Source organism: Meriones unguiculatus, chromosome 4, assembly GCF_030254825.1.
Source record: "Meriones unguiculatus strain TT.TT164.6M chromosome 4, Bangor_MerUng_6.1, whole genome shotgun sequence".
Taxonomy (NCBI): Eukaryota; Metazoa; Chordata; class Mammalia; order Rodentia; family Muridae; genus Meriones; species Meriones unguiculatus.
In genome coordinates, this window is record NC_083352.1 from 33,120,959 (window position 1) to 33,193,047 (window position 72,089).

Here is a 72,089-nt window from a genome sequence, read left to right on the forward strand (position 1 = left end):
GGGATGAGGGAGGGAGCTACAGCTCGGAAACAAAGTGAATAAATTGTAATAAATAAAAAATAAATTTAAATGTATCACAATTTCTGTATCCATTCCTCAACTGAGGAAAATCTGGGTTGTTTCCAGCTTCTGGCTATTACAAATATACTAGTCAGCAATTAAAAACAAGGAAATAATGAAATTTTCAGGCAAATGGTGGGATCTAGAAAAGATCATCCTGAATGAGGTATCCCAGAAGCAGAAAGACACACATGGTATATAATCACTTATAAGTGGATACTAGACATATAATATAGGGTTACCATACTAAAATCTGTACACCTAAGGAGGCTAATCAAGAAGGAGGACCCTGGGTAAGATGCTCAATGTTCATTCAGAAAGGCAAATGTGATAGGACAGGAGCCTATCACAGAGGGCCTCTGAAAGACTCTACCCAGCAGGGTATCAAAACATATGCTCAGACTCATAGCTAAACTTTGGGCAGAGTGCAGGAAATCTGATGAAAGAAGGGAGAGATAGAAAGACCTGGAGGGGACAGGAGTGCCACAAGGAGAGCAACAGCACCAAAAAATTGGGCATAGGGGTCTTTTGTGAAACTGATACTCCAACTAAGGACCATCCATGGAGATAACCTAGAACCCCTGTACAGATGTAGCCCATGGCAGCTCAGTGTCCAAGAAGGTTTCCCAGCAATACAAACAGGGACTGTCTCTGACATGAACTCAGTGGTGGGCTCTCTGATCACCTCCACCTGATGGGGGAGCAGCCTTACCAGTCCACAGAGGAAGACAATGAAGCCAGTCCTGTTGAGAGCTAACAGACTAGGGTCAGATGGAAGGGGAGGAGGACCACCCCTATCATTGGACTGGGGGAGGGGCATAGGAGAAGAAGAGGGAGGGAAGTGGGATTGGGAGGGGATGGGGAGGGATACAAAGTGAATAAACTGTAATTAATAAAAATGAAATAAAAATTAAAAAAATTAAAAGCACAGTAAAAAAAAAGAGAACAGAGGATGTAGCATTATATCATGAGCTCAGAAACATTCATATAAAATGTTCCCTTTCACAAGTGAATCCTAACTTTAAATACTCAGATATGTGTGCTCAATTTGGAGCACCTGAAGCAGGAAAAACTAATTTTTAATATAAGCATTTCTTTCAAAATGCAATCAGAACAGTCTATACTTTGTTTACCCACAATGACTTCTTATTTTGCTGAGTATATATTGATGAGAAGTCATCAGTTCCTTTGACAATATTATCCTTATTGTAGATGCATACTAAGCCCTTCCTGTCCTGAACTTTTATACAAAGGAAAATCACGTAGTTGCGGTCTGTTTGACTGGCCTCTTTCACTTAGCACAATGTTGTTGAGCTCTAACCTGGTTGTGGCACACATTACTCACTCGTAGAATTTTATTCTTTTAATGGTGGAATGAGACTCTATATTACACTAATATTTCATTTTGTTTATCCATCAGTGAGTGAACACTTGGATAATTCTTCACTCTTCAAACTTTTCTTTTTAGCTATGTGTCCATGTGTGGTTTTTGTGCATGTTCAAACAGATACCCATGGAGGTTGGAAGAGGGCATTGGGTGCTATAGAGATGCAGTTACAGGCAGTTGTGAGACACTTGATGTGGGTGCTGGGAACTGAACTCAGGTCCTCTGGAAGACCATCCATGCTCTTAACCTCTAAGCTATCTCTCCAGTTCTTAATTTTCTCTTTTGAGTAAGATCCTACCATAAGTATGAATGCATACATACCTCTTCTAGATTCTGCATTCTATTCTTGGGATACATATATATATATATATATATATATATATATATATATGGAAAGGAAATTCTTTAATATTTAATTTCTAAGTAGCTATATTATAAAAAAACAAGGAATAGCAAAAAGTGATATTAATAATGTTTTGTTTAGCTAAGTCTAACCAAAATATCATAAATACACACACACACTCACTATAGCCTTTGTACTGTCTTGGACATGTGGAAATGCATGATGTATTTTACACTTACAGCTTCTTTTTGTTTGGCGTAGCCACTTCAGCTGGCCAACATGCACACGTGACAGGTAGCTGTAGGCATAAGGTTATTGTGTAATTCAAATGATGATTTCTGTACATCCCATATCTGGTTGCAATCCTTGTTTAGAGAATTTCCTGTCACAGTATTCTATAAATACTGCTCCCCAATTGTCCCCTAATATGCCAATAAACCAGCTTACAGCCAGTCGCTGAGTAGGGGAGGGAATGGGGCTGGATGTCTTGCCACCCAGGGGAGGAGGAGTTAGAAGAGGAAGTAGGGGATTCAGCCACAGGCAGGTGTCTGGGAGGAACCAGGAGAGAGGAGCTGGAACAAACAAAGTTCAAGTTATCCCTGGAATGTACTCTGGGAGGAAGGTGAAATAGCCTAGCAGGTGAAGAACAGATTAATAACTGCTCGGTTCTTGTGCTATGAAGCTTGTTAAAATAATATAATCGAGTCTCAGTTATTTATATGATGGTCAGGTTAAGAGAGAAACAGAAAGAAAACACAGCTTTGTAAAAAAGTAACTGTAACAGAGTTACACCTCTTTGGTCACTGACATGTTTGAGAGCCAGGCAGCTCTGAATGTGTGGTGAGAGCTGCTGAACTTCAGATCACTTCTTTCTTCCACATTTCTTGAGAAACACTTCCACATTAGAGGCCCCGGCATTACAGCCAGGCCCATCCCACTCCATTCAGGGAGGCTTCCGTGAGACAGGCTTTGTGATCTTGCTTGGTATTAGGATTAAGTAAAGCCTGGATTTCATTCTAGAGGCTTTCGAATCTGAAGGAAGAAAAGAGACCCAGTGGAGAACCTTTTACTCACTTCAAAAAAATTAAACTTCAGATCATGATAGGGAATGATTGACACTTGGCTGCTACAATTTCCTGTCAGATCTAATGACGGCTTTATTTATAGCTGGTGAAAATGCCCTTTGCATGCTGGGCCAGCCCTTCTGTATGGGATTGCTCTGAGAGTTATCATTGTGATTTCAGCCTTGCTCTTAAGGGCAGCATGTTGTGCACTTGAAATAAGTGCCTGAAACCAAATGACAGGAGGAATCTCTGAGGGTGAAAAGCTCTTTCTAAGACAACTGCAGAAATGCAATAGCTGCTAACATATTGACCTGAGCCGGTTCTAAATCTCTTTCTTTCTTTCTTTCTTTCTTTCTTTCTTTCTTTCTTTCTTTCTTTCTTTCTTTCTTTCTTTCTCTCTCTCTTTCTTTCTCTCTCTCTCTCCTTCCTTCCTTTCCTTCCTTCCTTCCTTCCTTCCTTCCTTCCTTCCTTCCTTCCTTCCTTCCTTCCTTCTTTCTTTCTTTCTTTCTTTCTTTCTTTCTTTCTTTCTTTCTTTCTTTCTTTCTTTCTTTCTTTCTTTCTTTCCTTCTTTCAAGACGAGGTTTCTCTGTGAAGCCTTTTGGTTGTCCTGGACTGGCTTTGTAGACCAGGCTGGCCTTGAACTCGCAGCATCCAGATCCGCCCACCTAGCTGAATGCTGGGATTTTACAGGTGTGGGCTACCTCGCCTGGTCATACTTCTACAAATCTTGTCTAATGCCAGTGAAGTTTTCAGACACAGTTTTCTAGATTAATGGATGATGGTCCAGATCTCCCGTTTGCTTTTGGATTGGGAACATTTGATTGAGCCTGTGAGGGTCTCTACATTCTCATTTGCAATTTCGAAAGGGAATAAAGTGAGGTTTGCTAAGGAAAACCCTACCATGTGATACGCAGAGCAGGGCCTCACAGTTTGCTTTCCCAGAAGCCTACATGTGTGTGTACAGGATTGTTCGTCTCTGCATAGGTGGGAGCATGGCGTCTATGATGGTTAGTTTTCATTGTCACGTGACACAACTAGACTCACCCGGGAAGGGGTTCTCCATAAGGGATTATCAAGATCAGGTTGGCCCATAGGCATGCCAGCCAGAGACTTTTCTTGATCGGGTTAATTGAAGTAAGAAGACCTACCCTGAATATGAGCAGCATCATTTGTTTCATGGGCCGGTCCCTGGACTGAATCTGAATGAGTAGCCGTATTTGGAGAGAGCAAGCTGAGCATTGGCGTGCTGACATTCGTTGGTCTCTGTTTCTGATGGTGGATGTGATACGACCAGGTCCTCCAAACTTAGGCCACAGTGACTTCGCTGATGTGATGGATGTAACCTTCCCGTTAGCCTCCCTGTTAGCCGATATAAGCCGTCACTCCGTTAAGTCGCCACTGTCAGGGCGTTTGTCACAACAGGAGTCAGGATTCCAGGGTGCATCATTAGGGGCAGCAAGGGAAAAGTTAAGGCGATGAGGGCAAGGAAGCCAGTGAGGGCTTCTAGCTTTTTATGTATTTACGAACATGTCAACCAGATTTAAAACTCTCTGGGTCTGCCCAGCCCTGCGTTGCGTGCTTGTAATCCCAGCACTCTGGGAGGCAGAGGCAGGTAGATCTCTGTGAGTTCAAGGCCAGCCTGGTCTATAAAGTGAGTCCAGGACAGGGAAGACTACACAGAGAACCCTGTCTCAAAAAAAAACTTTATAAAAAACAAAAACAAACAAACAAACAAAAAAACAAAAAAACAAAAGCATCCCCCCCAAAAAAAAAAGAAAGAAAGAAAGAAAGAAAACCTCACTGGGCAAAATTTTGTGAGCTATCTTATACTTTGACAAAGTAAAGTATGCAATCATGTATGCTGGACATCTGAATAATTAGACCCTCAGATGTGGGTGCCTTCTCGCTCATAGTCTTGTGGGTGTTTCATTGCAGAAGGCCCATGACCCATTTCCACTCTTCTGCTTCAACTAAAACTATTCTAAAGAGAGCAGGATGAGACAGGGCGGCTTCAATTTTTGAACTCCTGTGAAAGCAACTTTCATATGTTTAGCTGTGTTGAATTTTTATTTGTGCGCCGAACTTTATTCTGTGGCTTACCAAGGGCAAATAACAAGGCAATTATATGTGGCAGATGAAAAGAGACATATGAAAACGATAAATTTAGCTGTGGATCTCTGACCTAATGGAATAATCATCTTGCTTTTGAAATACTAATTATTTTGCAGAGAAACTTTTTCCTTTACCCTCACAACTCATTTAAGGAGAATTTAAATAGTCCCCTGGCCACACAAGATACAATCAACATATTTAACCACTGTACAGTCATTGAGTTTTAGGTTAAAAAGTACACTTAGGAGCTGAGGGTAGTGGAGCACACCTGTAATCTTAGCATGTGGGAGGCAGGAGGATTGTTGTGAATTTGAGGCCAGCCTGGGCTACTACCTAGTGAGTTCTAGGCTTGCCGGTACTGTGGAGTGAGTCTGTCTCAGAAGACTGTGGGGGCCGGAGAGACAGCTCAGTCAATAAAGTGCTCAGAGGACCTGCGCTCAATCCCAGACCCCACGAAAATGCCTGGCACTGTGGTAGACATTTGTAATACCTGTTCTGGGCAAATGGAGACAGAAGGGCTAATGAGCCAGCCAGTCCAGCTTCATTGGTGAACTCCAGGCCAGCAAGAGACTTTGTCTCAAAGGGAGCGAATGGCATTTCTGAGCGTAATGCTTTCGGTTGTCCTCTGGAACACACATGCACAGGTACACACAAGCATGTATACACACACACACAGACACACATGCACAGACACACAGACAGACACACACACATACACATACACACACAGATGAACACTAACATACATGCGTGCATATTCACACATGGACACTCACACATATAGATGTACTCTCATACACACTCACACATGTACATACACATGTGGTTATGACATGGTTGTGAGCATTTTTAACAGAAAATGAAGCATAACTTTCATGACAGGTCAACATTTTTCATATGAATTTTGAGACTTGTGATGCATCAGGTAAGTTTCCTGGAGCTTATGAAATGTCCTTGAACATAACTTGTTTCTTTTGAGTTTATTTTTTTCCAACAAATACTGCTGGAAAATGAGAAAACTCTATATATCATCAGGGGATACATAGAAATAGTAACTGTTAAGTGTTTGGTTTGGAAATATAAAACTGGTACAATGCAAGGGTGTTCTTTAGTTAAGCATTTAAATATGTCATTACTTATAATTTTCAAAATTATAAAAATTACGCTAATCAACAATTTCCTTTAAAAAACATCTGCATAAGGATAATGTATATCACAAATTGGGATACATATGGCATATATTCCATAGTATTTTGTAATTAAACCCACAAACTATTTTACAGGACATAATTTTCAAAATTACCATTTTAAAATGATATTTCATATAAAAGCTTCTTTTTAACTTTTAAGAACTGACAAATGCCTTAGGTAAATGTATCAGAAGAAACATAATTTTCCCTTTTGTTTCCCACTGGGCTGACCTAGTTAGGAACAGTTTATTTTTCACACCAACCACATAGTTGCTTTAGAAGGAGTTTTGATTCCAATGAATCCAAGTTTAATTATTTTTGATAGAGGTCTGTTCTTTGTGGCTTAAGCCCAACAATAACCTTATGTAGTTGCAGGAGCAAATGTGTCATCAAGAATAGGAAACAGGGATCACACTTGGGAGGATACTCTAAACATCATTCTCCAGGGAACACTGCAATAGGTCAGAGCAGCTGCAATAGATCAGAGCCAGGGCCGCATCCAGCAAGACTGACGTTGAGTCCCAGTGTCAGCTGAATAATAGAGGCAGCACCAGGGCCATGCAAAACATCCCCCGCACCTCCCTGACAGGTCCCTGCATCCTGACTTGTTACCCAGGCTTGATTCTTCCATGCTTACTTTCCTGGACAACCCCCCCCCCCCCCCATCTTACAGGGCTTGTCTAAGAGGCGGCTCTGACCACGAAGCTGTCTCTGGTGTCATCCTCAGGCTGTTCTCCCCTCCCCTCCATGGCCTAGTATTTCTAGTTCTTGTTCCCTGGACCTTGCTGTGTCTCAGTTAGTACTGGAGCATGTGAAAATACAGACATTAGCAAACAGAATCTTTGAGTGAGTTACTTAGCTTCTCTCTGTTTCCATTCTTTCACTTCTGAAACAGATTAATTTATCATATTCTTACTAAGACTGGGATTCTTGATTGGAAGGTTTAAAGGATATATGTCCTTCTATTTTGCAACGGATGGTGAAAAGATTATAGAGGAGAGAGAATTTAGAGGTGATTAAATGAGCTAACAGGACTTGTTTAGATGATAATCGTGTTGTTGGCTTAGAAGTAGCAAATTTTCTTCCCTCACTCATTAAAAAATTTTAGTTCCAGCTATTTTCCAGTCACTGTGTTTGACTTTTCATGGGCCTTTTGCCATTTATAAGTCTTCTTTTGAGAAATGTATGTTCAGTTCCTTGGCCCATGGTTAAACTCAGTTGATTTTCCTACATATTCAAGACATAAACACATTATCAGACCTACAGTTTGCAAATACTTCCTCTGTGGGGTTGTGTGTTCAATTTAATCATTTATTTTGCTTTGAAGAACATTTGGGTTTGGTGTGACCCTTTCGTTTGCTTTTAGCTTTTGTTTCTCATGCTTTCAGGGTCATATCTAAAAAGTATTGCCTAATCCAATGCTGTGAGCATGCTGTGGTAGCACACACCTTTGGTCACAGTAGTTGAGAAGAAGAGGCAGATGGGCTCTCTGTGAGTTCAAGGCTAGCCTGGTGTACATATTGTACAGGGTTGTATATTGAGACTCTGTCTCAAAAACAAACAAAGAAAGAAACAAACAACCAACCATCCAATGCTGCAGAGATACTTTCTTTTTCATTTAGTAATTTACAGTTTGAGGTCTCATATGGAAGTAGGTCTTTATTCCAGTTTTGGTTGATTTTTGTGTATAATATTAGATTAGCGTTTAGTTCTGCTCTCTCTATGCACACAGCCAGTTTCACAGCTTTGTGTAGTGATAACATCATCATCTTGCCTGTGTTTGTTCTTAGTTTGTTGTCAATTAACTAAGGCAACTGCTAGTAACGTCTGTATTTATTTTCTAGTTTTCTCTTTTGTTCAATTGATTGTGTGTCTATTTTTATGTTGGTATTGTGCCATTTTAATTATATTCATGGTATTAAATATCATGACATCAGTTAGCACTTTGTATTTTGTTCAAGATTGTTTCGGCTGTTTGTGTTTTGATTTTGTTTTTTTTTTTTTAAACAAATGTAAAGGACAGTTTTCTTATATTTAGAGAAAATAATATTGGAATTTCTATGCAGTCTGAGATATTCTGTAGGTTTCTTTGGCTAGCATTTTCACATTATTGTTTCAATCTATGAATATGAGAAATATATTCATTTATGTTTCCTTAAATTTCTTCATCAGTCATCAGTGTTTTGTCGTTTCCACAGGTCTAAATTTATGTCTAAGTATTTAATTTCTTTGGTTCTATGATAAAATAGGATTATTTTTCTAATTTCCTTTTGGGATAGTTCATTATTATTACATAGAATATGATTTTGACATACCGATTTTGTGTTTTTACTGAATTTATTTGCCTGTTCTGAGAATTTTTTTGTGTCATTAGACTATTCTCTATATTAGACCACATCGGTCATACTTGGTAACAATTTTACTTCTTTCCTATTTAAAGGCCTTTTACATGGATTTGCCTCCCTGCCCTAGTGAAGACATCAAGAACTGTTGGAGACAGGTAGTGAAATGAGCCTTGTCCTGTTTCTGGTCTTAGAGAAGTTAGTAAATGTTTGCCGTCAAGAACCATGTTGCAATGGGTTCATCACAGGTGCCTTTTATTACACTGAGGTAATTATCTCCATATTTAATCCACCGAGAATTTGTCCTGAAAGGCTGTTAAATTTTATGAAATCTTTTTTTTTAAATCAATTATCCATCATGTTAGCACAACATGTCATATGTGCTGCTTTTGCATATTTTTTTTCCATCTTTGCAAACCAGTCCTACTCGGTTATGGAGAACGTTTCTTTTACTGTGCCCTTAATTCTATTATTTGGTTGAGTTTTTAAAAATATTTGTTCATCAAGGGTGTCAGATTCTACTCTCCTTGTACTGCCCTACATGGGTTTGGTATCAGGATTGGTGAAATATTAGCTTTGTAAAATGACTTTGTTTGTTTGGTTTTTGAGACAATGTTCTCTGTGTAGTAGCTGTCCTGGAACTCTTGCTGTACACCAAGCTGGCCTCAAACTCAGAGATCTGCCTGCCTGTGCTTCCCTACTGCTGGAATGAAAGGCATGAACCATAAAATGACTTTGTAAAAGTCACCCCATCTCAACTTTTTTAGAAGAGTCAAGATGGATTGGTTGGTTTATTTACTTATTTATTTGTTGTTTGTGAGAGTGTGCTAAAGTATTTGTGGAGGTCAGAACACAACTCAAAGGAGTTGGTTCTCTCCTTCCACCGTGTGAACTCACTAGGCTTAGAGGCAACATAGTCATCAACCCCAGTTCTTTAGTATTTTGTAGTGAAGTCATCCACTTGGTAGGCTTTTCATTATTGATTCAAACTCTTTACCTGTCGATTAAAAACTTCCATTTCTTTGTAAGGCAGCCTGGATGGGTTGTATATAGCTAGAGTTCATTATTTTATTTCAAATTATGTGTTTGGGCATATTGTTTATAATCTTGGGGTCTTCCATATTCTGATACTTCAGTTATAATGTCTCAGTTTTTATTTCTAATTTTTTTCTAAGTAGTCTAAGAGCTTATTTCGAATAAGCTCTTAGTTTCAATTATTTCTCCCTCTTACTTTAAAAGATCTATTTGACATTAAGCATTTATCACAATAAATTTCTTTCTTAGGACTCTTTTTTGCCACATCACAAAAAATGTAGGAGTACTATGTCATGATTTTTATTTGTATCAGTTATTTTTGGACCATTATTTTGATTTCTTTGGTGACTCATTGGTTTTCTAGAGTATATGGTTAATTTTCACATAGGTGGGTTTCCTCAATATTTCCTTAATTATTGATTTCTAGTTTTAAGTCACTGTGGTCTTGTGTACAATGCCACTGTTGGCCCGAATGCTCTGTTTGTGTTTGTTTGGTGAATTTGCTTGTTTAAGGTATAATTTAAGTCCATTGTTTCCTTATAGATTTTCTGCCCATTGTTGAAGGTACCATTGAGGTCTCCTGCTGTTATAATGGTGTTGCAGTCTCATTCCTTGGGTCACTTTTATAATGATATTATATATATAGATACTTCAATGTGGAAAGCATACATTTATAATTGTTATGCCTTCTTGAGGAAATTGCCTATGTATTATTATGTATTGATCTTTTTTTTGTCACTTTTTATAGCTTTTCACAGTCTTTTTTTCTGATATAGGTAGATGTCCTTCTGTTTTCTTTCATTTTTCCATATGAGTGAAATGCCATTTTCTGTCCATTCACTTTCAATCTGTATGTGCCCTTTCTGGAAAAGTATCTTGGGATTGTATGATTGGCCTTTAGATAGTTCATCCATGCTGTGACCTTTTATGAGATAATTTGGGCCATTTATATTTATGACAATTACAGCTAGATAAGGATTTGCCATGGCCATTTTATACTTTGTATTATAGTTGTTTTGTAAGTCTTTTATTCCTCTTTGTCTTTCTTTATTGTTTGATAGTTACCATGGTGATCAGCTTTGATTTATTTTTATATGTTTTGCACTTCTGATACATGTTTCTCTTTCCTTTTTTCACAAGGTTTATATGAAATACATTATCATTATGAATGGCTACTTTAAATTGACAGCCACTTCTCTTTAGCACAGCAACTACAATTCCATTTCCCCTCTCCTCTACTTTCTATGATTTTGTTTTCAAAATCTGTATTTGCTTTTGTAATTTCGTATTTGCTTTTGTAATTTGTATCCTTTACCAATGTGTCGCAGCTACACTTATTTTAAAACAGCTTTTAAAAACTGGATTTATTTGAATATAGTTATATGTTTGTGGGCCTCTAAATGCAACATTGGTAAGATGACAACTTGTGGCAATCAGTCTTTTCTTTACCATGTGTGTCCTGTGTATCCGATTCAGGCTGTCAGTCTTGGAGACAAGAGCCTTTTCTTGCTGAGCCATCTCGCCAGTCTCAACAGCTCCATTTTCAAAATTCTTTTCGTAAGAATAAGATTGCTTTATATAATGCCAAATGTGATTTTTTTTTCTCTTCCCATTTCCTTTAAGAAGAGCATTCTTAAGCCTTTTTTAAGTCATTTTGTAGACCTTCATTTATTTTGACCTATTATTCAGAATCATTAATACTTCCGATAATATCATATCTACTTAAGCTTTCATAGCCCTGTCTTTGTATTGGTGGGGATTCACTTGAGTAAGTGGATGCCTTTTCTCACTTTGCAGATATTCTTCACTATGTTTACCATTTAGTGTAATGGGGGACTTTGGGTAGTTTGGCAATCTCAGATTGGCAGAGGACTAAATGTTGGGTTGTCTAGTTGGACTGCATTACTTTCTGTGCTCCGAGGTTAAATAGTACTTTTCATTGTCTTTGTGGTCTGGCAAAACCACTAACTGGACTCTGCCTCTATGACATTGGGCAGTTGTCTTTGATTAGGTAGAAACACACATCATGTCTTCTCATTGGGTAGTCTTTTTGTGTGGAATCTGTAGTCGACTAGGTCTGCTAGGCCCTAATGCTGTATGAGATCTCTCATGTTGCCACCAGGCCACCCGGGGAAGGCAGAGATAGAGGAGATGCTTTACAGATACATGTGAGCTCGTTTTACTTTTGAGGTAGAATAGGTTTCAGTGGAACTCTGAAGTTTGATGGAGTCACTGCTTTGCATTAGGGCATGGCCTTTTCTGTGAAGAATCTGTAACTTGTTGCCTCTTAGCCTGAAGAAGATACAAGAAGACCTCGTTCTGTATCAGAAGCTGAATGGGGATCTGTTTTACTTTGCTGTTCTGTTGCCACAATAAACACCATGACCAAAGCAACCCCGGAAGAAAAGGGTTTATTTCCTGTTACAGGTTGCAATCCGTCATTGAGGGCAGCTAAGGAAGGCACTCAAGGCAGGAGCTTGAAGCAGAAGGCATGGAGGAATGATTGCTGGCTTGCTGGCTTGCTGGCTTACTCTCTGGCTTATATTCAGTTGCCTCTCTTATATAGCACAGACCCAGCTACGTAGGTGGTCATAATCCTCCAAGTGGAGTAGGCCCTTTTACATTAATTAGCAATCAAGAAAATGCCCACAGGCTAATTTGACAGAGGTAATTCCTTGACTGAGGTTTCTTTTCTCACAGGTATAGCAAATCTACATCCAAGGTTAGCCATTGCAGGAGCGACCCCGGAAGAGCAAATGACCACATGGACGTAAGTGTGGCACTGTGGACTAGCTTTTCTTGCGTGGCACCTCCAGTTACCAGAAAGTAGAGCAATCTCCAAGATCCAAAACAAATTAAACAGTTTAATGCGTACAGTGTAAATTGCAATGGGAAAAGGGAGGAATTATATTTCCCATCAACTAGAAGAAGTGAATGGCTATTAGAAAGAATCAAGGTTTAAAATTCACTCGTTTTTGTGATTCGCAAGTGGTTTTGGGTTTTTCTTTTTTTTTGCATTTGCTTTGGTTTATGCATGGAATGATAAATAAAAAGGGTTTAAGTGTGTTTTTGAGAAAGAAAAGATTGATTTTTTCTCCACAATATTTATATTCTCTTGTGTAGAATAAAGGGAAGGCTTGATTACATTTAGAGACTGATCAGATATAATTCTCATAGTACTTCATATTGGTTAAGTTAACTAGGTTGACTTCAATAATTCCTTTTAAGTCCCTGGTTTTAGAATATTTTTTTTCTATAAATGACCCAAATTTCTTTTATATTTTATAATATGTAGAACTTTTAAAGGAAGATTTTTTTTTTTCCGAAAGAAAAAGCTTTCCATTTTCCCCTTTAGTTTTCAATGGTGCTTGTATATAAGTAGTAGCTGCCATTTCCTATTGAATGGTTACTTCATGTGGAGGCTGAGGAAGGGTGCCTTTCTAAGGGTTAATAAGAACATTAACTAACTTGCATCTGGGAAATATTGATTTAACAGATAATTGCTTATCCATGTTCCTGCTTGGCAGTGGCTGAACATGTAAAGCTGCTGTGCCACAAAATGAAAACAGATGAGCAAACCTGAGGCCTGCGTTATATAGCTGATGCGTGCTAAAAGCAGCATCATTAAAACCCAGAGGTCACAATGTCAAGAGCTGGAATCCTTCTATTAATGGGGAATTGCTAATGAAAGCATGTGGCATGCCTATAATAGAGATTTCGGTTTGCAAATAGCAAAACAGAGGAAAACTCATTTAAAGTAATGGAAATCTAACTAGGCAAATAATCAAAGGACACACAGAATAGTTATAGAGAAATATTTCCATAGTAGGAGATACATACAGAAAGTTTTGTTTTGCTCTGGATAAAATTTCTCTTAAACAGGAAGGTCATCCCTGGTGTTCCCAACCCTTTTCTCTTTTATGCACTTTACTAGCAATCAGTGTTTAAATAGAAATGCAAGCATTCTGTAGGTTCCACCCCACATATGCTATTAAATTAAATACCAAATATTATTTTATTCATGTCTGCCTTTGAAGTCACACTCCCCTCCCTGATTTAATTTCATTGCCTAATTTTTCACTTCATTAAGATCAGCTTTTCTGAATTTATATGTCTAATTTTATATTCCTGTGTTTCCCTCAATTTCATTCAGATAGTAATATTCCTCAATTCTCCCATAAAATAGCTATACTATAATTTGTTCTTTCAGAGCTAGCAGTACCTAACAAGAGCAAGATGGTTCTGATGGTTATCTATAACTCATTTTTAACTAGAGATGCCCACATGGGATTATTTTCCAAGCCTTTTTGCCATTTTCTTCTTTTATTTTTATTTATTTTATTTTTGAGATTATAATTACATATCTGTCTTTCCTTTCCTCTCTTCATATCCTTACATCTACCCCTTCTCTCACTAATTGTTATTGCATGCATATATGTATAAACATATATTTCTAAATATAACCTGTTCAGTCTATATATGTTACTTGTATGATTTCAGGGTTGACATTTTGGACCTGGACAACCAATCAGTTTGCTGTTCCCTAGGGAAAACAACCTTTCCCATTCCCAGCTTTCCTCTGTCCTTAGTTGCCTATATTTTTTTGTGTAGGATTAAGGCAGCTTCCTTTTAATTCATCCATCTTGCACTTCCTCTCCTTTCTTCTCTTCCCTCCCTCCCTTTGCCCCCTTTTTCCTCACATCCTCCTTCCCACCCTTTTTATCCTTTCAAAAACACTTACTGAACAATCATTAAAAATGAGATTCTGAAAATCTTATCTCACATGCATAGATAAGTGTAGTGCTCATCAAAGAAACTTCTCTTTACAGTAAATGGAGGCCATCACAGAAAACCCGTAACCAATACAGTGCAGAGATAGAGAAGAAGTACAGCTCCAATGGCTCCATCTACCTGATATCTCCCTGCATCTATGGCTCATTAAGGATGAGGGGGCAGATTGTAAAAACCAGAATACCAGGACCTAGAACTGGCTGCATAAACAATACCAGAGCAATGGTAATCTCAGATGGTATGCAAAAACAAAGAGCGTTTATTCTGTAGAGAAATTCCAGCATGCTGGAGTCACCACCTTCACAAAATGGTGGCAACCCTGAGGGGAGCTAGCAGGCCCCTTTTAAAGCCAGAAAGGTGAATTCCTTCTGTGGCTCTTTGTTTTTGCATACCATCTGAGTCTGGGGTCTTTCTTTGGTGATTCATGGGTCCTAAGAGTAGAAGTCAAAGCTTTCCTTCAAGTGAAGAAAGTGAGTGAACACAGGGATCAGTTAAGTTTTCCTAGTGACTGCCTTAGTATTCTTTGGTTGGAATAATTTGAAGACAGCCTGAAAGAAGAGAGCTTATTTTCAGAAAGATTGGTAGTAGTGGAGCCTGCAAGGCTCAGAGAATCAACTGGAAGCAGCAGAAGCCGCATCCTAAGGGCACAGTAAAGAAAAGACTAAAATGGCTGCCCTATGGCTGTTTTTGGTAGGTGGGGATGGGGAAAGAAAATGTCTAGAGACATCTGTAAGAGTCCAGAGTAGAGAGATAAAGAAGCAGACTGGTCATGGCCTTGGGCTATCTTAAGAAGAAGGGAGACTAATGGGGGGGAAATCCTTGTTGTTGTAAAGACAGTGGGGTTCTGGAACAGTCTGGTAATGTGAAGGAGTGGGGGAGGTAACAAGGGCATTGGGGTATTGAGATGTATAGTAAGTACTGGTGACTAGAGACTTGAGGAAGACTAGAGGTTAGTATGGGGTTTGATAGTCAATCCTAGGTATGTTTCAGTGGGGAGCCAGGTGTCCCAAGGAGTACTGGCTTTTATCTAACCATCAGACATCCTTCTGTAGTCCAGTTTAAGCCAAGCCAAGACTGTCATTTCTGGACATATGCAGTTCCTGAGACCTAAGAGAAATGAGCTTGGAGACAGAGATGAAGAGCAGCCATGGGGCAAGGACTCCCATTCTGAAAAGGAAGTCAGCTTGGGACCAGCAGCGAGCACAGATTGGCAGTCTCTTTGTTTACTTACTTCGGGATCGAGAGTCTGAGCCTGAGGAAGGGCCCCTGAATGTGACTGGTCACACTTCTCTCTGAGGGATCATTGAAACCAGACAGAAAATACTGGTGTTTTATTTGTTTGCTTTGATTTTAGAGACAAGGTGGCCACAAATACATGCTCCTACTACCTGCCTCCCAATTGCCAGAATTATGGGCATGTTCTATCAAGTCCAGCTTCATGATCCAGTTATAATTCTAGTGTAAAGCAGTTTTCTAGGTTGATCTTTCAAGGATCCAACATCATGAATGAGGGTATGTAAATCAGGGCATTAATTAAGAAAAATAGCAAAATCCCAAATTTCCCCTGACTTGGAACATTAACCAAAACCAAATATGTGACAATATTCACCATAATTAGTATGAATTTACAAGAGAATTAAGTCAATGTGCGATCCTGATTTCAATTTGAGCTTTTATTTCAACTGTATGTACTTCAGAAAGGATTTGAGGTGTTTACTATAGAAGACAGAAATAAACTCTATCCATTTTAGAGAATTAAGGGTCAGATATTGGTCTGGCAGGGTTAGGAGGGTCTTGTTGGTTTTGGTGATTGGTGTATCAGCAGCACCTAGGAATGAGCTGAATGTAGATGATCAATAAATTTCTCCTGAGTGTATGTGAGCCGGAAATTGGGGAATGGTGGCAACTTCTGTGTAATTAGCTTCTATGTTGTTTGGTGCTCTGAGATGAGAATTGGATAAAAGGGCTGAAAAGCAAAATCCATGGTTGGAAATGGATATGGGGAATAACATTGGTGGCACTGAGTCCTTGGATTCCAGAGTTTCAGACCGAAGCTCCAAACCAGAATGACTCACTTGATCATCCTTAACTTCCAAGTTGAGCAAAATTCAGTATGTTATTGACTTCTTGATGTATCAGCTTCTGCATCAATAAGCTTAGGATACCAATTTTTCATTCAGAACATGATCATGAAAGTCAGACAAGATAGAAAATTTCAGAGCACTTTCAAGATTTCAAGATAAAATATTGATAACAAAAATCACATGAAGTTGATGGCTCTGGTGCCTAATTTTGCTCTCTAAAAATATTGTAATAGCAAAGATGAACCTATTACAAAACTGAAGTTCTCTCTTTTTTTTATAAAAGAAAGCTGTGTATTTTTGGTTTAAACTAGATCTGCTAAAGGTAACTTTAGTGATAGGTAGGTCTGTTGGAATAAGTTTTTACAAAAAGTTTCTTAAGTGAAAAAACTGCTAAGTTAATTAGCACAAAGTAAGTTTGTTTACAGAATGAGTCACAAGGAACCTGACAAATTGATTTACAGCTTAAGTGAGAAAATTCAATTACTTATTAAACACATATTCTATGGCCCAGTGAACAAATACGATTTCTTTTGACAAGCATCTGTTCCAAAGTTTATGATCACCACAGAGCCATGTTACAGGGTCCCCATACTCAGCTTTTACGGGCCTTGCTTTCTAGCCTAGGAGATTAAAACACAAACAAAAACATGAAAAGAAAAAAGGTAAAGACATAAAGCAACAATAGCCGCAACAAAGAAACAAGCATTTCTCCTGAAATGTAAGTAAACAAAGATTACTGTAATTATGTTTAAAAATAGAGCATGTACAGGTTTTACTGAGTCTTCCACATTGCTGATCTTTAGTAGTTGGTTGTCTGAGACCACCAGAATATAAATAGGCTCAGCCTTTTCTCTTTTTATCTTACTGAGAACCATGATCCTCATAACACTTGAAATGAAGTAATTATGGACAATATAATTATTTCGTTTTAAGTGTTCTCATCACACATCATGACATCACATAGTTTGTTTTTCATTTAAGTCAAAGAATATTCAAAATGTGGTAAATGATAATTTTAATGACACATTTGTTATGTCTCTTTCTCAACTTTTTCAAAGAAAAGTCTGCCTCCATAGTAAGTGTCCTTTTGATGCCTAGTAGCTAACATTGTTTAGTAGTTAAGCTGAATGGAATGTGGAAATGAACAAATGATGAAAGAGGAAAACTCAATAAGAAAACACAATATGTTGCGTTTTTAGGGCTGGGCACATGCCAGGCAAACATTCTACCACTGAGCTATATCCCCAGGTTGAACTTAAACTCACTCTGTAACCAAGGCAGGCTTTGAACTTGTGATCTTCCTTCCTTGGCCTAGGAAGTAGCTGTGGATACAATTGTGTATCACCAGGCCCAGCTTACTGTTTGTCATCCCTATTTGCTGTCTGTTTTAGGAAAGTACTTGCATCAATAGGGAGTTGAATGTAACAGGGAGTGTCTCTGCGTTACAGAGGGCAGGAAGTTGTTCAAGGCTCAGCTCTGCACTCAGGTGGCTTCAGATTCTTGGAAGACCTTGATAATAAGGTCACAGTCCACCATGTCTGGATAGTCTGAGCTCGGTGCAAAATGGAGGACTCCCCTTTTCATAGGGTTCTTCTTCTATGCCTGACATTGTCTTGTAAGCACCCCTAGGCACAGATGCCTGACTTTGCTTAGAGGATGACCCTGCCCAGAGCCACCTGCAAACTCTGTGACTCAGCACATGAGTCCAGCTCCTTCCCCTGCCGCTAGGATAATGAGGTATTATGTAAGATCAATCAGTCCTTCCTGCCCATAACACTAAGAACCTTCATATACCTTACCACTAAAACAATAAAATGAGCTGCCTCCCAGAAATCTCCATCATACTCATGGCTGTCTGAATTCAATTAGTCAGTTCTGCTCCCTTTGTGCTTGTGGCCTGTGGCCAGCAACCTTGGTGGGAGGGAAGACCACATCAGACTAATTTGTGAAAAAAAAAAAAAATTGAAATGTGAAATTTGGAACAGACTACAAAGTCACTTGAAACTTAGTTGGAAAAAAATTTAACATCTATGACAGCGATATGCACATATTTTGCTAAATTCTTTGATAGCCTGCCAGAATTTTGAAAGGACCTCATTAATTGAGGTGATAATTAAGGGTAACGATAGATTTTCCTCAATAGATACACTGAAATTTAAAGAAACCTTAGATACATTTTTTTTCAAAGATTATTCAGCAATATCTACATGAGTCCCAGGATCATCAGGAACAAGCAAGAACAGGTGAAAGTTCTAGGTTGCTCATCCCTCCCTTAGTAGTAACGTTTCTCAAATGGGAATGGAGTGGGGCATACAAACCCAGGGTACACAGAGTGTTAAACTTCCCTCATGCTCCCCCTCTACACACATTTAGAGGATACTCTAGCTGTGTACAGATACTCTCTTCCACTTCTCCCAGGGCTTCTTGATGCTCTAGGATGTAAACCTTGGCGGGCACTTCCTGGTACTCTTACATTCTTGTGTCCTCATGTGCCCAAACTTTTTCCTTTCAGCCAGCTTCTCAAGAATGATGAAACATTGAAATCCCCGAGGTATGATTAAACTATACAGCACCCTGGATCCCGCCTGCAGATATTCTGACTGAATTGGTTTGCTTTGCAGCCTGAATTAGAGCTTTAAAAGCTTCCCAGATGACTCTAATGAGCAGCCAAGGTTGAGCATTGCCACACAGCTGGGTCTTTTGCCAGGAGTGGCTAGAGCTGGAGGATAGATGAATCTCCAAGTTGGAAAATGATCAAGTCCGTTTTACACAACTCTTCAGAGTATTCCAGTGTGACTAACTTGTTTTTTGTTTGCAAAGGAAAAAAAAAAGAAAAACAAACAAACAAAACACAAGACACAATACTACCTACCTTTATCCAGTTGTGTACCTAAAGTTCCTCTTGAGAACACACACAGGCTAAATCAGGCAGAAAAGCATAAAGCTAATAACTGTAGGATAATTTGCTCTCTGACCCTCTTGGGAATGCATACAGGGAACTGTGTGTGTGTTGCCCTATTAACAATATGCAACAGTCGTTGCTTGCCTCAGCTCATGGTGTGTTTTCCAGCTTACATTGTGTCTTAGTTGTTTTTCTATTGCCGTGACAAAATACCATGGCCAAGAGAGCACAGCCCCAGAGAGTTAGATCCATGACCATCATGGTGGAGAGCATGGGAACAGACAGGCATGGCCCTGGGGCAGTAGCTGAGGACTTAAAGCTAATCCACCAGCATGAAGTAGACAGAGAGGCGGAGACATTGACTTTGAGAGGTTTGGGATTTTGAAACCTCAATATCCCTCTCCCTGGTCACACATGTCCTCCAACAAGGCCTCATCTCCTGATCCTTCCCAAACAGTTCCATGATGGGTCAGGAGGAACCAGATATATGAGCCTGTGGTAGCCCATCCCCTTTCAAATCCTCACACCTTAGGGTAGAGACAGGAACTCTGAGACAATAATATTATTACCTCTACTGTGTTTTGAGTTTCTTTTTTTTCTCCAGAATACTCATCATATGTAACCCGTAGTGCTCTCTAAAGTATTTCCTCCACAGCTGGAGACTTCAATGGGCTAGTACTTTGAAATGCATATCAAAGAATGAATTGATGCCAATTTTGACTCATGTAATTAGACTGTATGGTGTTTGCCTTCTTGTGTTCTGTCTTTTTCAGGCTAAGGGCCACTAGAGCACGATGTCATAAACTAGCTGGCTTGTAAACAATAGAAATTTAATTTCTCACAGTTATAGACTCTAGAGTTTCAAAATCAAGGCACTGACAGGTTCAATGAGTGCTAAGGGCCCTCCACCTAGCTTCATCAATTTAGCCAAGAGATCCAGAAATTTATTTCAACTTTTGAAAACTGATCTTAGATGATCTCTTGACAAACTATTTCTGGAACAACTAAAGAGCATGCAATTTCTTAAACTATACTTTGAGAACTATTACTTTAAAATGCAACTGAAGCCAGACATGGTGGTACACACCTATAGTGTCAGTGCTCAGGGATCTGACACAGGCAGGTTACAGCTTTGAGGCCAGCCTGGGATATATACCTTATCTCAATCCCTTTTCTCTGAAAGAGAGAGAGAGAGAGAGAGAGAGAGAGGCAGAGAGACACAGAGAGAGGAGATTGAGATACACAGACAAAGAATACCTAAAATAATATCTGCAAAAATATTTACAGTAAAGCACATCTTAGGGGTGGTTACAACAATGGAATCACAGAAGTCTGGTTGGAAGATGGTGGAGACTTGCATATGACAGAGTTTGACATACCTCCATTGCTTCACACTGGCATTCACCTGGAGTAGAACATGGAGAGCTCCGCATTGTTCTCCGACATTCCTACTGTTAAAACTTACAGGGTGCTGAATGAATAGTAGTTGTGTCTTTCATCTTCCTACTCATTCATTGTAACAGTAAGACTTGATCATTTACAGTTTGACAACAACAACAACACTTTTGGAGATCACAGAACGGTTATGATTGTTCTCATGGATTAGAAAGATCACCTCAAGCATGTGTGTAACTGTGCAAAGCAGGTTTTTCATGCTCTTCCAGCTCTTGGCCTTTGTGTCTGATACTGTATATCTATGTTTATTTCAATATGACACTGTTACAATAATTACCTTTTTTTTTTTTTTGTAACTTAAACTGTGAGAAAGAGGCTTGGGTTGTGCTCAGTGGTAGAAAGCTTGCCTAGCATGCAAAAAGCCCTAGGTTTGATACCTTGCAACACACACATATGCACACACAAATATATATATATATTAGAAACTGTGTCATAGTTATTTAATTTTTGCCATTTCCATGGTTGCTTATGTTCTAGCAAAATTCCAAGTTTCTGCTTTTAAAATTGGCTTTCCTCTAGATGTTTAATGTTTCCTATTGTAGGTCTGCCTATTTGTCAGCATTTTGTTGTTTGAAAAGTGACCATTTTATTTTTGAATGTCACTTTCACTACAAGATTTTCCCGACCCTGATAGATACTGTTTGGGAGAGTGCAGTATAAAGAATTTATAACCCTGAGCTTGCCAATTAAACATATTATGTCTTTGACCTAAGCTGTAAGTTGTATTCACTGCATCCCTGAATTTTTTGTTTAGTCACCAGACTGGGTGTAAGACAGCAGTTATACTTATTTCCTTGTCTTAACTGTGGTTCACTTGTGCTCAGTAGCCTCCCTCTATCTGATATTGTTGCTTTAACTGTCGAATGCCTTCTTTCTATACACTTGTAATTAAATGCCTAAGGAAGAGCATTCCACGGGTTCATTTTCTTCATGTTTGTGCAGAACCTTTCCCATTAGGCTGTCTCATGGGCTGCTAGAGACTCTGTGGAATCTCTTTTGCTGTGCCTAGAGTCATGTGGGAATAGAGCCCACAAAAAAGTCAGGAGAATCAAGGATAGGCTTTTGATGTCCAGAGTCATGATATGGTTCTCATAGCCACAGGTAGCGTGTGTCCTTGGTGTGGTATTCACAGTTTTGGAAATGGTTTCACATTGCTTTGTGCATCTTATAGCTAATGGCTTGAGAATGTGAACTCCTGGGGCGAGCAGTGTAGTCTGCAGTAGTGTGATTTGGGGTGTCTCTGTGTGAAACTAAGAAAAATACACCCAAGGAAACTCTTTGTTATTACTTTCATTTTGCTTTGCAATAGGTCTATTTGGATGATCAAAATTGATGGGTGAGAGCCATGGTGGAGCAGTAATTGTGCTCCCTTGCCTCCTAAAGAGCCAAATATCTTACGGAGAGCGCCATCATCTTGACACCACCCCTCCTTTCTCTTCTCTTTCACGGTAAGGTCAGAGAGCGCTTAGCAGAGATGTTCATGTGACTATTGTTTCTGTTCGTGAATGGGCTTACATCTTGGTTGCAAACAACATAACTTCAAAGTTTAGCAGCTGATTAAGAACTATTATTTTTTATTAATGCGATGATGCTAAACTTAATGTCTTTTAATAGCAGTATCAAAATTTACTAGATTGCCCTTTTGAGTTTTTGATTAGTTACGGACATCCTATATGTTAATGCTATGTTATGTGTTTCTTAAATACTTTTTGTTCAATGCATTGAAGCCAACATGATCAAAAGGCAAATGTGTTGCAACAGAGTTGCAATGGATTGTAAGGCTGCTATTACTCACAGTGCTTAGTGAAATGAAGACTGTAATATAACTGCAATATATTTTGTTTATATCTGAAACATGTCACCCTAAAAGCTTTCACGTTTGAAAGTAGAGAATTTCCATAGGTGGAGTCGTTAACTATTTTAGTACAGCTTGGAAGGAAAAGCAGGGCAGTTTTAGACAATCCAGTTCTCAGTGTGCTCTGCACAGTCTTCTGAGGTAACAGAGCACTGATAGTTGCTAATAGGATTTATACCTGTTAAGTCATTAGCATTTTTCTCGATCCACTGGTAGAATAAGCTTCAGAAATATTTAACAGAGTTTCATAGCCTCCAGCTGCCAATGCTTGATTTAATTATTGATTAAGGCCAATATGATGAGTGTGTGAATAGACTGCTTGCAATGCAGCACACAAAAACTAATGCTGAGATTAGTTCCAATAGATTTATTATTATTATTATTATTATTATTATTATTATTATTATTATTATTATTTTACTGTGAAAACCTAGAGGTCCAGGTCTGAAGCTGTTGGCTACGGTCTGATAGTATGACCCATAAACACTTGGGGCAGAGCCATCTACTACATTAAGGGCAACCTAACAGGGGCCATGCCTCCAAAGAAAGCCCATTCTCCCGCTCTTAGCTGCCATCAATTGTCAATCACTCCTCATCTAGAGGGTGAGCTCACATGTCTCTCCCTTATCTGTGCTAGAATGATGATAACTTGATCTTGTGCAGTCTCATGCAGGTTGACTACAGTTGTTCCATGTTCATGAATTCAGTTAGTGTCCTGCCCCAGTTCTCCTCAAACTTTGGCTCTTGTACGATTTCCACCCTCTCTTCCACAAAGATCCCTGAGACAATGTGAGAAGAAGGTGGTACAGACACCCCATTTGTAGCTGAGTACTCCAAAGACACTTATTCTCTGTACTCTGACTAGTGTGAATGTCTGTACTAACCACTGTCCACTGCACAAAAAAAACCCTGATATGATAAGAACTGAGAGTTGCACTAAACTAGGATTGCAGACACATTCACTTCTATTTGACACTATATTCACTTAGCAAAACAATAGCAATATGTGCTCCCTTAGTGCCTGTGAGTTCCCTAGTCATGGGTTCTGGGCCATATTTGCAGTACCAGGCATGGATTTCCTCCTATGTAGCATGCCTTTAATTCAATCAGAATTATGTAGCAGGCTACTCCCATAATATTCGTCTCCTATTATACTTATGGTGGTGTATTTTGCTACTCTGGTCATTATTATAACTTCCAGCATTCATATCTGGGTGAGACTTACTGAGGGCTTTTCTCTCCCAATAGTCTGAATAGAGCTATGTTGTACAATGTAAGTTAGCCAGCAGGAGACATTTTACAGGTTAGAATGTGCTGTATTTCTTCATGCCCTTTGACCAACATGTACGATAGCTTTGGCAATGGGATCTTACCACCATCACGTTTGGTTAGGCAATCAAGACTAATGACTTTAGACTATATATATGTTTGGCAGGTGGGTCTCTGCAACTCTCACTGCCAACAACTCAAGAGGAGTTTATTATACCTGGAAGTGGGCTTGTTATTTGGCAATTTGTGACTCCTTGGACAGTTGTCCTATGTGTAATCCCAAAAGCAGTAGACAGAGATAAGTAATAAAGATCAGTGCAGAAATTAATGAAATTAATTTTTTACCACAGATACCAAGGAAATTCAGAAATTCACCAAAGCAAACTCTAACCTAAAAATAATGGATGAACATTTAAATATTTATTTCCATTAAAAAGCTGTATAAATGCTTAGACTAACAAGAATTACCTACGTTCTCAAGAAAAGTTACATTTACAGTTTAATAATATTTAAAATGATCTAAAACAAGCAGCAAAGTAGAGGCAGAAATTTAAAATGTCTCAACTAAAAAAAAAAAGTTCAGAGTCAGATAGATTCAGCACAGAATTCCACCAGACCTTTAAAGAAGAACTAACACTAATAGTTTTAAAATTATTCCATTAAACAGAGGAGGAAAGAACACTTCCAAACTTTGTATAAGCCAGCATTACTCTGATCCCTAAACTAGATAAAAACCTACAACAAGAAAATTATAGGGCAAACTGCCCGATAAACACAAAGGTAAAGCTTTTCAATAAATACTTGAAAGGACACATCTAAAAGATCATTTTGCATGATCAAGTTGGCTTCATTCTGCGGATATAAGGATGGTTCACCATATGCAAATCAATAAATGCAATTCCTCACATAAATGGACTTAGATTGGACTTTTTATGAGCATCTTAGTTCATCTGGAAAAGGCCTTTTACAAAATCCAGTGTCCCTTCTAGATGAAATCCTTGGAGAGATTAGGGTTATAGGGAACTTATCTCTATATAATAAAGATTATATGATGAACTGATAGCCATCATCATGTTAAGTGGAAAAAAAACCTCAAAGCATTTTTATTGAGTTCAGGAACAAGACAAGGGTGTTTACTTTCATCACTACCCTTTTCTTATTTATTTTCATAGTCACTATATTAGAATCCTATTTGTCTTAGAAAATATGCTTTGTTTTTTTCATAGTTCCTCATATCAGGATAGGAAATCAGTACAGATCCAGAAGATGATTCATCAGCTCCCTCCTCTGATGATTTGTTTTCAACAGATATTTCCAAATGTTTATTGTTCCTTGTGTTTCAGGAAGTAAATAACTCAGAAGTCTCAGGAAGCTCCTCCAACTTACCTAATTTATAAACTTCCTTCCTCTCAAGTTATATAAAAGCAATAAGGACTACCAAGTAAGAGAGACTCAGACTTGTAGAACTTTCTGCAAGTCATATGGTGAGCCCCAGGATCCCAGCTTTTGTGAGTTGTCATTCATGCTAAAGTGGGCTCTTGGTAATACAGCCTTTGAGTTATCGTTGCTCCTAAACATAAACCCAATAAATTCACGGATTTGTTAAATTGGACTTCAGGAGTCTTGTTACTCTGGACTGTCACTCTTTCCAAATCTGGGATGAATAGCCACTTGCTTAAATTTCCTTAGGAATAGTGTCACATGATAATCCCAGGCTTTCTTCTCTCCTCTCCCTATCTCTCTCCCACTCATCTCCCGTACCCCATCCCATATTAAATATGTGACTATGGTTGCTAAAGTGGATAAATATTATCCACTTGATAGTACCTGAACCTTTACAATGATTTATCAAAATGGAAATGTCTAAACACACACACACACAAATGTGAATTTGCTCCAGAAAAGCAGTTGTGAGCTGCCTGACAAAGATGAGAGGAACTGCACTGGGGTCTCCTAGAAGAGCACTAGGTTGAGTCATTTCTCCTCCCGGAGACCACCATTTTCTAGAAAATATCACTTTCTCTAAATGCTGCTATGAACATTACTCATTATTATCCCATTTTTCAAACTGTGTTTATGTTTCCATATCTAGGGTAATATTGCCACTAAGTGATTGTCTACCAATCACAATTGATATTAATGATGGGAAGCTACCCACACAGATACTGAACTGTAACCAGGGTCTTGCTTACTTTGCTGTTACATGGAACTGTCTTAATTTTAAATCCAAACTTATTGATGCATGTAAGAAACCATTTGTACTAATATAATTAAGAGACCCCACCTAACCCAGATGAAAAATTGCTTGAAGGAAACAGAGGACAGGGTTCTTATTTTAAAATAAATGAACTATTGGGAGTAATTACGATTAGTCCAACTGTAATTGGATTTAATGAGATTGAATAGAAACAAATTAGACCTAATTGGAAGTTAAGCAAAAGTCAATTAAATCTTTATAATTATACCTTTATAAAAGTTATTGAATTAAATGACCAGGATCAATTAGCAAAAGAAATAAATCCAGGAAGTACATTTCCAGGAAAGGGATATTTCTGCAAGAAGAAAGATTTTGTTTCACATAATGGTTAGAGTTCAATGAAAATCAGTTTAATGATTTTTGCAGCCTTGGCAGTTCAACTTCACAGAAATAATTATGCAAATGTATAATCTCACCTACAAAGTATTGCAGAAGTTTTAAGGAATCAAAGAGTAGGATTTATTGGATAAAATAGCATATTTATTAAAACATAAGTGAATTTGCCTGGTTTTGAATAAAGATATGGTTGCAATAACCCAATATTCACTTTATGGCTAGGTTGGCTGTATAAACATTTCATTTGACCTGTAGAATTTGTGATTGAAATGTTTTTAGCACATTGCAATATATTGACTTATTCTGTTGCAGTGTGTGTTCCCACAGTGCTGTTATCAGCCCTAAGGACCATCACAGGGAAGGTCCTACAGTCAGATTTTAATGCAAGTGGTGTTCTATGGAGTTAGTCCCCTGGAAGCTCACTACCCATAACTTCCTCCAAATGGAGATATCACTCAGTGTGGCTTATACTTCCTGGGTGTTAAAAAATGTGTATTCTGACTCATTTGATAATATTTAATGACTTTCAAGAGAGGGTACAAAAATTTACAGACTTCAAAATGTACTGGAGTAGAATTATAGTTTTGATTTGGGCTGGATTTTTAATTCTCTGGATATGACAAATTTATTGATATTAACATTTTAAAAAGATATCCCTGATTGGCCTGCTCTTTGATCACCTTCCCCTGAGAGGGGAGCAGCCTTACCAGGCCACAGAGGAAGACAATACAGCCACTCCTGATGAGATCTGCTAGACTAGGATCAGAAGGAAGGAGAGGAAGACCTCCCCTATCAGTGGACTTGGGGAGGGGCATTTGTGGAGAAGGGGGAGGGAAGGTGGGATTGGGAGGGGAGGAGGGAGGGGTTTGTGGGGGGATACAAAGTGAATAAAGTATAATTAATAAAAATTAAAAAAAAGATTTGAATGAAAAAAGATATCCCAATTTTAAAATGGAAGAAAGAGGAGTTTGAAAAATTTACTATGCATTTTCATCCCCCTCAGTACAAAAATATTAACATGTCAATGACATCTACACAAGTCAAAGCAGTGGCAAACTGATCTCATGAAAAAGTTTAATGAGATGGACAATGTTGGTAGCTTGACATTTAAGTCTGAAACAAATCTAGCTCCTTATACACTTTTGCTATGGCAAACCCTTTGCTTTTTTCTGGAAAAAATGCACATTCATGCTTAACCATGTTAGAGCTGATTGAATCATGATAGCCAATGTAGGCAGAAACCCTGATGTTGCAGTGATATTTGGTCCAAAAATGGGAATTAGAGGAATGAACTAGATTTTGAAATAACAAACTTTTATACTACAACCCAATCCTAGTCAGCTTTGCTTCTTAATATATCACTCCAGATAATTCAGATCTGGTATTCTTCTGGAGTCCATGATGAAGGGAGGATCCTCAGAATTCTGGCAAGGGCCACTGGGTGGATGAATTTCTCCAGTACATACAGGTGACATATTTACAGGTATGCATTTTTTTTTCAATATTTCATGAAGGTCAAATGTTTAAATGTCTATTACTGACCTCCGCATCTGCAAAGGATTCAGTTATTTGTGTGTGTGTGTGTGTGTTAAGAGAATTTATGTTTAAAAGTCAGGAAACATGATGCTTATAGAAACCAATGTGAATTAGGAGGAAGTAAGAAAAAGTTGTTTAGGAGAGGAAGTGAAGGAGGAAGGGAAGGAGTGAGAAAGAGGGGAAGAGGGAGAAGGAGAAAGTAGGGAGGAGAGAGAGGGAGGAAGGAGGAGAGGGAGGGAGGGAAAGGGAAAAGGAGAGGAGAGAGAACAAAGTGAGGAGAGCTCTCAGAAAAATTGGTGGATGAGATTTCTGGTGCCCTACTGTTCAGATTTTAGCAGTCTTCTCTGATTCCTGTTGTTTCTTGTCTTATCACTTAAGCTGAAGAAAGAAAAATAGTAATATTAGAGAAATAAAAGGGAACAAGGAGCAGAAAAGTCAATATTGTGGTGGAAAAAACAGGGAAGTATGATATCAAACATTTTGTTCCATAATATCATTTACTAAAAACAATATTAAAAAAATTAACAATGTACATCAAACACTTCAAGTGTCTATTATGTCATGCTGATGGATGACAAATTTTGAAAATGAGAGATGTGTGAAGGAAGGATTAAAGGACTGGTTATTTTAATGCTGTGCATCCTTTGCCAGCAATATGGTGAAGTACTTGTGGCTCAGGCTAAGTCTGAGAAGCATCTGCATTGTAAATCATTTCAACAGGGACTTTAAGCCAAAGGTAAAGTCCAGGACCAAGTTTCAGTTTTATTGTGTGATATTTTGCAAATAGTTTAACATCTCATAAACTGAGATTTTTCTTTCATTAAAAGATACCGTATCAGCCCATGGCAGCTCAGTATCCAAGTAGGTTCCCTAGTAAGGGGAACAGGGACTGTCTCTGACCTGAACTCGGTGGCTAGCTCTTTGACTGACTACCCTGAATGGCCTTGCCAAGCCATAGAGGAGGACAATGCAGTCAGTTTGGATGAGATGGGATAAGCTAGGGTCAGATGGAAAGGGAGGAGGATCTCCACTATCTGTGGACTTGGAGAGGGGCATAGGAGGAGATGAGCGAGGGCTAGTAGGATTGGGTAGAAATGAGGGAGGGAGCTACAGCTGGGTTACAAAGTGAATAGACTGTAATTAATATAAAAAATAAAAATTTAATTAAAAAGATACAGTATCTTGCAGATTCATTGAAATATTACAAATTATATTTACTCTTCTAAATAGTAACACAAGTTGAGTAGAAGTCTTTGCAAAGGCTGAACTTCCAGTAATTGATAGTTACTTTAGTAACAATACTTGATTCTTTGTCGTCTTAAATTTATTTTAATTTGGAGGGCTTTTCAGAAAGATGAAATAAGTGATATGTCATAACTTTTTGCATGTTTGAGAATTCTTTTTTTTGACCTCACATACATGATTTGACCTCATACACATGATTTGTCTAGGTATAAAATGCTTGGTTTTCATGTTTGAGACTTCAAAGGTCTTATATTCATGGACTTGTCTTCATTATTTTTAACCTTTAGACTAGCTCTATAGAATAGGAGTTGAATTTGAATTTTTTCTATAAGAATTTTGGTGTATATTTTATTGATAGAAATTTGGGTCACTGGAAGGTGATGGTTAAAAACTATACTTTAAATAAATAGTTAAGATCAGGAAAGTATGAAAATGATTCATAATTTATCTTATTCTTTAGGATTGTATTTTGTTGAAAATTACCACTTTATACTTTCTTGCTTTATGGCAATTAATTGTGTTATGATTGCTTACACCTTTGTTTACAAGTGCACATACTATTTTATTTCTACTATTGTAATTTTATCTTCTCGTTTCTCTTTTGATTTATATTACAGGATATTATTTGTGAATCTTTTCAAATATTTGGACATTGAGTTTTGTTGGTCTTCTCCATTGAATCCCTCTCTCCTTTTGCTTTTAGCTGAATAAAAATTTCTTACAATTTCTTCAGGTTTACTTTGTCACTTTTTTCTTCCTACAATATGTTGTTTAATAAATTAACATATTTACACATCTATATGTGTATATAACTATACATACCATATATACTTATACATATATACACTTGCCAGCTTAACCATTCTTAAACATATAGCAAAGAAGTATGAACTATATACATGTTGGTGTGTAAAATATTTAAAACATTTTTATTGTGCAAAGCAAATTACATAACATTATTATAACATTATATTGTGTCTTGCTTACTTTCTTAGCTACTAATCACCAACATTCTACTTAACGCTTATTTTTTTGTTTGTTTTTATGTATTATGTGTATTTTTATGTATATGTGTATTATCTCTGTCTATATGTGCATGTGAATGCAGTGCTCCCAGCAGCCAGAAGAGGGCATCGGATCTCCAGGAGCCAATATTACATCTGATTGTGCTCTGTCCCATGTGAGTGCTGGGAGACAAACTTGGATTTTGTGGAAGAGCAGAAACCACTATTAACCACCAAGACACTTCTCCAGCCCTTTAACTTCAAGTGTTTTAAGAGTTTGATTATTTTTGATCCTCACATGGGTGGGATAATGAAGTATTTGTTATCTTTTAAAAATTGTGACTGGTTTATTTTGCCTAGCACGATATCCTTAAGGTTCACGTGTACTTCAAGATGGGCAGAATTTCCTTCTTCTTCTAAGGCAGAATAATATTCTAATATATGTACATCTGTCAGGGACTTCTGGGTTGCTTTGACACATTGGCGCTTATGAATCATGCTACAGTGATGCAACCATGTCGTATGATCCTATTGTGATGACTATTGATACATACACAGAGGTAAGATTTCTGATCATTAAACTAATCAAATTTTATTATATTTAGCTATTTAGTTATTGGTGTGTGTGTGAGCATGTGAGCACGTGTGTGTGTGTGAACATATGTGTGCTGGTGTAAGTGTCTATGCACTTATGGAAGCTCAGGTTCTCCTATATCAGTTCTTATAATTTTATATTTATTTATTTTATTCATGTTTGTATTTATAAAACATGAACCTGGAGTTCATGGCCAGGGTGGAAGCCAGCAAGTTTAAGTGATCCGTCTGTCTCTGTCTTCCTTTGATCTGGTGTGTGTCGGGTTCCTGACATGTTATGTGTGTGCTGGAATCTAGCAATTGGTTGGCAAGCACTCTTAGCCACTAAGCAATCTCTCTAGCCCAAATTTACTAATTTTAATTCTAGTTTTCTCATACTAAAAATCAAAATCTGTAGATATCCCAGACTTTACTTGCATTTCTGTAGGTTTCTTTTTCTTTTTTTTTTTTTTTTTTTTTTCTTTTTTCTTTTTTCTAGACAGCGTTTCTCTGTCTGGCCTTGACTGGCCTGAAACTCAGTCTGTAGACTAGGTTGGCCTTGAACTCAAGAGATCCACCTGCCTCTGCCTCCCAAGTGCTGTGATTAAAGGAGTGCACCATCACCGTGCAGCTTGCATCTCTGTTTTGATATGTAGGACTTTTATCATTTTTCTAAGTATATTACAGTGCCATAAGTAGTTCTACATTAATACATTAGTACATTCTATGTGTGTTTTATAGTCTCTAAATGTGTTAGGTTCTAACCTCTTTCCTATTAATTTTTGATGCACTTGAATTTTGTCTGCATCCTTTTCTACTATACATACCATTTGAAATCTGTTAATAGCCTTGATAATGGTTAGTTCTTATTGACAACTCAATGAGATTCATAATCACCATGAAAATGAAACTCTGGGTGTTTATATGTGTTTTTACCAAGGTTTGTATAACAGGACTATTGGACCTGACAGCGATATAAATAATGACATAGAGACTTATTAACATTTTACGGCTTAGGCATTTTAGCTGGGCAGAGTCTCAGCCAGCTCATCTAACTTTACCTGGCTTCTCTAGCCCACAACCCACTATGTGGCTAGATTTTTACCTTTCTGCTCCTGTCCATATCTGTTGACCCTCATGAACAAGGGTGAATCTCCTGCCTCTAATTTCCTTTCCCAGAGTCCTTTTCTCTGCCTGGAAGTTCAGCTTTCCCCTTCTTGCCCAGCTATTGACCATCAGATCTTTATTACAGCCAATAGGCAAGTGAGGAAGAATAAATATTCACAAGATATGAGCTCCGTGATGAGCCAAAACTCTCTGATCTACAGAATTAACAATTGAAAATACAGAGACACACCTTCACACAGGACAGCCCAAGAGGATTAAATGAAGAGAGAAGGCCAATGAGTAATGTAGGCATCACCATCCCATGGGCTGGAAGGACCAAGTGAGCTGAACACCAGCATTCATCTTTCTCTGTTTCCTGACTGTTAACACTACATAAGCAGGTGCCTCACACTCCCCTTACCATGGCATCCCTACAACAATGGACTATATCCATAAATTCTGAGCCAGAGTCAACATTTCCTTTCTTAAGTTGCTTCTCTTTTCCAAAGATATTTTGTTACGGAACTAGAAAGTAGTTAATACAGCCTGTTTTGTAACCACATATTTATAGATATTTAGTTATCCATATAAGGATTTGTTTGCTTGTTTACGTACAGGATTTCTCCAGGCCTGGTTGGTCTTGAACTTGCTTTATAGCCAAGGATGACTTTGAACTCTTTTTTCACTTCTCAAGTGCTGAAATTAAGATTGTGCACCACTGTGCCTAGCTAAAGGTGCAAGGTTTTTGCAAATGATGTTTTATTAATATGATTTTCCATTTAAGGAGAGAAACATTAAAATTTAATGTTATAATTGTGTATATCCATTTTCCTTTTTAATGATCTCATTTTGTTTTTTATATTTTAGAGCCATGTTTTGATATTATACTCTCAGTGACATACAAGTTTATATTTCTATTTATTTACTTTTTGATTAATAAGAACTTCTATCATTAACTAGTGATCATTTTTACCTCTCATATATTTTTACAACTTTATCTGACTTTATTAGATGCTAACACATCTTATGTCAGGTATGTCTAGGTTAATAACTTTGCATTATCGCATTTCTATCTTTCAATTTCACTTTATCATTAAGGTTAGTAAGTTTTCATTATCACATTTCTACCTTTCAATTTCACTTTATCATTATATTTTACCTGTTGCTCTTTGTAGCTATATTCTTTGAATCCAGTGTCATTATCATTTAAATGATTGTCTCAAGCCATTTGCATTCATAATGATTACTGATATATTTATTAAACTATATTTATTTAGAATTAAGCCATATTCAAATAGCATATACTGTTATCATATATTAATAATGACTGTATTTGTATTTGGCAGTGTTATTTTGTCACAGTTTTTCATGCTTTTTGTTTTTCTCCCCTTCCGTTCCTGACTTCTATTGGCTTGATGAAGTTTAAAATACTGATGACCCTTTTGACTTCTGCATAATGAAGGCAGCTGGCAGGAGCCAGACTCAGCAGAACTAACAAGCAATTTATGTGTTTTACAATTTTGATTTGTGGGTGTTTGCTCAGCAATTCTTAATTAGTGGGAAGTCTGTGAGGCTCCTGTTGTGAGTCAGTCACTCAAAACAAGTTTGTATTTGTTTCCACTGACGTTCTAAAGCCTTCCCTTCCTGGGATTTCTTTATATTCCTTTCCTGGCTTGGGTTTTCTTACAGCCTGCTGAAGTACAAAGTCAAAATCCAAATCTGTTTCAGGGTAGAACTGGCTCCTGCATCCTCCAGGGGAAATGTTTTCCTTTCTCAGGACTCAGACTGAGATGGGCAAGTTCCTTTTGCATACCTAACTTTTTATGTCTTGATTCATGATTCTGAATTGATGCTAAGGTCTTTCCTCCCACTACCCCAAAGTCTTGTCCTGGTGCCTGCACAGCTATCAGGTTCAAGTCTTGACATTCTTGAGGTTGAGAAAAGTTTCCAGAGCAGTCACGTATTTGTATTCATCTGCCATTCAGGGTTTCTGCTTGGTCTTACTGTCACTCTTCCTTAAGGATTTTTCTCACTGTCTCAGGGCACAACTATGCATTTCTTTTTTTAAAAATATTTTTTATTTTTAAATAATTTTATACATTCATTTGTATCCCAGCTGTAACCCTCTCCCTCTTTCCCTCCCAATCCTTCCCTCCCTCCCTCCCTCATCTCCTCCCTGCCCCCTTCCAAGTCCATTGAGAGGGGGTGTCCTCCTCTCCTTCCATCTGGCCCTAGCTTATCAGGTATCTTCAGGATGGTTGCAATGTCCTTATCTGTGGCCTAGCAAGGCTGCTCTTCCCTCAGAGGGGAAGCTCATGATTTCATGTCAGAGACAATTCCTGTCCCCCTGACTAGGGAACCCACCACTTGGATACTGAGCTACCATGAGCTATGTCTGAGCAGGGGTTGTAGGTTATATCCATGCATGGTCCTTGGTTGGATAAACAGTCTCATAGAAAACCCCTGTGCTCAGATATATTTGGACCTTGTGGGGCTCCCTGTCCCCTCTAGGATATACTAATTCCTCCTTCCTTCATATGATTCCCTACACTCTACTGAAGGCTTGGTTATGGGTCTCAGCATCTGCTTTGATATACTGCTAGGTAGAGTCTTTCAGGTGCCTTCTGTGGAAGGCTACTTGTCCTGTTATGTGTTTTCTCCTATTTCCAATGTCCATCCCCTTTGTCTTTCAAAATGAGGATTGATCATCTTATCCCTGGACCTCTTTCTTGTTTATCTTCTTTAGGTGTACATATTTTAGTATGTTTATCCTATCTTATAGGTCTATATAAGTGAATATATACCAAGTGTGTCTTTCTGCTTTGGGGATACCTCACTCAGGATAATTTTTTTCTAGATCCCAACCATTTGCCTGCAAAATTCATGATTTCCTTGTTTTTAGTTGCTGAGTAGTATTCCATTATGTAAAAGTACCACAATTTCTGTATCCATTCCTCCATTGATGGACATCTGGGTTTTTTTCCAGGTTCTGGCTAATACAAATAAAGCTGCTACAAACATGGTTGAGCAAATGTCCTTGTTGTTTATTTGAACATCTTTTGGATATATGCCTAGGAGTGGTATAGCTGGATCTTGAGGTAGCACTCTTCCTAATTGTCTGAGAAAGCACCAGAATGATTTCCATAGTGGTTGTCCCAGTTGACATTCCTACCAGCAATGAAGGAGGGTTCCCCTTTCTCCACAGCCTCTCCAGCATGCTTTGTCTCTTGAGTTTTTGATCTTAGCCATTCTGATGTGTGTAAGGCGAAATCTCAGGGTCATTTTGATTTGCATCTCTCTGATGGATAGGGATGTTGAACATCTCCTTATGTTTTTCTCTGCCGTTCTCTATTCTTCTACAGAGAATTTTCTGTTTAGCTCCATACCCCATTTTTAAATTGGGTTACTTGAACTATTACCTTTTAATTTCTTGAGTTCTTTATATATTCCAGATACCAGCCCTCTGTCAGATGTTGGGTTGGTGAAGATCCTTTCCCAACCTGTAGGCTGTTGTTTTGTTCTAACGACAGTGTCTTTTGCTTTACAGAAGCTTTTCAGTTTCATGAGGTACCATTTATTGATTGTTGCTCTTAGGGCCTGTGCTGATGGTGTTCTGTTCAGGAAATTGTCTCCTGTGCCAATGAGTTCTAGGGTCTTCCCCACTTTTTCTTCTAACTGATTTAGAGTATCCAGTTTTATATTGAGGTCTTTGATCCACTTGGCCTTTAGTTTTGTGCAGGGTGATAAATATGGATCTATTTTCATTTTTCTGCATGTAGACATCCAGTTAGACCAGCACCATTTGTTGAAGATACTGTCTTTTTTCCATAGAATGGTTTTGGCGTCTTTGTCAAAAATCAAGTATTCATAGGTGTGTGGGTTTATTTCTGGGTCTTCTGTTCAGTTCCATTGATCTGCCTTTCTGTTTCTATGCCAGTACCAAGCAGTTTTTATTATTATTGCTTTGAAGTACAACTTGAGATCAGGGATGGAGCTACCTCCAGAGGATCTGTTGTTGTACAGGATTGTTTTGGAAATTCTGGGTTTTTGTTTCTCCATATGAAGTTAAGAATTTTTCTTTCAAGGTCCGTAAAGAATTGTGCTGGTATTTTGATGGGAATTGCATTGAATCTGTAGATTGCTTTTGGCAGGATGGCCATTTTCACTATGTTAATCCTACCGATCCATGAGCACGACAACCTTGCATTTCAATGTATGTGTTTTTCTTTCTTTCTTTTTGCACTTTATCTGCCATTTCTACGTGGTTTCACAATATCTTCTTCAACTCATTGGCAAAAGATGTTTGCGTGATTGAAACTTAGAAACACTAGTTTCACACAAATAGCATCTCTCCTAAAAACCATTCTTGTCGATTAGCACATGAAGCCCCAAGTGCTCCTGCTGAGCCAGCATGGCTTTTTTTCTAGCTGTGCCATTTTCTTTAGATATAATTGTACTTCATTTAATAAAGCTTATAACTTTGATTGTTTCTTGTGTAATGTTGGATTCTTGTGTAATGTTGCCATTAGTGCATGTTAATGTGACTCTTGATGTCTGTCATGCTGCACTGGAATGGCTTGAACACATTATGTTCTAGGACAGGATTATGCATAAAGATATGGCTATATATGTTTATATATATGCATGCAACAGTAATTAATGAAAAAAGAGGCAATGAATTTAAACAAAAGAAAGAAGGAGTGTATGGAAGAATTTTGAGGGAGGAAAGGGAAGGGGGGAATGATGTAATTATATTATAGTCTAAAGAAGTAAAAGAAATCAACAAATAAACAAAAGATAGCCTGAGATCTTAACGCCTATTAGGAGACCATGAATCTGTTGTCATGGAGCTACCTCTGTTTAATAGGCAACTTCTTCATGACAGGAGAGAACATAACACTCAGAGTAAAGTCAGGTTTCTTTCTTATGAGCAGGTATTGTTGGTGGGTTCATGGGTGGTTGTTTAGCTATTGTCTGCAACAAGTTTCAATGTCTCTGAGAGACAGATTCATAAACAGGCTGTGTATGAATGTGGTTTGTGATATTCAGGTATGGACAACAAATTTTTCTTTATTTCTTGCATTGGGGGTAGAGACAGAAATTATTTTAATTACGTATGTAGGTGGGTAGATATAAATGGGGTAGATACCTTCATAGACCCAAGAGGCCATTGAATCTCCAAGAGCTATAATCACAGGCAGGTGTGTACTTCATGATATGGGTACTGGGAACTGAACTCAGGTCCTCTGCAAAAACAGTATATGGTCTTAAGCACTGAGCCATCTCTCCAGCACCCACAGAAAGTTTTTGGAAAAGGAAGCCCATGAGTTAAATGTGTCCTCAGAAATATTTCTGTAGTAACAACTGTGTAGTAAGTAAATCTATAGATTTACAGTGGCCATCTCTTTATAATGAAGTGTTTCTATGTTACCATGTCCTTCTTTATCCCTCTCTCCTTCTGTCCTTTCCTTGGTTAGTCTTGTCATGTATCAGTCTTTGAAATCGTCAGGAGTGAAGATGTAGCTTGGCAATAGGATACTTGCTTAACATCATGTATGTCTGGGTTTGATCTCCATTACTAAAAAGTTAAAAACCCTTAAATGGTGCCTCACTCACAGCAGGATGAATTTAGATTACTGTTATTCTCAGGTTGACCAATGGAGCAGTCCTCTGATTGGCTGTGAGTTGATAGGAACTTCTGCACTGTGTGAATTTAAGAAAAATGGACATTAGCAACATATTAGGACACTATATTGGACATTGTGAACCTGGACCAAGTTTTCGGTGTACTCCATCATATCTGTGGACCAAATTTATTTCCTGAGTGATATGGTGGATATCCCTGTAGACTTGAGAATATTTACCATAAGATACACCACATGGCTTTTTATAAAAGATAATAAAGCAATCTGTTAATACCAGAACTACATTTCTCATTCAATATAATAATTACCAGTGGCTCTCCTCTTAGTCCATTATGGTCTCATTGTAGAACAGCAATTCTCCAATCTTTGGACTCATTTTTCAATTGTATGGTATGCTTACTGAAGAGGTCTCCATGGTAGGAACCTGTCATTTTTTATTATTATCTGTTTTTTTCTTAAATAAATAGCTGTCAATTACTCACACCTATTTATAATACATAAAGGTGATTCTCACTGATATATAGCTATATATTAATGACAGTTTTTCTTGTAAAAGTTTTAAGTTGGTTTGTGAAGACAATCTGCAAAGTGTAGTTTGGAAGTGTTTTCAGCCTCAATGAATGAAGATGGCTTTTAGAAATAATGACTGGGCAACAAAGCACAAATTAAGATTTGATATGTGTATTTTAAAAATAACTTAGAGTATTTGGCAGTTCTATCATGTTTTCTTTAGTGACAGCGGAAAGCATTTCCATAACATTTTACTTAATGGTAACAATGATACAATTTACAATAGTATAAATTTACAATAGTGTAAATATGAGAGTGGTTGTCATGGCTTTAATATTAAATGTCTTTTTATTGGTTCATGGGTTGATGGCTTGGTCCGCAGATGGTGGAGATCTTTTGGAGATGTGACGGTAACTTAAGGTATGTGTACATGAGTGCATATGCCCGGAGGAGGAAGGAAGGCATAGGATCCTCTCTAGCTGGAGGTATGAGGCACTTCCCATGCTTGCTGAGAACCCAGTTTGGAGCAACTGTATGAGTGAGTAGCAAATACTCTTAACCTCTGCGACATTTTTTTTTTTTTAGGCTTTCCATCTTAGATTAAGATGTTGCTGCTGAATGTATATGTTCTGCAGGAATGGGTCACATGCTGAGAGAATGGAAGCACAACAAAAAGTAGGAACTAGAGACTTGGAGATGGGGATTCATGGCTCTGTTTCAGTATCAGGGGCTAGACTGAGGTCCATGCCTTCTCTAAAATTTGGTGGAAGGAACTGCCAAGTTGTTTTTAAGATATTTGGTTTACATTGGCTCTTTCTACCAAGAACCTGAAGTTCTTATCATCTTCATTGACAAGAACTTCATTACTTATTGATGTGGTTATGGGCATTTACAACGATATACTCCCTGTATTTCAGTCAGTCGTTTATATCCTGGGAGCTGGCACTTGGAAATTGTTCTCTATCAGTATAACAACTAAACTCAATGAATCTTTAATACACACTTTTCATGTATATAATTAAAAATTAATATTAATAGCAGAATGTTGTCTGTCTTTCTAAGCAGTTGAGACCAACTCCAACTGACTGCTCAGTCACTTTTAGATATTTGTGTGTGCAGATGGGGGAACTCTTGGTGTCAAGGTTAAGTTGTTTCCTTCTCTAAGGCACTGGAAAATTGATACATAAAAGCTCTGAGTGTAGTCACTGCCTTTTAAGACCCCTGAGCATTGGAGATTTGGTTATCTTCTTACCCAGCCGACAGCTGATCCATTGTTTGCACTGGATAATCTCCCTTTGCTCAAGCACACTGTTGTTTGTGTTTTAAATTCCAAATCTTAACTCATTATGAACAATTTTCTACCTTCTTCTCTGGAAGAATGCTAATGTTGCTTGTTTATATAGAAAATAAAGTGAAGGAGTCAGTGTTGACATTTTGGTTTGGTGTCAGAGTCAAGATAGAGTCTATGGTGTCAGTAATAAGCTACTTGCTTGCTAGTTAACTTCATATATTGGCCAGTAATTGCTGACAGTGATGCCTTTAATGGATGCTTCCTTTCTGTTAATTAATTTGTCTCTGTTTTCTCATTTTAAATACCATAGTGAGTAGCTATATTTTAAGTAGAGGCTTGGAATAATAATGAAGCTCCCTGATGTGTCTCTCCTGGCTTAAATCACAACTTTTGTAATGTGTATAGTGTCCAAGATAGAGTTATAGGTCCCAGGGAGACCTGTCAAGCATCCTTCAGTGACTTGAGTTAGTAAGTAATCTCTCACTGATGACTAAGAGGTGACCAAGTTTATGTTCTCAACAATGTCACAGACAGTGACATTGGTCTACCAGGAGCAGCCATGGGCAATTAACTGTTGTGTTTAAAACAAGCCATTTCATGCGTTTCCCTGTAGAGTTTTTCTCATTGAGTCGTGCTATTGACTTACATGGCAGGATTTTATATAGGACTGTCCAGTGAAGCTCTTCCCTGTGACTTGTAAAGTTACTGCTGAGAATGCTGTTTTTACTCTTCCAGTGAGTTCTTGACAAAGGACAAAGGAAAAATTACTTTCTAGACTTACCATGTGAAAAACTTGCTTTTCTGAGGCAATCACTTTATTTACATTAAGTAGACATTATGAATTTCACTTCAATGCATGAATAACAAAGCATAAAACCAGATTTGTTATCCAGCCCTGGGAAACAGAAAAGTGCTTAGCATGCACTGTGTGAAATCACACCTGGCTGTCTTTTTGTTTTGTTTCCTTTAGAATTCAGAGACTCCATTTTTTTCCATTGCCTAATGAAAAATTATTTCACCTTGTGATTTTACATAATCTTAATGAAATTGCTTTTTTATTAATAATAAAAAACATAAATCAGGCAGGAGGATGGCTTGGCCAGTATACTACTTGAAATGCGGGCGTGAAAACCTTAGTTCAATACACAGAACTCGTTAAAAGAATATGTGAACATGCTTGTAATTCTGGTGCTGGGGAAACAAAGATAGGTGTATCCCTAGGACTTGCTGGCCTTCCATCTAGCCCAACCAGTAAATTCCAGGTTCAATGAGAAACCTCATCTTATAAAGTGAAATGCATAGCAATTGAAGACAATATCTAATAATAATGACCTTTGGCCTTCACATGCACACATACAACATATACACATACCCAAACATGTGTTTGTACACAAACATGAGCATGCACATACAAACAGTACAAATCAAGTAGGGACATATCTTGTGGTGTGAAAACCAGCATTGCCAAACTCATATAATATCATAGTCTTCTAGAAGAAATAGCTCAAAGTCATAAAGAAAATAAGTCATGAATTGTCAAGCAAGATGTCTCATCTGCATTAACATCTCATGCACATGGCTGAAAAGTGGTTCCCTTAGGTCTTATTTAAAAGCCTAATGTGAGTTAACTTTTTAAAGGAAGCTTTATCATATGACTTTTAAACCCTTAGAAAATGTAAAGAGAGGCTCTTAGAACTAGAAATGCTTATAGGAGGGCACTGTCAAAAAGGAAGGGAGGGGAAAAGATAAAAAGAGGAGAGAGGAGTGTGGGAGATGGCTTAGTGGATAAAGTTCTTGCTGAGAAACTAGAATTTAGAACCTCAGTACTTATATAAAGCCATAGAACACATCCCCTTCTTCTTCTTCGTCTTCTTCTTCTTTTTTTGTAGCTCACAAGGTTGTTCTCCTAACCAACTATCTCTTCATGTTCCCTCTTCTCTGTAAACACTGAGTTGGTCAAGAGTAACAACGGCCATGTCTCCAGAGTAAGAAATAGTGTTTGGACTTCATGATACCAACTGGATTACATTTTCTGAAGATGGGTTTAGAAAGGGAAAAGTCAGAATCTGTTGTTGGAGTGGAAGGCGCAAGATCACTGAGAGATGTTTGCTTCCCATCAGATGTTGCAAGGAAGGAACAGATGAGGGTCTCAGGGGCTAATGCCTGAACCTCCTGTGGCTGTGTGGTGGCCTGGTTTTCAGCTCTGACGTGAGAAGGTCTAGGTTGATCTTGGGTTTTAGAGGGAATGCTATTGCTCTTTTCTTCTTGCTTCTTTCTACTTAGGCCCTCATGCAACTGAGATTTAAATTTGCTTTCAGTTCAACAGGGAGAATTCCATTTAAGTCTACAAAAGGCTGAATGCATTCTTTTGGGGTGGGAGGCCATAAAATATCTCAGCAGGTGGTAAATGTTACTTTGGCTCTTTCTCTTTCATTCTTTAATTTCTTCCCATAGGCGTGGATTTTTGGAAGCTCCGTAGGAAAATAGAGAGGCTTGGATAGGGAGAATAAATTATTTGAAACAAAATACCTTAATTCTTATGCTTAATGTTAATATTTAATTCATTTTGATAGAAAATGATAGCAAAATATAAATATAGTACCTTAGAAGCATTATTATTCAATTATTTGTCCTTTTTCTTTCATATCACCTTCATTGCACCTCTTTTCTTTGAAATACTCTATTATGACCCCTTACTGGTTTCCTGCCTTCCATGGTACCCCAATTTAAAGAGACATATCTAATGATATGTCCCACAAATGAGAAAGAACATGTGACATTTTAAATTCTCGGTATGGGTTACCTAAAGCAGAATGAATATTTCCAGCTTCATTAATTTATCTACAAATTTAATAATTTCATCTTTATTAGAGCTGAATAATATTCCTCTATGAATATGTACCATGTTTTCATTATTTGTTCATCAGTTGATAGATATCTAAGTTGTTTTAGCTTTCTTGCTAATGTGAATAAAGCAGCAATGCACTTGGATGAAGAAATATCTCTGGCATAAACTATAGAACCCTTGTGAAATGGGATGGAGGTTGGGAAGGCAGGTAGAGGAAAGAGTATGGGGACAACTAACACTAAAGATGCTGGAAAATGTCATACAGACTCCTGATACTTTCAAGATTACTAAATAACCTATACATATGCACATATAAAAGAAATTTAAATTCAGTTATCCTATCGTGGGGGAACAATACCTCCCTTAGAAACTATAGGCTATCAAAGAAAAACCCGCATGTTAGGTATGGGTTACCATTTTAGGCTTGCTGGTCAGGGCACATCATGGATGTCCCTCAAATGTTACACGCTATTTCCATTACCTTTGGTTACTCTCCAGAACTTAATAGTAAGACTTCTCTTCCTGAAAACACCACATACTTAAGTCATAGGAAATGAAAAATCAAGTTGGTATTGACTTGAAAGCTTTACCTCTACTGGCTAGCTTTTATAGTGTTGGGAGGTTCTCTGCACTCTACTAGGGGAGAATAGCAATAAATAATCTTACCCAGATGTGAACCCTGAGTGCTCCAAGAACAAGTACCTCAGCAAGGTATGTATGTCCACTGGCGTAATAGTGGCGTCCACGTTATGGTTTTAAATCACTTTCTCATGGGACTGAAAGCCTGTTCTTGAAGATGGAAGTAATGGCCTGATACTTCTACCTGGACCAAAATGTTATGGTTAGCTAGGAGACAGGTCCCAGGGAAGAACCCAGAACTATTATTTTGCAAACGGACACAGTAATAAACTGTATAATGAACTGCCTTCTAATTATATCCATAGATTAGTACATCTCTCAGTTTTCATCAGCAAAGCTTTTTATTTATTTATTTTTATTTATTTTTTGTAGTAAATGATGATTAGTATGGAGACTCACAACTGGCCAAGTACAAAGAATAAAGACCAGCTTTAAGTGGGACATCTCTGTCACACCCCCTCCTTCCAAAACTCAGAAATAGCAATGGAAGAGATAGGGAATGCCTGTAGTGAATCAGTGTTTGCTGGATTTGACTGACCCATTGCACACATTAACTCACACATAACTGCATGCACAAGATCCATAAAATATCAAACCAGCCAAAATACCCGCATGGAAAGAAGAACAGTTCACGAAGTCCATCCTCTAATTGAGGAGCTGTAGTGATGGATTGCTGCTGGGGGAGGAAGGGTCAGATTTCTTCAGGAATGTGCACACTGAGAGGCTACCTGTGTACCAGGACTTGGTCCTTTACCCATTCACATACAGGCAGAAATAAGTGGAATCAGTGGATGGAAAATCAAAGCACAGGGTTTGGGAAAAGAAAAGTGGTGGAGAGATAGGAGAGGACTTGGAGGAAGGGGGATGGAAGGGGGTATTTGCTCAAGATACATGCATGGAATTCTCAAAACCTATTAACAAAGAGAAAAGTATGCATTGAAAGATATTTCGATTCTCTCTTGTCACCCATCTGGCTCCCATAGCCACATCCCCAAAACTCTTGTCATTAGTTCTATTTCCCTTCTTCATGTATAAGGGGTTTTGCTTATACATGCAAGCAAAAGTAAATACATAGTTTATGTTCCCACATTTTACATGTAAGGTAGTATCCAAATTTTAATTTTAATTTATGCACTTTATGCATGTGTGTGCTTGCACCTTCATGCATGTTGGCACACACACGTGTTGGCATACAAGAGGACAATTTGCAGGTGTTGATTCCACAGTATAGATCCCAGGGATCAAACTCACGTCATCAGGTTTGATGGGAATTGTGAGCCAGATTGCCAGGTATAAAGTAGTTTTAAACATGTTACTGTTACGCTCTAAATATTGGCCCTTTGTTATTTGAACACTCTATCGCAGAGAGTGTTAGTATGCAAAATCATTATCAGTCAGCATGTAGAATTTGCACAAATTTTAATGACTACATTCTAGTCCAATAGTACAAAAATTAATATTTTAATTTCTTTGCTAATACTGCTTCAATGAATACATTTGTGTGCGTATTATTTTGTGATGCTTAACACCTATTCTATGCCCCCAATGCAGAATTTTCTGTGTTAAAGATTATGCAAAATTTATTGAACTATCCTATCTTTCCCTGAGAAATTGGTATACAGAATTAATATTCTTTATTAGAGGCCTGGATCATGGGGTGTGATCATGCTACCAGTGGTAACACTAGTCTTTTGGCTGTGTCAGGGTAAGTAGTGGCTCCTACCTCTTGGTCACCTGAGCAGTAAATGTTCTGGAACACATTGCTGAGGGATGAATTAGAATCTGGTTTGTGTCCAGCTAACATAGACTCCTGCTGTTTTTATTGACATTTAAGAGATTTCCTTGAACAAACACTTATTGACTTGCTGTCTGCTTCTAGGTCAATTTCCAGATACTTAAAATGTTTACATTTTTTAATTCACACCAAGTAAGTGGCTATTTCTTGGGCACATAGTGGGGTAAGGTAAACATAAGGAAGCTGCAGGAGGGGAATGAAAGACAATGCAACAAGCTCCTTTATTTTGGAAGCCTGACCACTTCTGTTCTGTGTCCAGTAGCCTCTTAAAACATTCTCTCTCCACACATGTAATATTTACTGATAAAAATAATTGTGATGTTGTTCTTATATTAGATTTCATGTATTTATAAGTTTTCATCATGTGTTTTGTTTCCTTGTGCCTCGTTTTCTTGATAGTTGGGTTTATTTAAATTTTTTATTTAATTGTTTTGGGGGCTCCAACGTTTGAACTTAGGGTCCAGTGTGTGCCACACTCACAGTCTACCACAGTTTACATTTTCACCCCAGTGTGTGTTTATATTCTACATTATACAACTATATTATATATAATTAATGCATCCATTTACTCTTGAAGATGTCTTGTAGATATTATTCTGTTGTATTTTGGCAGAGAATGGTGCTAGGAAATGTATCCGCTTAATCAATTACATTCACATGTCTCCCCTCTCATGCTGACTCCTTACCATGGCAGTGGAAATCATTTTTTTTAATGTTTCTATAAAATTTTTCTTTTAAATAATGTTTCTGTAAAATGTTCAGGGACATTCCCTGTGTTTGTCTTCATAGCAATCTAATTTTGTGTTGGCAAATGTACTGGATCAATGTTTCAGGTGACTATATGACTCCAGTACTTTAATTTTATTTTTCCAGTATTCTCCTGATCCACTTTTGAGGATATATTGTTGTATTTGTCTTTTCTGCTCTCGATGGCCATCATTTTTCACTAGTTTCACTCTATTTACTCTTTCCTTAAATTTTTTTCCCTCAGTGTGTTTCCTGACGTTTCTTTTCATCTCTGATTCTTCTTCCATGTTTGTTTTTCATCTCTGTGATTGTTTCAGTTTTCCTTTATCTTTTAAAAATGTTCTTTCTTGTTTTTTTTGTTTTTTGGTTGGTACCTATCTTATTTCTTTACTGTTTACTATGATTTAGACAAGTGTTCCTCAAAATCTAAATGTTAAAGACCTGCTTGTTAGGTGGTAAACATTGGTTGTGAGTCTGAGTCCTGTAGAAGGAAGTACGGTCTCTGGAGGTGGGGCTGTTGCAGCAATTTCTCTTTCTTCTCTTTTTGCTTCCTCGTTGCTCTGAGTTGGGCAGATTTACCACTTGCTTGTGCCATTAGATCCCCTGCATTGTAGACAACAAACAAACAAACAAACTCCAATCTGCGTGCCACAGTAGAACTTTCCTCATTTTAATTTCAGTATTTCAGAAGTCTTGGTAATTGTAGGCTGACATACTGACATACTGACATACTGACATACTGACATACTGACATACTACTTTCTCCACAAGTTACTGTGTTTCTGCTTCATGGTTTTCTATTTTTGATGTAGGTGTTTCATTAGGTTTTTTTTTTTTTTTATTTCATGGCTCACCATTTGAATAAACATTTCATCTTCTCCTTACCAGTGATTTTTATTGTGCACTCTTTACCTGCTGAATTTTGGGTTTTGCCTTTTATTTTCCATAGGATTCCCTTTTAATGGCATCTTTACCTAGTAAATGTTTATTACTGAATTGAGAATTTTTTTTTTCCATCAGAAATTTGTGGGAAGTTTCTATGGAGACCAGGGGAAGAGATGATATAGGCTGAAGAACCTCCTGATTGTCTTTTGATAACAAAGAAACAGGTTGTTCTGGCAAGTAAGGCTATTTGTTGGGATTCTTTGTACAACAACACCATCTCTGAGTCAAACTGAGCCCAGGAGGGCTTCTGATGATACAGATATGTCCTGCTGAGTTTCCGAAGTTGTAACTTCAAGAAAGCAAGGCAAGGCTGTCCTTCAGAGTCTCTCAGAGAAATGCAGTTTCCAGTGTTTTCTGAAGTCACTAAAACCCTGTCCTTTAACCTTTAACATTTTTTATCCTTTCTTCTCACATGACTTGCTTGATTTCTACTATTCAGTCTCTCTGCATGTATGTTGGTGTCTCTGGCATACACATACACACACATTCTACATATAAATATAATATTTTATACTCTCTAAAAAGTATATTTTCTTTTTATTTTGTGGAAAATAAAATTTGTTTTTAAAAATTTTTTAAATTTATTTTAGAAAGTATTAAAGGGTAATGTTAATGCAACTAAGGTTATCCATGGTATTGCTATAAAAAACTTATAGTACATAGTTACACACACCTAATGTATATTTATGAATGCGCTAAATTTTCTACATTTACATATGCTTTATATGTGATGTTTCTTGAGGAGACAATAATATTTGATGAAAGAGGAGACAAGCTCCATATACATAGCATTTCTTTTTCCTGTTTTTCTGTGGTAGTTGTACCAATTGATGGTAATTAATTTTGTTTAAAACCTTGTAGTCAGGGTTAGTTTGTAGGTAGCAACAAAGTAGAATGAATACTTAGGTAGGAAGAAGTTGAACTGGTGGCAAACAGTATATCCATTTTTGAATTACAGCTTGAAAAAATAAAGGTAAAAATACAATAACCATAGGCTCTAGGTCTGACCTGAAGTTTCTTAGTACTCTATTGTAAGTAAAGCATGAAGGATATAAGAGATAGTCAAGTTGAGGGTAATGCAATTTTAATTAAAAAAACTTTATAGACCATTTATTATTTGACAATCATTTATACATATTTTAACATCATGCATACATTGAAACAAGATAATAAGAGAATAAAGAATTAAAAATTAGTTTTTTGAGTTATTGGTTTAAAGTTTAAAGCACAAGCCTGAACAAAGGCCGGACAGGTAGAGACATGTCTAGCCACCTGAGGGAGGAACCAGCCTTACTGCATTCTTTTCCTGCCCGCTAGAGATACAGTTGCTAGGAAACCAGCCCAGATCACCCCTTTCTCCTAGGACAGCCAAACAAGGGAAGCCAGACCTTTAATGGTTTTGGGGCCTCCCTATAGCAAACCAGATCAAAATGCAACATCCCCTTCTGTGATGTTTGCCAGGCAGGAATTCCCCTGCTTTGGGCATGCTGGGAGGGACTGGAATCTCAAAATCAACCACCTACCCTGAGCAGGAGGCTACCCTGAGCAGGAGGCTCTCTGCTCTCACCTCCTGCTCAGGGTAGGTGCTCTCTGCTCTCACCACTGCTGTGGTGGTGAGGGTGTGAGCCCAAGCTACAGCTTGTAATAAAAAGATCCTCATGTGTTTTGCAACAAACTCCTGCTGGTCTTTTGGGGTCTTGAGAATCGGGAACAACAATAATTAACATAAAAATAATTAACACTGTTCCTTTAACAATAGTTATATTTAAGAAGAAAACAAGGTCCTTTTTGTAGGCTTGACAAAATTTGGTCGACTGATAGTGGAGAGATCCACAAATATTGTATTTTCTGGCTATGAAAAAAGTGTGTTCTTAATTGTTTTTGAAGCTTCCCAATGCCCAGTTAGCAGCATATGTAAATCTCACTTCCTCACCAGCCTTTAAAAACAAGGCAAGCTGCCTTGGGAAGGTGACCTTACTTCCCCAGCTGAGTAAGGAATGTGTCTTTTTGCCTTCAGACAGCTCACTGTGTTGCAAGGCAGACTCAAAGGACTACAGGAAATGCACAACAGAATGAAGTAACACAGGAGGCCTGGCCACATGAGGTGAGCCAGCTCTATGCTCTCACTAGAGGAGAGGTACAATGAGATAATATTTCCTTGTAGTAGTTCCCATTTGTGGTGGGGTTTGTTGTGTGGTTGTGTCCCTGGGGATATGTTATCAGGGGTTCTAGGTTATCTCCATGCATGGTACTTGGTCAGCGGGAGCCACAGGGAGACAAGAGGCAGAAGGGAGGAGTGACTAGCTGGGAAGCGGGCAGTGAGAATCAGGTGGAGAGACGCAATGGCAAAGAAGTCAGGTTAAGCTGAGTTAGGAGCTCGCTGAGAGACTGTCCCAGCAAAAGGCCGGCTTTAAAGTATATAGATGTCTTCGTGTCTTTATTAATAAATCTCAAGCAGGATCTGCAAAAGCCCTGCAATAAATTTCCCCATGCAAAGTCACCTGTACACCATTATAAGCATCAATAATGTTTTAGATTTTGTTATAAAGCAGAGTTTCTCAGCCTGTGGGTAGGAACTCTTTTGGGGGTCATAGATTAGATATCCTGCATATCAGATATTTACATTATGATTCATAACAGGAGCAAAATTACAGTTATGAAGTAGCAACTAAATAAATTTATGGTAGGGGGTCACTACAACATTGAAACTGTATTAAAGGGTCACAGCATTAGGAAGATTGAGGATCACTGCTCTAAAAATATTAGCCCCTCTCTTCCCTCCCTTTCTCTTCTTTCCTTTCTTTCTTTCTTTCTTTCTTTCTTTCTTTCTTTCTTTCTTTCTTTCTTTCTTTCTTTCTTTCCTTCCTTCCTTCCTTCCTTCCTTCCTTCCTTTCTTCCTTTGTTTCTCCCTTTTTTCCTTTCTCCCTCCCTCCTTCTTTCCTTCCTTCCTTTGTTCCCTCTGTTATTCCTTCCTTTTTTCCTTTGGTTGGGGCTTGCCATTAGAACCTCACGTAGTATTTTCACTCCCTATGTGCATCTTAAGGTAAATATTCAATTGCTCTGTACCTTCTTAACAACTTGCATTATAGAATTATTTAAAATTTTATCTTAATATCAATTTCGTGAGCACCATTCACAAAATATTTGAATGTTGATGTCAGAAAAAAGCTGAAAATGACCATGAGTTTCTATAACTGGAAAAAGGCTGCAGGGCAGCAGCTGGCTGTGTCTCTCCCTCTGTTTCTCCGTTGTCTGAAAAGATGACTTGTTAGTACTCCTTTATTTAGAGTAAATAGAATGAGTGTGTTGAATGATTGCTGTGGGCAGCACTTCATTTCTGCTGGGATCCACTTAGGAGGATTCTGTTGGCATTTCCATTGTACCCACAGCAAAGCCCAACACAGAAGACACAGGGCCTGAAAAGGTCATGTCTTTATTTTCTGAAAGCCTGAGTGCTTCCTAAGTGCAGAGTTCCTCAGCAGAAAGATCATTACCTGCTACTCCCCTTGTTTTAAATATTCTTAATCAGGTTACTGGCAGTAAGAGTTCTGTTCATTTGGTTACCAAACAATAAAACACTTAAGCAGCAGGTCACCTGAGTGTAGCATCAGCCAACATTAATAAATTAAAAGTACTGCTGGGATGAGGAGGAATTGGCAGAAATGCCAAGCTGGTGGGCTGCTGATCTTGTTTACCTTGTCTTTTTTATTTTTTATTTTCCTTCTTTCTCTTTCAGGTTTATTTCTCTACAGTCTCCTTTCATTGTTTATATGCTTACCTGTGCTGATTTAAATTGCCTTAGTGGCATGAAGAATAATTAGCATATAGAGCCTGGAAACTCAACTTTTCAATTTTATTAATGAGCTGAATTTAGTTCCCCTTTATCTTTTAACTGACCCCAAGAGCATTAGCAAAAAGTGTAGAAATATGAATGCGGGTGAAGTAATAAGGAAGAATTATCAGTCACCCTTAATTTAATTGGTGTCACCTTAGCTTTTAGTAGGGTAATAGGATGGGATTGCCACCTGCAATCATTCAAGGCTACTTTGCTCACTAATTAGCTTACTTAAAAAAAATTAAACAACCTTTCAAAAGTGAGTAAAGCAGAATCCAGTGAGAATCATTAAAACACAGTATCTCTTATATAACATTGGTAGAATATTGGAGAAGTTGAGGGTTTTGAGAAAACCTAGTGCAAAATCTACAAATGAAAAGAACTGTCTTGTTTCATGGACTCCCAAGTCTCCAGGCACTAGTGATAATTTTGATGTGTTGACAATCCAAGATCTCTTAACTAATGTTCATTATTAGACAGGTGCTGTTCAAACATACCTGGTGGAGATGTTATTATGGGTAGGAAGTGTGTTTGATTCTTTTGGATAAAAGTGCAATTTAGCCACTAGCAGCTGTTGAGTGTATTGATTTCCATTATGGCTACTTTAGTATGTAAAAACAAAAACAAAAACAAAACAAAACAAAACAAACAAACAAACAAAAAAAAACAAATGGAATTATGTGGCCTTATCAGGATCTATTATGGGATCGAATATAGAACATACACAAATTCACATGAATTCATATTGTATCATGCAACACATTTGTCAAGAATTATGAGCAGTTATATACAGCAGCAAAGTGGGATGTGATTAACAAAAAGCCTGTGGGTCTCTCTTACTCCTGAAAACCCTCCCAGGCTGAAGGACACTCTCAGAATGACATGCTTAGGAGACATACCAATTTCCTTAATTTCAGAGTTACTTAGCACAATCCATGGCCTTCACATTCACTGGAATTTCCCAAGGATACTTGTGATTTTGGTCATTATCTGCTTTGTCATAAGCAGACCTAAGCTTATTTTTAATTTTCAATTTAATGAGCACAAAGCAAAATTCATCAATGTCCTTCCCCAAGCTCTATTCTAAAACATGGTGTTCTATACAAATGACATCTTTTGTCACAGTTTTATGGAGAGAACTTGTGGGTCTCTGATAATGAATGAATGATAGATACTATTGATTTCCACTGAATAACTTCTAAGTATAATTCAAACATACTTAAGATTTCAGTAGATTTGATAGCATACTATTTATTTATTTTCTAAGGAAACATCTAATTTAATTTAAAGAAAAACAACCTGAAAATAACTGCACGAACAATGGGGAAACCCACTCCTGAGAAGAGCAAAGTGGTTAGGCTGATTGGAGCAGTGCTGGAGAAAAAGGACCATGCCATTTAGCTGGAGAAGTTGTTAGTTACTTGCACATAAATTTCTTTGAGGGCGAATGGGTCCTCAGGCAATTTCTTATTATCAGAATGAGTGCATGCCTTTCTCTGTGAATGTCCTGCACATCTCAAGAGGGAAAGTGCCTATTTTCCTCTGTTTCAGCCACCACTCCATAGAGGGGTGACTGAAACAGTATCATCTCCCCAGATGCAGCGCACGGGGGTATCTGATTCACTGATTTATATATCTCTTCATATTCATCAGTATTCATTCTATTCATCAATATCATTATCATGGTTTCGCCTGCACCTCTCAGGATCATATTTAAATATTGATCATAAGCATCTATTATCTACCTCAGTTCCCTCAGTTGTTTCTTATCTTTGCATAAATTTGCTCATCCAGGCTGAGCTTGATGAGATCCAGGTCTCCTCTATGGTATTGGGTAGTCTGTTGCTGATTCATGTCATCCACCATATTTCAAATGCTGTGCCCTTTCCACCTATTGTGAGAATAAGCACTTTAATACCATACTTTATAATGGCTAGTTCCACAACAGGACCTGAACTCTTTCTAGCCTAATTTTTTTCCTTTACTATATAATTTCCCTGCAGTGGTTAACACTACTGATAATTATCATGACTGGTACCATGTTTTGATCTCTATTTGTCAGGCACCATGCCAAAGACGTCACGGTAATTTATTTCATTTCATCTTTGCTGCAAAAACTTTTGTTTGTATTCATATTTTACAAAGTAGTAGTCGAGGCACACACACAACAGATACACTCACACACATACACAAACACACAGAGTGAGAGGTGGGGAGGTATAATGCTAATTAAATTCTTTGGGTGGAAGACTGCTACTCTCATACCTAATTGGCCCATTCCATCGATAGTAATTTTGCTATTCTGCTTCCTTTTATACTGAATACTACTACTATTCTCCTTTGGAATATGCCATAATTTCAAAAATGAAACTGTGCTGTGAAGTATCAATAAATGTCAAACTCTAGTCTTATTTTTTTATCATAGTTAACATAGTCTTAAAATTAAATATTTACATTGAAAGACAGATTATTTTTGGAACATAGTTTTAAGGAATCTCTAAAACAACTCTTTAGGTTTGAGTCCAGCTAGAAGCAAAATTTCAGCTCAGAAATGCTGTTTCTTTTTTATTTTATGAGCTTAATTTTATCCAGATAGCACTTTGGAGTATTCTCAAAAGGACTGAAATCTGTAAGTTCAAGTTGCTAATGGAAAACTATAGAAATAGATGAGGAAATGAGAACTATTTTTCCTATGCTGCATAAATTTTCAGTTATAGTTTGATATAAACAAAATACTGAAATGCATTCCTGTCTTTAATCTAGATTTTTTTTTCTAAAGTTTACAGACTTCTTATATAAAACAATATAGCCTGTGAAAAATGGACATTGAGCACCAGAGGTCCCGTTGCTTCTGAGAGAGTGTGGCAGCCATTCTAGTTATCTATTTGTATTGGTGTAGATTGTCTTAAAGATGAGGACCACTTCTATGATGTTAGAGGGTTAGTAAATTTCCAACTGGTCAATCAACATTGTTAAAGTATTGAGTTGGACTGTCAGGCTAGAAGCGTTGTATAAACTTGCTCTAGTAGGTAATGATGTTAATAAAGATGGTGGGTGAAAAGAAATAGTCTCAGTCTCCTCATTGTTCAAAACAGTGAGCTGCAGATGATCACCTTTAAGTGCCCTTGGCCTAGTTACTTTGAGGCTAGTTAGTGCGCTCTCTAACACTAGCTTGGATATATGTGGTATAACCTGATTTACTAATAGGTTCATGTCACCCCCTGACCTTTGTTTAAGGCCTTATACCCAGGATCACAAAGTCAATTCCAAGTATATTAAAAACTAGGTCTCTGTTATTACTGAATGAGTCATAAGGAGCCAAGTTCTAAGATTCTCTGGGAAAAATGCCTTGGTATTGAGGTCATGGAACAACCACTCTCACAATACAAAAAGCATTTGGCTAGAATCACAAAATCTATATTTTCATCGAAGCTTGGCTACCAAGTCGTATTATGACCCTAGGGAGTTCTTAGCAATGTTTCTGAGCCACAGAGCCCCAAGCCCCATTCCACATTATTGGACTAGACGTTTTCTTAGGTTTCAACCAAATACAAAATTTGCTATATGCTCCAAAGCTGTGATTTAGTTTATTACTCTGGGAATAGCATATTTTCAGGTAAGAACCTGGAATACAAGGCAATTTTTAGAAGATCTTGTATAACCATAAAAAGGAAAATTTTATTTCAGCATTATTGTCCTGCAGATTGGAATAGGTTATACCCTGATTCGTAAAGCATCATAAAATAAGATAATTGAAAGAAATAAGGTTAGCCAATAACAAAGACATGGGTCCATCTCAGAACGCAGAAATCTATGTCTAGAACCAAGCGGATTCAGGTTAGCCTTTCTGCATACACCTTAATACACTTAAAGACAGAAACACATTATTGTAAAAATGCTTCACCCAAAATATTTCTGAATATCTGAGGGTGCAGTTTTATTTCATCCTTAACCTACTGAGCTTACTTCTTAACTTGGAAATGAGAAAATCCTGATTTTTAGCCAATATAAAAGAACCTTGGGGAAGTCATATTTCTCAGATGTTTGAGGACTTTGTAACGCAAATTATGGTGCTCATTTCTTCTTACCAACAACTTCATTTGGGGCTGGATTGATTAACTTGGGTGTTTACTAATCAGTTTGAAGTAAGACTAGGCTTGGGTCCAACAGAAGTCTGCCAGAACTCCCTTTCCAAAGACAGGGTCTACAGCTGGTCTCATTTTGGTAATGGTTTTGCCTATTATCTTATCATTTGCTTCATTTTATATGGCCCAAATCTCAAATTACAATTGTTTTGAAGACACTCAAGAGACAAGGTAAAAATAAATAAAGATTCCACATACAACACAGAGTTACAAATTTAACGGTACTTGATAATTAGGTTACCTTGCTGAAAACTTTGGTTTTTCCCTTCACACTTTAAAAAACACAACAAAACAAAAACCATAAGCATATTGTCAGGTACCAATTATTGCTGACTGTACCTTTTAGATGTAGCTAATGAGACCTTGTTGATGAAACAGAAAAACAAACAAACAAACAAACTTTGATTTGACTATCAAAGCATAAAAATTCTTGGTCCGTAATACTGTTTTCTTGTGTCATTCTCCAAATTTAAAAACCAAAGTTTCCATACTGCAGTTGCCTGAGCTAATTGTACGAAGAGCTAAAAAAGCCCTAGTTGCTCTCAAGGAACCCAGAACAGGGTGAGACATGATGGTGAGCATGTGAACACACACAATTTCATGGAGTCTTGCAATGGCTGTCTAGGGAAAGTAGTGTCTCTAATTCATAGTTGACAAATTTCAGTCTTGTAGTTTAGGTATTTTGCAAAACCTAAGAAGGGAGGAAATAACAAAGCTCATGTTCTTTTTTGCTTTCTCTTTACCGTATTTCCTTTCCGTATCTCCTATTGAACCTGAACCTAATATTCAAAGGAATATTATAAGACGAAAAATTAATAGTTTTAAAAAGGGCTTTGCAAAGTCATTATTTTTTCTTACATCCATGCTGGCTAAGAAACTATGGTGAAGACTCCACTGTGCAAACATTAGCACAGATAATTGGGTTGGTGTTGCAGTAGAGATTCATATAAAAATTAATATAAAAATGAAATCACATCATCATCGGAGTTTAGTGCCAGAATCTGCAGTTGACATGTAAGAGACTGAGAAAGCAGGTGATACGGAAAACAATTCTCCGCGCTTTTACAACTAGCAATTACTTATTTAGATTTTAAACAAAGGGTAGGCCAAGTGGAACATGAGCGAGTCTGTTTAACCTTTTCAAGGAAGCAGGGAACAGTTTCATAATGATGCCTCCGGCTAGCCTGTCTGGTTGAAACGTTTCAACAGTTAAGTGTAGCTCACTGTGGACTATGAACCTAGTGTGTAGCCTATAAACGTTTCATTACGTTTCATTTTTAATTGTCTTTCTTCTTTTCCACCCTTCTCCTCCCTCCACTTCTTTTACTTCTTTTTTTTTTTTTTTTTACTTTCTTGCTGGCCTCACTAAATATGGATGGAGTTTTGTTGGTTTATACGAGCTAAAGATCACCAAGAAACATTAAGCAAATGTGCCACAGAAGGTTGTTAGGGTCAAAGAGAAATGCCACATGGTGGTTCTCAAGCTTTTTGGTGTCAAAACTTCTTGTTATACTGTAAAAAGTTTTTGAGGTTGCTAAAGCACTTTTGTTTTTATTGGGATATGAAGAAGTAAATTAAATAGACCTAAATAAATATATTCACTATAATATATATAATATAAAATGTTGAATCTAAAATTTAAAAAGCATTTTGATTTTTAAGAAAATAACGTGCAACATCTTTATCTATCTATCTATCTATCTATCTATCTATCTATCTATCTATGTATTTATTACAATTTATTTACTTTGAATTCTCTCTGCAGTGCCCTCCCTCATTACTCTTAGTCTCACTCATCCTCCCTTTTCTCCCCCTATGCCTCTTCCCTAAGTCCACTGATAGGGGAGGACCTCTTCTCCTTCTATCTAACCCTAGCTTATCAGGTCTCATCAAGGCTAGCTGTATCATCTTCCTCTGTGGCCTGGCAAGGCTGCATGCCCCAGGGAAAGGTAATCAAAGAGCCAGGCACTGAGTTCATGTCAGAGACAGCCCTTGTACCCCTTACTAGGGAACCCACTTGGGGGCTGAGCAGCCTATGGGCTTCCTCTGAACAGGGGGTCTAGGTCCTCTCCATGCATTGTCCTTGGTTGGAGTATTGGTCTCTGCAGCCCCCCCCCCCCCGGACCTAGGCTTTTTGGCTCTGTTGTTCTCTTTGTGGAGTTCCTGTCTCCTCCAGGTCTTTCTATCTCCCTCTTCTTCCATAAGGTTTTTGGCACTCTGCCCAAAGTTTGGCTACGAGTCTCAGTATCTCCTTTGATAACCTGGTGGGTATTATCTTTCAGAGATCTACTATGGAAGGCTCTTGTCCTGCTCCTCTTCTTCTACTTCTGATGTCTACCTTGTTTGCCCTTCTGAATGAGGATTAAGCATCTTTCTTAGGGTCCTCTTTTTTGTTTATCTTCTTTAGGACTATAGATTTTGGTATGTTTATCCTACATCACACGGCTAATATCCACATATAAGTGAGAATATACCATATGTGTCTTTCTGTTTCTGGGTTACCTCACTCAGGATGATCTTTTCTAGTTCCCACCATTTGCCTTCAAATTTCATGATTTCTTTATTTTTAATTGCTGAGTAGTATTCCATTATATAAATGTACCATACTTTTTGTATCCATTCTTCAGTTGAGGGACATTTAGGTTGTTTCCAGATTCTGGCTATTTCAAATAAAGCTGCTCTGAACATAGTTGAGAAAATGTCCTTATTGAAGATGGGGCATCTTTTGAGTATATGCCTAGGAGTGGTATAGCTGGATCTTTTGGGTATATGCCTAGGAGTGCTGTAGCTGGATCCTAATTTCTGAGAAATCTTTAGATTGATTTTCAAAGTGGTTCCACAAGGTTACATTCCCATCAGCAATGGAGGAGTGTTCCCCTTTCTTCCCAACCTCTCCAGCATATGCAATATTTTTAAGCTGGTGTATTTATTGACATTTTTTTCTAATTTTTAATGTTTTAGTTTTTGGTAAGTTATTTTTACTTATTTACTTATTCTTTTGGATGCCACAAATCAATATGCTTTATTAAATTAGAAAACATTCTTATCCTTTTGTCAATTTTTTTATGAGAAATTAATTTTTGTATGAATTGCTTTAATTTTTAAATATTTCATATAATATATTTTGACCATTTTCTTTACCTGTCCTCAACTCTTCCCAGATCCCTCCTCGCCAACTTCATGTTCTTTCTTAAAAAAAAAAAAAAAAATCAAAACCAAAACCAAAATAAAACAAAACAACAGGGCTGGAGAGATGGCTCAGTGGTTAAGAGCACTGTCTGTTCTTTTAAAGGACTCAAGTTCAATTCCCAGCACCCAGATGACAGCTCACAACAGTCTGTAATGCCAATTCCAAGGGATCTGATACCTTGACACTAATGTACACACACAAAAAAACTCCAACACCCCCCCAAACTACTACCACCAATGACACATACACATCACAGAAAAAGTATACTCTGTTTTCTGTTGTCCCACTACTCCTGAGCATGAGGCCTGTGTGGAATGTTGAGCTATTCCATTGGAAAGGATTTTTTCCCCCTCTCCTATAAGTTAAAAATAGCTTTTTCACTAGGAGTGGGACTTCATTAGGACCAGTTCTCCTCAATCCTGGGATGTTGTCTGGTGTGAGCTTGTTCAGGTCTAGTGGACGCTACAACAGTCTCGGTGAGCTGATATATGAGTTAGCTCTGTTGTATCTGGAAAATGTTGTTTTCTTGGAGTTGTCAATAATCTCTTAAAATCTTTCTGTCTCCTTTTCTGTTTACATCCCAGAGCCTTGAAGGGAGGCATGTGATAAAGATGAGTGCTACAAAGTCTCTCATTCTCTGTGCTTTGTCCAATGTGGGTGTCTGTGTTAGTTCTTATCTACTGCAAGAAGAAGTTTCTGTAATGAGGACTGAGTGGTGTACTGATCTGTGGATATAGCAACTATGCCATTAAAAGTAATTTTATTGTGATGTTCACTTATGTTCTCCTCTAAAGTTCATTACCTATCTATCTAGTCTCAGGTTCTTGGTCTGACTAACAGTGTCAGGTATGAGTTTCCAACCATAAACTTAATTTTAAAAACATGGTTGGTTACTCCAAAACATTTGTAACACTGTTGCACCAGTGAGCAGGCCACTTTTGCAGGTCACAGGATTTATGGCAGGGTGAAATAAATGACTACTTTTTCTCTTCTGAAAAAAGATGCATTGGTATATATAGTACCTTTGAACATGGCAAATGCTGGTCAGTAGGGGTGAAGCTTTTAATTGAGTAGTGGCTCAATTTTTTCCCTGTTTGATGATGTAAGTATGCGGCATTTTCAGTGACAGGGTCTTACCATCAGGTTGTGGTGGATAACTAAAAGCATTAGTGATAGCTTTTCATGGCTGGGCATGGAGTCTATATGGGACTGTTTTGGCAAATGACTCTACAAGATGTAACCCATTCTTGGTACTAGAACTTTTATTCGGTAGCTTATGGTGTTTAGTTGAGGCATTGCTTCTCCTATTATATGGTATCACCATTTAAATTCATATATATATATATATATATATATACATACATATATATATGTGGAGATATCTATAGCAGTAAATTTCCATATGGTTTTAAAAAAATGCCTTTAGTGTTAGTTTTCCCTTCCCATATTCCCTTTTTAAGAGGTAGATGTTATTCCTATTTAATTCTCCTACTCTTTATAATGCTATATTCTATTTTCTTTTTCTCTCATAAGCTCCTTAGTATCTGTGGACATTCTGAACGAAATACACGTATCTGAAGCTTAAATCTAACATACACACGAGAGAAAACTTGCAATGTTTTTCTTTCTGGGCCTGCTTACTCCACTCAATATAATTATTCTCCATCCATTTACCTAAAAATATATCGTAATTTCATTTTTCCTTAACAGCTGAATAATAATTCATTTTATAAAATTTTAAATTCAAATTTTGATAAGAATTTACCAGAGACTCATACTCCAACCAAGAACTATTCATGGAGATAACCTAGAACCCCTGCACAGATGTAGCCCATGGCAGGTCAGTGTCCAGGTGGGTTACATAGTAATGGGAAGAGGGACTGCTTCTGACATAAACTGACTGGCCTGCTCTTTGATCACCTCCCCGTGAAGGGGGAGCAGCCTTACCAGGCCACAGAAGAGGACAAAGCAGCCACTTTTGATGAGAACTGATAGACTAAGATCAGAAAGGAGAGGAGAGCCTCCCCTATCAGTGGACATGGGGAGGGGCATGCATGCAGAAACGGGAGGGAGGGTGGGATCGGGAGGGGAGGAGGGAGGGGCTTATGGGGGGATACAAAATGAATAAAGTGTAATTAATAAAAAATTAAAAAAAGAAAAATAACAACTCCTATTAAAAAGATTGTATCTATAGCTAAAAAAAAAAATTTAAAGTGCTGAGCGTAAAATACTTGAGAAGAGGACGTGTTTCACGTTTTCAGTTAGACCCCCATTTTCAAGGTTCTCCTTTGTGTGTAAATTGACAGGAGACTTTCTTGTTTCTGAGCTGTCTTTTGTGACACAATCCATGAATAGTTGTCTGTGGAAACCCCGTCAAGTGGGGGGCTGGAATAGGGCAGGGAATGAGGGTGTGGGGGTAAGTAACATCTTACTCTTCCCTGAAAGTGGTTGGTCTCCTGCAGCCACTGAAGGAGTCTGTTTCAGAGGGGCCCTTGACCTGTATTTTGAAAACGAGTAATTATTATGGTTTTGACCTTAAATGTTACCCGATATGCTAAATATCTGCTCAGTAGTGGTGGCGATAGAGTGATGAAAAATAACTTTTACAATGGGGATCTAGTTGTGTGAAGTTAGGTCATTGGGGAGGGTGCTTTTGTAGGGGATATTGCAACTTCAGTCTCATCTCATCTCTATTTTGTCTTCAGCTGCCACTTTCAGCTGCAGCTTTCCTTGCTGCAGGCTTTCTACCACAATGCTCTGCCTTGCTACAGGCTTCAGAATAATGAAGCCAAACTACTGTGGACTTAACACCCTGAAACAATGAACCAGATTAAAAATGTCCTCCTTCCTAGGAACCTGCCACAGAGGGCCTCTGAAAGCCTCTGCCCTGCAGACTATCAAAGCAGATGCTGAGCCTGATGGCCAACTGTCAGGCAGAGTGAATGGAATTTTATGTAAGAAGTGGGAAATAGCAAGAGCTGGAGAGGACAGCGTCTCCACAAGGAGAGCAACAGAACAAGAAAATTTGAACACAGGGAACTTCCCAGAGACTCATACTCCAACCAAGGAGATAACCTAGAACCCCTGCACATATGTAGCCCATGGCAGTTCAGTGTCCACTGGGTTACATAGTAATGGGAAGAGGGACTGCCTCTGACATAATCTGATTGGCCTGCTCTTTGATCACCTCCCACTGAGGGGGGAGCAGCCTTACCAGGCCACAGAAGATGACAATGCAGCCACTTTTGATGAGAACTGATAGTCTAAGATCAGAAAGAAGGAGAGGAAGACCTCCCCTATCAGTGGACTTGGGGAGGGGCATGCATGCAGAAAGGGGAGGAAGGGTAGGATCAGGAGTGGAGGAGGGAGGGGCTTATGGGAGAATACAAAATGAATAAAGTGTAATTAATAAAAAAATGTCCTCCTTTTAGGCTGATAAGCTCAGGTATTATCTAGTTACGGTGAGGGGAAGCCAGTGAGTTCTTTCCTAAGTCATGCAAGAGCAGTTTAACAGCATGTGTTTGAGAGTTTCCCTTCCCTTCTCCCTCTTCTTTTCTATTAGATTACTTAGATAATTCATTCTTTTATGTTAAGGCATTATTATCAGAGTTCAAATATCAGTCGGAGAGATAACACATTCAGAGAAAAAGCATAATACCTTAGTGTGAACAAATAATTTATTACAATAGAAAGGAGATGAAAGAAACAAGAGAGGAACCAGAAAAGAGAGTTGGAAAGCCTCTTTTCACATGTCCTGAAAGCCACATGTTTGGTGGATGCTTAGCTCACAGCTACAGAAAGAAGTGCTCCTCATCTGTGTCAATCATTCATCTTTAGAAGCTGCCTGGACCTGCAGCCATTAACTTCCAAAGAGCATTCAGTGATGTGTAGAATTAAAACCATTTAAAACCAGCCCCACTCATTTCTGTAAAAACAGTATTTTTATTGATAGCTGCTTCTTTATCTCTATTTATCTTATTTTGTTGCTAAAATCTCTTTAAGGGTAGAAATAGCCTATGTTGTTTTAGCGACCAGTATTTTTTTCATGTGCCCTTTCCCGCTATTAAAACTTTTCGCTAGGGATGTGCACAGCTATTCTTCATTCCTAAGAAGGTACTCATTCCATTTGAGCATCTGTGCTGAGAAAACCTGGGCTATTGAATTTTAGCCTTCGTTAATAGGGAAAAATGGCACCTCAGGGTCAGGTAATATGTATAATCCAGTTTGTTGTCAGTTTCCACAGATGGAATCACAAACATGGTTAATTGTGATAAAACCCAATACACTTCAGCCCATGAATATCGTGTCTCTGCATTGTGTTGATTTCTTTCCAAGCTCTGCTTTCCGTGTGAGTTGATGCTGATGAGGTCTTTAAACCAGCCACCAAAGAATGAGTTTCTGAACGTGTAGAATCTCCAGATTAGTTCATACAGTCGGGCTGACACTGGGTCACTCTAGGCAAAGCTCAGGTTATAGCTTTGGTGGGATGCCTGAGGTCTAAGTAATTCACACCGGAAGGAGAAAGTGGAGGAAGTGAAGAATGCAGAGGGTGCAGGGAACTTGGGTGCATAATTACTTCAGCTGCAGGATGTGAAAAAGGTGGAGAGGGAGGATGAGGTTCAAGCTAGAGTGGCCTTCTAGGGATCATGACTGAGCGTGAAGACAGCAATTTCTTTGTGAACTAACTGGGCAGTTTTCAGTGCTGTGGCAGAACCAACAGCTGTGAGTAGTAAATTTTGGACTGAGTTCTCTGTGCAGTATAGTTGCTTGTTCCCGTCTTCAAACATGTTATTTGCTGATGATTCTTATTGTAACAGTACCTCTGGAATACTCATAATTTAAAGTTATAATTTTCTGTTATAATTTTGGAAAATGTAGCCCCTCAGAGATATATAATACGTTAAACAAAGTATATACTCATTAAATCACTTCCCTGGGTTTTTAAGTCTTTTTCCATTGTGTGATATTTTTAAAACCTTTCATGGATGCTTTGTGAATTTTACCTTGCGCACCCCAATCCCACTCATTTCCCTGTCCCTTTATATCTGCCCTCTGCCCTTGCTACACCCACTCAAAAGATCAAAACCAAACAAAACATTCATTATGGGAGCTGTAGTGCATCACAGAGCGTCACACAGGCGACTCTGTAGTCCACACATCTTTACTTGCAGATGTTTATTGCAATGAATTTTTGGTCTGGTTCGAGGCCTCTGGCTTCTGCTACTCTATCAATACTGGATCCTCACTGGCACTCCTCTCAGCTATCCTGTTGTAGCCCTGTGTCATGGAGATCCCACAGCTTTGGATCTGCAGGACTGGCCCCTTCATATGCTCCAGCTGTTCATAGAGGAGGTAGATGTTGGGATGTGTCAACTCCAAGCCCCCGGCTCTGGGCCTGAGTGGTGGCTGAGTTTGTCAACCTGCTAGCAGGCAGCAAACAGAGGGCTCTAAGTTTTAAGAAGACTAGATCTGCACCAGGGAGTCCCTGTGTTCATTTACTGGTGTATCACTTGTGTATATAGTTGTATTTCCATATTACAGGCAAACAAACAAAAAGAACCCCAAATCTACTGAATACCTTCTGTGTTCCAGACCCCACTAAGCAATGAAATAAACCAATGAGATGTGTCGTTCTGTCAAGGAACTCAATATTATAATCTTATAAGAAGATAGCTATACGCATGGGAAGACCTAACACAGAGACGTTATGTTATGAAGACATTTTGTCATTGTAAGACCCCCTTACATACAGAAACAAGTCAAGGAGGGGAAGATATATTTTGCTTCATGTTTCTGATAGCTCAGACCATCATCATGGGTAGGTCACTGTGGAAGACCTTACGTCATAGTGGCCAGGGAGCATATGAAGTGAGAGTGCCTGAACTCAAGGGCTTTCCCCTTTTTGTTTTTCATTCCCCACTGCTTATTGATGGTGACATTTGTATTCAAGACAGGTCTTGACCCCTCAGTTAGTATGTGAAGATGTCCAAACAGACATACTCAGAGGTGTGCTTTATTGATCACCTAGACACTTTTCCTACCATCCAAGGTGATGAAATTAACCATCACAAAGATAAAATCATAACAAAAAATAGGAAACCATGAACCAAGAAAAAATCGTGATGGAGTCACAGAATGTGAAAAGGCAAGTCTGTCAGTGGATGTGAGGGCATGCAAGGGGAAGGATGTAAGGTAATTACAGTCCTTGTACTTACAGAGCCCCTAGATTCCACTGCTTTCCTGTAAATGAATAATATATACTGATGCTCCAGGAAATTGTGAGCCCCACCTAAAGCACATGAGTTATGCTTTCAGGTGGGATCAGTGTCCCTTAATCTCTAGTTGGGATTTGAATATGTCTCTGTCCTCTGCTGGTGGAGACTCAACCGTCCTTCCTAAAACGCCTTCAGTTTTTCAGAGATTCAAGTTTGTACAGTCACTTCAAATCTGTTTTTTTCTTTCAATGGATTCTTGCCCTCTGCCGTAGCTTTAGGATCCATACCTGCTCTGCTATTGACTGAAAGTACTCAGTCAGGATGCTTCAGTGGGCAGAAGGCTCGCTGGGAATTTTAAACAGAGAAAAGTTATGATCCTGCCACAATTTAGTTAAATCAGGATGGCTCATTAGCTAACCAATCTTTACTTATAAAATGGCCATGATGTTGGCTCCAGCCTCTCTCTTTTCTCTACTCTTGCTTTTCCAGGAGCCATACACACATGTGCTAAGGAAGAGCAGGTCACATGGAGAAGCATGAAGATCCTCAGAGAAAATTTTCCAACAAACAGCAGCATGACACCAGCAGACACCGAACAATGGGGTTCCCAGTTAATCTTCATTGCGGGTCATTTAACTACCATGGTCTTTGAGCTTTTGTGTCTGGGATGCCAGACCTGACAGAGATGCCACAGCAGTGGCTGCTGTTCCCTGTCTATGACCTCTGTGGCTATTTTAGGGATGTTTTTGAGAATGGTTAAACATCTGTCTTAGTTATTTCATGTTCACAGGTTTGAGCCAGACCTGGAAAGGTCAATGGGGATTTTCAAGACAAAACTCTTTGGAGAAGTTTTGGCTTTTGTTGGGAAAGTGAGAATGGCAGTGTAGCAAACAAATGAGAAGGCAAGTTGAGACATGAGAAGGTGAATGGTGTTCTGTATGGCTGAGTGAAAACCACTTTGGACTTGCTAATTAACCTAAGTGATTTCCTCCCAAATTTTGGGCTAGTAATCTGGAAGAAGAGTTTCCTGTGTGTGTGAGTCTTTTAAATACATCTTATTTAGAGATGAGGAGGTTTACACAATATACTTTTGGGAGGCTTCCTGAAGTTTTGATTGGCTATAACACAACTGCAGGGTGGTAGGAAGTTCCTGTGATTCTTCATTAGTTAGCATCACTCTCTAAAAAGAACTAAAATTGAACTTGTAGTAAGTTATAAACTATTGCTTAACTGATAAGTAATTTTACTTTATTAGTTTAAAACAACCTCTTTAATTCTCCTGACTATTCATATTTAGGTTTTCTGTGGGGGAATACTGTAATGATGGAATTGAGAACTGGATGCATTCTTACCAGAATATCCTGGCCGCTAATAGATTTTGTATGTAATTTTCCACAGAGGTATCGATTTTAATCAGCTTTCAAGATATAGCACCACATTTGTCAAGGCAGAAGACTCAAATGTACCTTTTTTTTTTTCCACAGTGGAAAACTGGCTGTAATGAATGTGCTCGAATATATTAGTTATCTATTAACCTCAACAGGCAAGAAAGCACTAGATCATTAGGTTCCCTTTTGGAAAACAGCAGTGGCAGCCAGACCAGCTCCTACAGGAGATGCAGCATCAGCAGATATGTGGCGATGCTGGTGTGTTTGAGATGCTGGCTGACAGCGGAGCATGAGTGCCATGAGACGAACATGAGATCCATGGCCCGATTGCCCCTCTTACGGCAGGAGAGCATCCCCGTTTCATCAACTGCTGTGCTGTGTACATCAGGATTCATGGCCTCGTCTAGCTCCGGGATATTGTGTGAGCTTTATCATGCTGGAAGGGTTTCAAGCTTTGATTAATTTTTCATGGTTTTATTTGGTTATTGAAGTGTAGCTTGATTGTGTGTTTCACCCGTTTTCTTTTAAGCACTGACAATCTTGATTAAATTTCCCTTTGAGAGGAGGAAAGAAAATGGCAGAGAGACTGTCACAAGTTCTTTGAGCTGAATTGCTCTAAAGTGCTTTGAACGTATCCTCCCAAAGTAACCCCTCTGGAAAATTAGTGGAAGAAAGCCACGCAGGGAAGATGGGATGTGTTGGACCTGTTCTTTTGCTTTTTCTTTTGTACAGTTCTAAGCTCCTTCATACAGCTCAGCTGCATGGTTTATTTCTATATCTTCTCTTTGCTTTTTAACTCATAATAAAATAGCTGTCACACTATTGACATAGCTGTTTGGGGATTTAAATTGCATGCGGTAGAGGCTCCATTCTGCGGTGTTACTATAGATTTTTACTGTCAGAAATGCAAACTGAGGCGCAAAATTGACAAGGCTTTTCTCCAGGCAGGATGGAAAAGAGAGCTACACAAGGCTAATATTCAAGTTGTGGACTATGATTAATAAAGTTTCACTTGAAATTGGTAAGGAAAAGTCTCTTTGGCCTTTGAATGTTCAAACCACCTACAAATCTCACCCAAATTACCCACAGTCCCATGTATTTGCATGTTTCTCTCTGTCGATAAATGGCGTAGCTTGAATTAAGGCCTTGGTTGATGGTTTGACGGACATGCATTATTTTATTTAAGTGTTTGAGAATTTATTCAGAAAGGTTTTACTGAGCATCAGTCATGTGTCAAAGCTGACAGCACTCACTTGAGACTTAAAGAAACATAGGACTCAAGTTCAGAGATCTCATAATAGGATGCTGTGTGTGGGATTCAGCTGCTAAGGTTGAAGTCTGACATTTCCGAATAGCCTCTGAGCTCACTCTGTAATAGTGGACTCCCTTTCCCAAGGGGGTTCTCTCTTCACCTGATCTGGGGAACCCCAGATCCTGTAAGGAGCACCACACAGACCTCAGGGAAGATAACAGGCCTGACCCTTTCCTGATAAGAAACCAGATCCGCAAGCATATGGGGATTCCTGGATACACCCCATTCTATGCTAAGGAGATCTTAGCTTTCAGCAAGTGACCTTCAATTGTACCTGGAGATTTTCTCCCATCTATAGGATAATTAAGTACTGTGTTCTCCTTCTTGTGAGAGAATCATGCTACTGCAAGTGAATGGGATACTGTACCACTACATGTAAATCCAGTACCCCTAGCACCTCTAGCCCCGTCGAATCAAACACATTCACTTGATTCATTAAATAAAGCTCTCTAGCGCTGTCTCCCTTCACGTCTCCACCATGGCTGCCTGAGATATGTCATTTACTTCCCAACCCTCTGAAGAATTGCAGCTCAACTCCAGGGGCCTGACTGATGGTCAGGCAGATTATAGCCACCTCAGTCATGGCTGGAGCCTGCCCAACTGCTTGGTGTTGACCTCTGGTGAAGCATCCTATGGACCTGGATTTGCCTTCTGGCCCATTGGGCTTGCATCTCATCAGACCTGCTTTCTAAACCACTGGGCCTGAGCATTGCCAGGCCTGTATTTCCGCTGCAAGCTGACCAGGCATGGATATTTGCCCATACCCCTGCCATTAATAGGGTAGCTTAGCCAAAGGACTGTAACACTGTGGTATTACCTGATACTGACAATCTCATTTAGGAGAGCTGACAGTCTATTACAAATAAAGCTGCTGTTAACATCATTGAGCAAATGCCCTAGCTGTATGGTGGAGCCTCTTTCTCGTATATGCCCAGGAGTGGTCTTGAGATGGTGTTATTCCCAATTTTCTGAGAAAGCGCCAGATTGATTCCCACAGTGGTTGTACAGGTTTTCATTCCCACCAGCAATGGAGGAGGGTTCTCCTTTCTCCACATCCTCTCCAGCCTGTATTGTTACTTGAGTTTTGGATCTTAGCCTGATGGTATAAGATGGAATGTCAGAGTTGTTTTGATTTGCATTTTCCTGATGACTAGTGACATTGAGCATTTCCTTAAGTGTTTCTTGGCCATTTCCCCTGTTGAGAATTTTCCATTTAGCTCTGTACTCCATTTTAAAATTGATGTTTAATTTCTTGAGTTCTTTATATATATTGAGTTCTATATATATATTCTTGAGTTCTTTATATATTTTGGATATTAGCCCTCTCGCTTCCCCCTGGCATCCTTGCCAGGCTACAGAGAAAGAGGATGCAGGCAGTCTTATAAGACTTGATAGGCTGTGGTCAGATGGTAGGGGAGGAGGGCTATCCCCTTTCTGAGGACTAGAGGGGAATGGGGGGAAGAGAGTGGGAGGGACTAGCAGGAGATAAGGGAGGGTCTGCAATCATGCTGTAAAGTGAATAAATTATAAAAATAAATTTAAATAAGTAAAAAAAAGATTCTCGACTAGTGCAAGGCTCTCATCCTCATCACTCTGACTGTTTCTCAGAGAAACTGAACCTCTGATCTCAGGGTCCCTCTGTTCTTCATCTGGAAGCCTAAAGCTGGGTCGCAGACTATCACCAGATGAAGACTGACAGCTATGGAACTGAACTGAATAGGGACATGAGACAGGAAAGAGCTAACACCACATACGTATCAGATGACAAACTCAGCTGTGAGATGGGTGTCTCTGTGCCTATGAAAAGTCTATAGTGGGGAATGACAACTTCAAAGATTATTTTGCCTTAGTAAGCTCTGGTCATCTCTTTTGTTAGAGTTTATAAATGTGATTGGTTGTGGAATAGAGTGGAATAAGAAAGCAATACTACCGATAAAGCTTGTTTTATTATTATGTCAGAAATGATCAAACAAGAAAGATACAGTTCACTTTTATGATGTATTAAAAAATTAAATCGGTATAGCAGAATATCATTAGGAATCATTTCATTGACTTTTTTTGTCAATATGTTTTTTATTGTATCCTAGGTCTCTGGGATATCCAGCCTCTGGTTCCTGGCCCTCTGGGCAGTGTCAGGGGTAGGCTTGCTCTCATGGCATGGATATCAAGCTAAACTAGTCTTTGTTTTGCCATTCCCTCAATTTCTGTACTGTCTTTACCCCAGCACATATTGTAGGCGAGACAAATTGTAGGTTGAAGGTTTTGTTACTGGGTTGTTGTCCTAATCCCTTCAATGGAAGTCTCCTCTGGTTACAGGAAGTGGCTGGCTCAGGCTCCATCTGCCCTATTGCTAGGAGTCCTAGCTTGGGTCATCTTTGTAGATATTTGAGAGTTTCCGTTGCCCTAGATTTCTAGCTTATCCCAGAAATGCTGCCCCATTCCAGTTATCTCCTACTACTCTCTCCCTCTGTCCTCTCCATCCTGATCTCTCCATCCCACTCCTTGTCTAGTACCCACCACCACCACCCACAATCTCTATTCTGCTTCATATTCTCAGTGAGATTCATGTGTCCCCCTTGTTACTTAGCTTCTTTGGTTCTATGGATTGTGTCATGGTTATCTTTTTCTTTGAAGCTAATAACCCCTTATGAGTGAGTACATACCATGTTTGTCTTTCTGAGTCTGGGTTATCTCCCTCAGGATGACAATTTCTAGTTCCATCTACTTGCCTGAAAATTTCACGATGTTATTGTTTTTAATAGGTTAGTAATATTGCATTTTGTAAATATACCTCATGTTCATTATTCATTCTTTGGTTGAGGGACTTTTAGGTTGTTTCTAGACAGTTTCTGGCTATTATAAATAAAACTGTTATGAACATAGTTGGGCAAGTGTCCCAACTCAATTGCCATCAGAGAAGCTTCATGCAGCAATTTATGAAAGCAGATGCAGAGACTAACAGCCAAACATTAGGCGGAGCTTGGGGAATCCTGTAGAAGAGAGGGAGGAAGGATTGTAGAAGCCAGAGGGGTCAAGGACACCACAAGACAATCCACAGAAACAACTAATTTATGTCTACTGGGGCTTACAGAGACTGAACGGTCAACCAGGGAGCCTGCATAGGACTGACCTAGGCCCTCTGCACATATGTTACAGTTGTCTCCTAACAGTGGGAGCAGGGCCTGTCTCTGACTCTGTTGCTTGCCTCTGGGACCCTTTTCTCCTACTGGGTTGCTTCATCCAGCCTTAATAGGAAAGGAGGTGCCTCATTCTACTGCAATGTGATATGTACTGGCTGGTTGACAATCTTGGGAGTCCTGCCCTTTTCTGAAGAGAAATAGAGGAGGAGTGGATGGGGTGTGTGGGTGGAAGAGGGACTGAGAAGATGGGAGGATGAGGAAACTGTGGCTGGGGTATAGAATAAGTAAATAAATAAATAAATTGATTAAAATATAATGAAGAACGTTATGGCATAGAAAGTAGAGGGAGGAGAATCTTGTGACTATCTGTGCAAGACCGACACACACACACACACACACACACTAACACATTTACATAAACACACTTTCCCACTAATACACACATACACTCACTCTCCTCATACATACACATATACTCACCTCCCACTCACTCTCTCTCTCTCTCACACACACACACACCCACATCCTACTTGTGAAAGTAGGAGAGGGGACTATTGGGAAGGAAAGGGTTGTCAGGACTGAGAGGGAGATATAAAAAGTAATGAAAGGTAAGTATAATCACAACATATTGTTTACAACTATAAAATCGTCAGAAATGCAAAAACTCCTAATAGTAATAAAACCATAAAATAGTCTTTCACAGTTCTGGAAGTCTGAAATATAGGTATTATTGAGGCTGTCCTCCTGTCTCATGAAGGACTTCCATGCCATGAAGCTTACCATCTAGTTTCGCCAATGCCATCAGGAGGGGATGTCTATTGGCAAGGTGGAAGCTTTAATCTTATGTGGCCTAATTCCTGGCAGCCCATCCCCCCATGGATGACTTATATTAGAAATCATAAGTCATATTGACACCCTAAATTCAAGGAGCCGAGGACCAAACAAAGGCATGAATGTTATACTATGGAAACAATTACAAGGCATTTTAGAATCATTACTATTTTGGCCTTCCAACAGTATTTCAGAACTGTGTTCAGATGCCGTGCTTTTATGTCACAAAGCTGTTGATAGAATGCAATCTTGAGACAAGAACCTTGAACATGTATATCTGTATGATGGGTTCTCAGTACATAGGCGGTGCTTCCTTCATGCTAGCTTGTTTTTTTTTTTCATGTACTAATTTAACAAGTACAACTTATGCTAATGAGATGTCAAGTGCCTTTTTAAGTGCCACAGACACATTAGCTAATACAAGAAGGCCCTTTCCTTCACAGAATTTACAGTGTAGGCAAGAATGTTGACGGATCATATCAACAAGCAAATATACAATATATTTCATGCGGGATGAACGTGATAACCAGTACACTACCCTAGTAAGGGGAGCAGGGACTTTCTCTGGCATTAACTCAGTGACAGCTCTTTGATCACCTCCCCCTTGGGGGGGTGTGTAGCCTTGCCAGTCCACAGAGGAAGACAATACAACCAGTCCTGATGAGACTTGATAGGCTAGGGTCAAATAGAAAGGGAGGAGGACCTCCCCTATCAGTGGATTAGGGGAGGGGCATAGGGAGAGAAGAGGGTGGGTTTGGGAGAAGACAAGAGAGGGGCCCACAGCTGGGGTACACATTAAATAAATTTTAATAAATGATTATATATATATATGATATATTTACATATATGATATATAAAAAAGTAGTGAAAAGTGAATAAAAAGCCAGGAGAAGGGAATGAATGTGAGAGATGGTGTTATGGTTTGCCTTTTAAACACTTTCTCTAAGATCCTGTTTTATGTTCTTGATTCTCTGCTGGTGTTTCTATCTTGAGATTGTAGAATCTTTGTGAAGTGGAAACTTATTGGTGGAAGCAGGTTATTAGAGGTAAGTTCTTGGGTGTCCATTACCTCTGTCTCCTCTGCTTCCTCATTGGCCATGAAGTAAGTAGCTCTTGTCTGCCTTATATTCTCATTACCACAATGTTCTGTTTAACTGAATGGGGCCATGCAACCATGGACTGAAACCATGAGCCAAAATAAGTCTTTGCTTCCTAAAGTTGATTATGTCAGTTATTTTGGTCACAGTAATGAAAAGCAGGTGGACAGAGAAGATCCTGCTGCATGGGTGTTTGAGCAGAAATGTAGGAATACTAGAAGACATTGTGATACTTTCTAGAGAAAAAGAGGCTGTAATGGGCATGAGAAGATGGTTCCCAGGTCTGTGGTAGTGTGCTTGAAACTGATAATTGTTAGCAATTGCTCAATAGCCTGTTGCTGCCTCAAAGACCATCATTTCTTGCTGTGACTAAGCATGGCATTATATGTAGCCTCTGGAGGAAAATGAAAGGTTATTTTGTTTAGTTTGGCTTGGAGGGTTCCATTACAAGCTTTCCCCCAATTCTTCAAACTTGCAGCATATTCAAAGACTTGTTCTGTAGATCACCCTCTTTCATTGTAAGCACCCTCCAGCCTTTTATAGAAATTTCTACCAGCATATCTTTTGCA